This window comes from Pseudophryne corroboree, chromosome 2, assembly GCF_028390025.1.
Source record: "Pseudophryne corroboree isolate aPseCor3 chromosome 2, aPseCor3.hap2, whole genome shotgun sequence".
Taxonomy (NCBI): Eukaryota; Metazoa; Chordata; class Amphibia; order Anura; family Myobatrachidae; genus Pseudophryne; species Pseudophryne corroboree.
The window spans coordinates 737969883-738041971 of NC_086445.1; the positions used below are offsets into that span (position 1 = coordinate 737969883).

Here is a 72089-nt window from a genome sequence, read left to right on the forward strand (position 1 = left end):
AGTATACATATAGTACAGTACAGTAGGCCATTGCTGTATCTTGCAGCTCTGTGTCAGGTATACTATCTATATCTGTGCTGCATTGTTGTAAGCAGTATATAGTAGGACAGTGCAGCATTTTGGTAACCAACAGTATATAGTTGTACAGTACAGTAGTCCATTGCTGTATCTTGCAGCTCTGTATCAAGTATAGCAAAAACAGAATAAGATCTATTAACTGCTAAAACAGCGCCTCTGTAGATGTATTATCATGTGCAATATGCAAAGATATTTAATAGAATAATAATTTTCTGAATTACTGCGCTTGCCGACCAACTATGTGTAGTTGAATAACAAGAACAAAAAAAACATGAAAAACGGCTGCGCTGTATGTCAGAAATATATCAAGGAAAAGAGCCAACGTATATAAAAGAATATTTATTATAAAACTGTTATCAGGTTCATTGGTACCAATAACTATGGGTAAATTAATTAAAATAATGAACACACAACTTTTCTCACAAGGTGTCAGATGGCCGGTAATCTTCCGATATGATGGTATTGGAAATCAAGGAGACAGTCTATATCCACAGCTGCTAATATTAGCTGCTGTTAAAACACTGGAAAGTCCGTGTTATCGATGCAGTTCCAGATCTAATAGATTGTGCAGCACCCGTAGATAAAGTGATTATTACCTCTCTGGTGGGCTGGTCAATGATCCGGGCGTCCCCAGTCAGATGTCCTGCGTTGCCCACAGTCGCTGTGCAGCGGAGAGGAAAAGCCGCGCCGTATGCAGTGGGCTGGCTGAGAGTGTCGGGATCCGTTGGTGCTGCTAGTAGCAGTGAAGCATCAGGGATATGACCGTCCAAGATGTCTGATGGATGTACTATCAAGGACACCTGTGCAAGGTGTGTGAAGAGGCAGGTGCTAACGCGTTTCGTCACGCGTTCCAAACCCAGCAGGAATGAGAACACAAACACACCATTGTCGACACAGGTCGAAGGGGAACAGAAGGCTACAGTCAATGATACATCCATAAATGACAGTAATATGAAAGAGCAATGTATTAACCCTAACTTTTGCAAAATGTATCCTGTTTTGAAGTCTCTCCAAGGTTTTAGGTCACAGGAAGATGAAGGATTCAGCCAAATCGCAGCTCTCCTCCAAGCAGTCATGTTGCAGGAAACTCAGGTGGGACCTGTCCAACCAGGTAGTGCAGTAACAATATTCCCCAATGAAAGAACGGGTGAGGTCACAGCTACCGGTAAGTATGAGACAGTTTATTGCACAGAAACAACAACACCACACAGTAAACAGATTAGGAACGGAATGGTAGGATTACACCCTGTCTTGGAAATAGTAACTCCCAATGGGGGAACCGATAGACAGGAAGTAGTCCTCACCAGGAATAATGCAATGTATTGCCCGTGGCCCAGAGATGAGCTGCGATCAATCATTTCAGAATTCCCCGACCCTCTGAAGCATTTAGCCAGATGTCAGAAATTTATCAGAGATCTGGGTAATGTGTATGAACTGACAAACCAACATTGGCGGACATTTTTGAAAACATGCCTACCCCCTAATATTAACACCCAAAAATTCATCACTGATTGTAGATTAGAGTTGGATAGTCCTATGACTGACAGAAACAATCAGGAAAATATAGAACGAATTAATAGGCAACTAGAGTTTTGTTTCCCCACTGAGTGGAGAAGAATTTTCTCCATAAAACAGAGGGAAAATGAAATGACATCTGAATATTTCCACTGAGCACTGCAGGAAATGGACAGATACATGGGGGTATTAGATGCAGGGAACGATGAAAATCACAGAGAGGTGGCTGTGTCTGTGCTAATGGACGGACTCGATCAGACAGTGAGGGACAGAGTACAAACATCTTTGCCTAATTGGAGTGCGCAATTGTACACCACAAAAATATTGTTAGGCGTAGAAAACAACAAGAGGAGAGGCTGAGGATTGAAAGTATTCAGGCTCTTACACCAAAGTCTCATCAGCCCAAACCCCAAAACCCTAGTAGTAACAAAAGACTGAGGATATGTTACATTTGTAAAAATAAAGGACATTTTGCTAGAAATTGTAGGAGTAGTAGAGCACATAGCCAATATAGACCCCTAGACAGAATAAACAAGCCACGTTATTAAACACATAGACGGGATCAAGGGACATATAGTAAGGAATCACGATACAGTATAGAAAAACACACATTCGGTTAATGGGAAGAACAGAATAAATGCAACTTTACCCTTTTGACAGAATTTACGGAGATTAGGAGGAGGCTTCTAAAACTTCTGCTTCTCTCTCTCTAGCAGAAGTGACCTCTAAATAATTTAACAAGAGTTTTGTTAGAGATGGTATACATATAGAGTGCTCCCACCCTGGAAGCACAAAATATGTTAAAATACCCATGAAGACTAATATTGCATTTCACTATTTTAGAAGCATGTCCGTCACAGGTAGAGGAAATTATCTCAAAAATACCGGGTTCCCTATGAACTTAGAATGGACAAGACACTGGATTGATGGCTGGGATAGTCCCAGTAGAGATATAACACACATAGAATTTTTTTAAAGGGAACAGACTGATTAGGGAATCATTCCCCGTAGTGCACAATCCAGATGTCAAACTTTGTAAAATCTTCTTTGCCTTTACAAACTTATCTATTACTAAACTCTGTGATTTGTCTTCAAAGTTTCCTCTTCATCCTCTTACGTTCACTGACAGGATTACAGTTCAAACGTCACATGCCTACTCGGTCTGTCAGAGTTCTGCCCAAACCCAGTATATCTCACCAGCATAGGGACACCAGTATCACTGTGCCTGGTCATGCACAAAGGGTGGAGAATGGGAATACTGGTGAAGGTAGACTGTGCATAGATATCGATATGCATGATGGTGTGACAGCCTGATGGTGAACGCAAATTTGACAAATTTTCTTTTTATTATATCCCGTCTCTTCTCACTTCCCAAAGATCACATAACTGATAATACACAACAGTTAAACAGATTTATGTTTCCTACAGAAAGGTCGCTGACCCGGAGAGAACATCGTATCACTGGAGTGTCTGTTCCAGGAAGGTTGAGAGGCAGTACTGTTGAGACGGCACCTGAGCGCGGAGAAAAACAAGACCAGAGGCGGTTGTCGCACCAGTTTTCTTTTTCCCTTTTTATTATTTTCTTCATCTCCCACTACCCTCCTTTCCTCCCCCTTCTTGTTTCCTTTCTCTCCCCTTAACAAGATGGACTTACCCCAAGAGACTGCATTCCAGGTTTTCCTGTTAACCCTGTTGTTGACCAGAACAGTCTGTTTCGGTGAGAGTACCAGAGAGGTCGAGAAAGGATCTGGAATGGGTTCTGATGGCGAGGACGGATTTGTAGAATTCCAAGAGCAACACATCACTCGAGCAAAGGCGAGTATCAGAAAACGATCTGGTAGTCAGGGAACTAAGAGGCACTGTGAAGGGTTATTGGCTGAGGAAAATTGCATTTGTAAAAATTGTGAGAACATAGTTGAGGATGGGTGCATCCAGAGATGTCAGTCCAGCCTTAATATCAACATGGACCGTCATCCATTGAGTGATTACCACTCACTAGTGGGTAAGGTTTTAAACCAAACAGAATGCTGGGTGTGCTCACAAGTACCTCAAGATCAGAGCAAGTCAGGATTAGTACCGTACCCTTTAGCAATAGATGAGGTACTTGAATTACAGGGTGGGAGACCGGTGGACAAGAAATTTAATATTTCTGGGCCCCCTAGTTTGAAGCTCCACCAGTACCATGTAGATAGATCCTTAGTATGTTTCAACATTTCCAATTTCCGAAAACCAGGAAATTGGGAGGTGACATGGAATAATCAAACCATGGTATTTTCACACAGAGCTGATAGGATACCCATAGAAACTGAACTTATACGCCAAATAGCCAACAGTGGAAGGTATTATCGGTATAGGTATACTCAAGGAAGCAAGACCATGCGGGTTGGAGAAATATCACCAGGGTACTGTGCGCATATCATACAGCCTGATACTTGTACTGAACAGATGAGAGAACTAGGGATTAGGTTTTTCAATTGGAAAGTATGTAATATGGTAATGTCATATTCTGTCCCATATGTTCTCCCCGATGACGCCTATTTCATATGTGGGAGGAAGGCGTATAAGTGGCTTGCCCCAAACAGAGGGATTGTGTTACATTGGAAGAGTGTTGCCAGAGGTCATGACCATAACCCATGATAAGATGAAAGACGTTCACCACAGTCCTCAGGCTCCTTATACTCATACTCACTATGAACACATCGTCAAGAGACACCTCATAGATAGGACAGAGCACGTAGCCTCTGATTTGATCCATGAATCCACCGGGATTCAATTCCTTCTCGCATTAGACATCACCCGTACTGCCAGAGGAATTATAAATTATAGGTACATCCATGCGCTAGCGAACTTGATAGATAATATCACTGAGATGTATGACGACACCTTCAGGTATACGGGTAGGGAGTTGCAAGCTTACAAAATGGAACTGATCCAGCATAGGATGGTCCTCAATTATATTACAGCCGTGACAGGTGGGTACTGTGTCACTTTGGCAACTCAATATGGTGTGAAGTGCTGCACGTATATCACAAACAGCACTGATGACCCAACCGAGATCATCGATCAAAAGATGGATGAGATCTTGCAGTTGAAGTGGGAGTTCCGAAGGAGACACAACCTTACCCTGACTGCTGTGAGTAATGAACTGACCGGCTGGGTCTCATGGTTGAACCCACGCAATTGGTTCTCAGGTTTAGGAGAATGGGCTCAAAATGTTATTATGAGTGTAGGAAAGTTTCTCCTTTGTATCCTGGGAGTCTTCATAATTATTGGCTTGATATTTAGGTGTGTTCAAATTCTAATGCGGCGCAAGCACGGCACAAATTTGATGAGTTTAAGGAGCGGAGGCATTGTTACAGCAGCAGATTTGATTTACGACCCATCCATAGAGACAATGTTATGATAAGACATGATTGCAAATGAATTCCATGGCCAGTTTCTTTCACCCGTTTTTCCTTTGTCTCCCCCTTTGCCCAGATACACCGATCCGGAAAAGACATCAACTACACCCAAGAATGTTTATGAAAATGTTATGTAAATGTATTTTAGATATGTGTCTTATCTTCATCTCTACAACCTTCAGTTAGTGACACACATAGTCGACAGGTGATATCGACATATATTAGCACTCACATATGTTCCCCCTCCATGTATCATCAATTAAATGTGCACCCCATTTGTTGGAACAGGAAGCCGAAAAGAGCTCGGTAGTGTTTGTTGGCCCACTTACAGACCCTTAATACGGTATAAGAAGGATTTAATGTATACTTCGCAATACCTCGAAGCTTATCTAGAACATATACGGCACGATGATACATGCCCCTCAGACATGGATTTATACATACATGCTTTTACTATCCCACTAGGTCATACATTTCTCACCTACACCTCTTCTCCTACCATCCAATCATTTGTAGATATTGTATTGTATATTTTTCTGTTTAGTGTTTAGATAAGTGGAAGTTATTTTTGACTGCCAAAGAGTGGACTGTCAAAGTCGAAAAAAATTGTAATACAAGCATCACGTACTAACCACACACATGCCCGCTGCGCGTGCACTTGTTCCGCCGTGCGTGCACATATCCGCAATTTGCGTATGATCGCTCCTGCGGTCCTGCGCGTGGTATGGGTATTTACGGCAGAGTTTGTGAGCGCATAGAGGGTTATCAAAACATTACATATTTAACCCAAATAGTGCACATTGTACACATAGCCCCCCTGCACAACTTCAGCAAGTATCAACAGTTTAAATGATTCCAGGACTAAGGGATTCGCCTTTGCATGATAGGAAGGGACAGACTAAGGTTATAAGGTGATGTCTAGTATCCAGCTGTAGGGTATTTTAAGGGTAACATTTCAGTGTTGGTTAGAGGAAGATCGCATGTTCCTGCGTATAGTTATGTGCAGAAGTAGAATATAGAGATAAACTGTATTTACTGTATATTATGTATGCGGCGGGAATCCAGAGGAGACCACCCACAAGAGCAGTTGGGAAAGACATCGCCCACCTTTTTTAAATCAACCTATGACCTCTCCTGTAATGTAAAGATGCATCTCTGTGTCCAAAAGACAAAGGGATTACAGTAACCACTGTATTGTTTATGTAAGTAGTGTATAAAAAGCCTGTTGCTGCCTGGCCGGTCAGAAGACTCTGAACGCTATCTACCTGATGAGCGGAGGACTGGTCCAGGTTGCGCAAGCGAATATTCTCACGTATGTACAATTGACTGTAGCCATTTTACTCTGTTGTATTTGTAGTGTATAGATTGTATTGTTATCCCCTTTCAGATATATACGCTGAGGCTTCGGAACCCAGTGTTTAACTACAAATCGGTGTTTTGTCCTCTTTTCCCTGCTAGGGTTTAAAGCGTATTACATTACCTAACTGTAAAAGGTTTAAGAGTGTATTGATAAGGTGTGTACGCACTGCGGGTACTTTATACCATCAGCGCTGCGTAAGGTTTAAGGTGTAACATCATTGCAGTGCTTTGCTGCACAAGGTTTAGAGTGTAATAATATCATTGCATTGCATTACGAATAAGGTTTAAAGTTTATTCAATTTGTGTGCGCGTGCTGTGTGTACTTTGTACCTTCCAGCGCGGCGTTTGTACGCTAAGTGCGTGCACGGTACGGGACTCTGTACGCAAATAGCGTACAAAGTGCGTAGCGTGTGTATTAAGTCTAGCGGCCGCAGCGGCTCCACGGTAAAAGTGTGTTTAAAGGTATAGCTTTATGGTTTAAGATAATATCGACATTATCACGTGGGATGAATATGGCCTTTGACATGCCTGGTCAAATTACAAAAAAAAAATCACCTCTTCAGTGTGGAATTATTTTAACAGAAATTCGGTCAACAGGTGTCAAGCCGTGTGTTGCCTTTGTCAAGCTGTAATAAGTAGGGGTAAGGACGTTAACCACCTAGGAACATCCTACCTTATACGTCACCTGGAGCGCATTCATCAAAAGTCTATGACAAGTTCAAAAACTTTGGGTGACAGCAGAAGCAGTCCACTAACAACTAAATCCCTTCCTCTTGTAACCAAGCTCCTGAAAACCACACCACTAACTCCCTCAGTGTCAATTTCCTCCTTAAACAGGAAAGCCAGTAGTCCTGCAGGCATGTCACTGGCAAGTCTGACGAGTCCTCTCCTGCCTGAGATTCCTCCGATGGATCCTTGAGTGTAACGCCTACTGCTCCTGTCACTGCTGTTGTTGCTGCTGGGAGTCGATCATCATCCCAGAGGGGAAGTTGGAAGACCACTTGTACTACTTGCAGTAAGCAATTGACTGTCCAACAGTCCTTTGCGAGGAAGATTAAATATCACAGCAGTATATATATAGCAGTACGGTACAGTAGTCCATTGCTCTATCTCTGTGTCGTCAAGTATACTATCCATATCTGTGCTGCATTGTAGTTGTGCGCAGTATATAGTAGGAGGACAGTGCAGAATTTTGCTGACCACCAGTATATAGGAACATCCTCCCTTAAACGTCACCTGGAGCGCATTCATCAGAAGTCATTGACAGGTTCAAAAACTTTGGGTGACAGCGGAAGCAGTCCACTGACAACTAAATCCCTTCTGCCTCTTGTACCCAAGCTCCTGCAAACCACACCACCAACTCCCTCAATGTCAATTTCCCCCTTAGACAGGAACGCCAATAGTCCTGCAGGCCATGTCACTGGCAAGTCTGACGAGTCCTCTCCTCTCTGGGATTCCTCTAATGGATCCTTGAGTGGAACGCCTACTGCTGCTGTTGTTACTGCTGGCGTTGCTGTTGTTGCTGCTGGGAGTCGATCGTCATCCCAGAGGGGAAGTCGGAAGACCACTTGTACTACTTCCAGTAAGCAATTGACTGTCCAACAGTCCTTTGCGAGGAAGATTAAATATCACAGCAGCCATCCTGTTGCAAAGCGGATAACTCAGGCCTTGGCAGCTGTGTTGGTGTTAGACGTGCGTCTGGTATCCGCCGTTAATTCACAGGGAATTAGAGAATTTCTTGAGGTAGTGTGTCCCCGATACAAAATACCATATAGGTTCCACTTCTCTAGGCAGGCGATACCGAGAATGTACACAGACATCAGAAAAAGACTCACCAATATCCTAAAAATGCAGTTGTACCCAATGTCCACTTAACCATAGACATGTGGACAAGTGGAGCAGGGCAGACTCAGGACTATATGACTGTGACAGCCCACTGGGAAGATGTATTGCCTCCCGCAGCAAGAACAGCAGCGGCGGCACCAGTAGCAGCATTTCGCAAACGCCAACTCGTTCCTAGGCAGGCTACGCTTTGTATCACCGCTTTCCATAAGAGGCACACAGCTGACAACCTCTTACGGAAACTGAGGAACATCATCGCAGAATGGCTTACCCCAATTGGACTCTCCTGGGGATTTGTGACATCGGACAACGCCACCAATATTGTGCGTGCATTACATGTGGGCAAATTCCAGCACGTCCCATGTTTTGCACATACATTGAATTTGGTGGTGCAGAACTATTTAAAAAAATGACTGGGGTGTGCAAGAGATGCTGTCAGTGGCCCGAAGAATTGCGGGCCACTTTCGGCATTCAGCCACTGCATGCCGAAGACTGGAGCAGCAGCAAACACTCCTGAACCTGCCCCGCCATCATCTGAAGCAAGAGGTGGTAACGAGGTGGAATTCAACCCTCTATATGCTTCAGCGGATGGAAGAGCAGCAAAAGGCCATTCATGCCTATACATCTGCCTACAATATAGGCAAAGGAGAGGGAATGCACCTGACTCAAGCGCAGTGGAGAATGATTTCAATGTTGTGCAAGGTTCTGCAACCCTTTTAACTTGCCACACGTGAAGTCAGTTCAGACACTGCCAGCCTGAGTCAGGTCATTCCCCTCATTAGGCTTTTGCAGAAGCAGCTGGAGAGATTGAAGGAGGAGCTAATACGGAGCGATTCCGCTAGGCATGTGGGACTTGTGGATGGAGCCCTTCGTTCGCTTAACCAGGATTCACGGGTGGTCAATCTGTTGAAATCAGAGCACTACTTTTTACTATCGTGCTCGATCCTAAGTTTAAAGCCTACGTTGTATCTCTCTTTCTGGCAGACACAAGTCTGCAGAGGTTCAAAGACCTGCTGGAGAGAAAATTGTCAAGTCAAGCGGAATGTGACCCATCAACAGCTCCTCCTTCACATTCTCCCGCAACTGGGGCTGCGAGGAAAAGGCTAAGAATTCCGAGCCCACCCGCTGGCGATGATGCAGGGCAGTCTGGAGCGAGTGCTGACATCTGGTACGGACTGAAGGACCTGCCAACGATTACTGACATGTCATCTACTGTCACTGCATATGATTCTGTCACCATTGAAAGAATGGTGGAGGATTATATGAGTGACAGCATCCAAGTAGGCACATCAGACAGTCCGTACACATACTGGCAGGAAAAAGAGGCAATTTGGAGGCCCTTGCACAAACTGGCTTTATTGTACCTTAGTTGCCCCCCTTCCAGTGTGTACTCCGAAAGAGTGTTTAGTGCAGCCGGTCACCTTGTCAGCGATCGGCGTACGAGGTAACTTCCACAAAATGTGGTGAAGATGATGTTCATCAAAATTAATTATAATCAATTCCTCCATGGAGACATTCACCAGCAATTGCCTCCAGAACGCACACAGGGACCTGAGATGGTGGATTCCAGTGGGGACGAATTAATACTCTGTGAGGAGGGGAATGTACACAATGAAAGGGGTGATGAATTGGACGATGAGAGAGGAGGTGGACATCTTGCCTCTGTAGAGCCAGTTTGTGCAAGGAGAGATTGATTGCTTCTTTTTTGGTGGGGGCCCAAACCAACCAGTCATTTCAGCCACAGTCGTGTGGCAGACCCTGTGGCTCAAATGATGGGTTTGTTAAAGTGTGCATGTCCTGTTTATACAACATAAGGGTGGGTGGGAGGGCCCAAGGACTATTCCATCTTGCACCTCTTTTTTTATTTTATTTATCTCTGGATTATGTAATGTTTGGGGCTAATTTTTTTAAGTGCCATCCTTTCTGACACTGCAGTGCCACTCCTAGATGGGCCAGGTGTTTGTGCCGGCCACTTGGGTCGCTTAGCTTAGTCATCCAGCGACCTTGGTGCAAATTTTAGGACTAAAAATAATATTGTGAGGTATGAGATGTTCAGAATAGCCTGGAAATGAGTGGAAATTATGGTTATTGAGGTTAATAATACTATGGGATTAAAATTACCCCCAAATTCTATGATTTAAGCTGTTTTTTAGTTTTTATTAAAAAAAAACACCCGAATCCAAAACACACCCGAAACCGACAAAAAAATTTCACTGAGGTATTAATTTGTCCCCACTGGAATCCACCATCTCAAGTCCCTGTGTACTTTCTGGAGGCAATTGCTGGTGAATGTCTCCACGGAGGAATTGATTATAATTAATTTTGATGAACATCATCTTCTCCACATTTTGTGGAAGTAACCTCGTACGCCGATCGCTGACAAGGTGACCGGCTGCACTAAACACTCTTTCGGAGTACACACTGGAGGGGGGGCAACTTAGGTAAAATAAAGCCAGTTCGTGCAAGGGCCTCCAAATTGCCTCTTTTTCCTGCCAGTATACGTACGCAGGACCGGCTCCAGGCCTACTAGCACCCTGAGCGAAAACATAAAAAAGCGCCCCTCCCCCCCCCCCCCAATGCGCGCGCCGAAGGCGCGCTCCAGGAAAAGTGGGCGTGGCCTCTTGGAAAGTGGGCGTGGCCTCATAACTTCATATTATTAGACTATAAATAAATATATTTTCACACACCCTCTACGCACACAATTAGCAGCCTCACACATAACAGCCACAGTAGTGTTCCTTACACACAATGTCTCCAGTATAGTGTCAGATAGACATGATATGCCCCCCAGCAGTGCCAGCTACACACAATATGCCCCCCTAGCAGTGCCAGTTAAACGATAGTGTTCACTTTTTAGGGCAGGGAGGGCACATTTTTAAGTTAGGAGGGCAAAATTACATACATACTGTAATGCTTGGTGCTCATCCACCTACATGGCAAAGCATGGACAGTGCGCGCCGAAGGCGCGCAGCAAAAATTTAGGGGCGTTGCTTCGTGGGGAAGGTGCGTGGCCACATAATAGTGGCAATTCGCATTACACCACACAGTAGTGCAGTTAATACACACTGCGCCAGGCAGAGCACGTTAGACACTTTGCGCCAGGCAGAGCACGTTAGACACTTTGCGCCAGGCAGAGCACGTTAGACACTTTGCGCCAGGCAGAGCACGTTAGACACTTTGCGCCAGGCAGAGCACGTTAGACACTTTGCGCCAGGCAGAGCACGTTAGACACTTTGCCTAGCCACAGACGCCTAGCGGGAACACTACATGATATGCTGCCCAGCCGTGCCAGCTACACATGACATGCCCCCCAGCAGTGCCAGCAACACATGACATGCCCCCCAGCAATGCCAGATACATAAATGGCCACACAGTGCCAGATATGTAGATACAGAAAAGCCCCCACAGTGCTAGATAAATGCCCCCACAGTGCTAGATAAATGCCCCCACAGTGCCAGATAAATGCCCCCAGTGCCAGATAAATGCCCCCACAGTGCCAGATAAATGTCCCCACAGTGCGCCCCACAGTGCCAGATAAATGTCCCCACAGTGCCAGATAAAATGATAAATGTCCCCACAGTGCCAGATAAATGTCCCCACAGTGCCAGATAAATGCCCCCACAGTGCGCCCCACAGTGCCAGATAAATGTCCCCACAGTGCCAGATAAATGCCCCCAGTGGCAGACAAATGTCCCCAGTGCCAGACAAATGTCCCCAGTGCCAGACAAATGCCCCCACAGTGCCAGATAAATGTCCCCACAGTGCCAGACAAATGCCCCCAGTGCCAGACAAATGCCCCCACAGTGCCAGATAAATGCCCCCACAGTGCGCCCCACAGTGCAAGATAAATGTCCCCACAGTGCCAGATAAATGCCCCCAGTGCCAGACAAATGTCCGAGTGCCAGACAAATGTCCCCAGTGCCAGACAAATGCCCCCACAGTGCCAGATAAATGTCCCCACAGTGCCAGATAAATGTCCCCACAGTGCCAGACAAATGCCCCCAGTGCCAGACAAATGCCCCCACAGTGCCAGATAAATGCCCCCACAGTGCTAGATAAATGTCCCACAGTGCCAGATAAATGCCCCCAGTGCCAGACAAATGCCCCCAGTGCCAGATAAATGTCCCCACAGTGCCAGATAAATGCCCCCACAGTGCCAGATAAATGTCCCCACAGTGCCAGATAAATGCCCCCACAGTGCGCCCCACAGTGCCAGATAAATGTCCCCACAGTGCCAGATAAATGCCCACAGTGCCAGACAAATGTACCCACAGTGCCAGATAAATGCCCATACAGTGCGCCCCACAGTGCCAGATAAATGTCCCCACAGTGCCAGACAAATGCCCCTAGTGCCAGATAAATGTCCCCACAGTGCCAGATAAATGCCCCCACAGTGCGCCCCACAGTGCCAGACAAATGTCCCCACAGTGCCAGATAAATGCCCCCAGTGCCAGACAAATACCCCCAGTGCCAGACAAATGTCCCCACAGTGCCAGATAAATGCCCCCACAGTGCGCCCCACAGTGCCAGATAAATGTCCCCACAGTGCCAGACAAATGCCCCCAGTGCCAGATAAATGTCCCCACAGTGCCAGATAAATGCCCCCTCAGTGCCAGATAAATGCCCCGACAGTGCCAGATAAATGCCCCCAGTGCCATACAAATGCCCCCAGTGCCAGACAAATGTCCCCACAGTGCCAGACAAATGCCCCCAGTGCCAGACAAATGCCCCCAGTGCCAGATAAATGCCCCCAGTGCCAGACAAATGTCCGAGTGCCAGACAAATGTCCCCAGTGCCAGACAAATGCCCCCACAGTGCCAGATAAATGTCCCCACAGTGCCAGATAAATGCCCACAGTGCCAGACAAATGTACCCACAGTGCCAGATAAATGCCCCCACAGTGCGCCCCACAGTGCCAGATAAATGTCCCCACAGTGCCAGACAAATGCCCCCAGTGCCAGATAAATGTCCCCACAGTGCCAGATAAATGCCCCCACAGTGCGCCCCACAGTGCCAGACAAATGTCCCCACAGTGCCAGATAAATGCCCCCAGTGCCAGACAAATACCCCCAGTGCCAGACAAATGTCCCCACAGTGCCAGATAAATGCCCCCACAGTGCGCCCCACAGTGCCAGATAAATGTCCCCACAGTGCCAGACAAATGCCCCCAGTGCCAGATAAATGTCCCCACAGTGCCAGATAAATGCCCCCACAGTGCCAGATAAATGCCCCCACAGTGCCAGATAAATGCCCCCAGTGCCAGACAAATGCCCCCAGTGCCAGACAAATGTCCCCACAGTGCCAGACAAATGCCCCCAGTGCCAGACAAATGCCCCCAGTGCCAGATAAATGCCCCCACAGTGCCAGATAAATGCCCCCACAGTGCCATCCTTACTGCTGTCCGGGTCCGGGCGGGCGTGCGGGTGCGGACGGGCGGGTCCGGGTGCGGGCGGGAGGGCGGCCGGCCAGGAATCGTCCAAGGCGCTTGTGTGCGCTGCGCCGGCGTCTGACGTTAGATACCGGCGCCGCTCAGCGCGTACAGTGCACACAAGCGCCTGCAGTGACCAGGGCCGGCTGCATGTTCGAATATGGCGGCGCCAGCGCGCAGCGCCCATTAAGGGTGGCGCCCTGCGCGGCCGCTCTATTCGAACATGCCTAGAGCCGGCCCTGTTCGTACGGACTGTCTGACGTGCCTACTTGGATGCTGTCACTCATATAATCCTCCACCATTCTTTCAATGGTGACAGAATCATATGCAGTGACAGCAGACGACATGTCAGTAATCGTTGGCAGGTCCTTCAGTCCAGACCAGATGTCAGCACTTGCTCCAGACTGCCCTGCATCACCACCAGCGGGTGGTTTTGGAAATCTGATTATTTCCTGGCAGCTCCAGTGGCGGGAGGAAATGAAGGAGGAGCTATTGGCGGGTCACGTTCCGCTTAACTTGACAAGTGTCTCACCAGCAGGTCTTTGAACATCTGCAGACTTGTGTCTGCCGGAAAAAGAGGTACAACGTAGGCTTTAAACCTAGGATCGAGCACGGTGGCCAAAATGTAGTGCTCTGATTTCAACAGATTGACCACCCGTGAATCCTGGTTAAGCGAATGAAGGGCTCCATCCACAAGTCCCACGTGCCTAGCGGAATCGCTCCATTTTAGCTCCTCCTTCAATCTCTCCAGCTGCTTCTGCAAAAGCCTGATGAGGGGAATGACCTGACTCAGGCTGGCAGTGTCTGAACTGACTTCACGTGTGGCAAGTTGAAAGGGTTGCAGAACCTTGCACAACGTTGAAATCATTCTCCACTGCGCTTGAGTCAGATTCATTCCCCCTCCTTTGCCTATATCGTAGGCAGATGTATAGGCTTGAATGGCCTTTTGCTGCTCCTCCATCCTCTGAAGCATATAGAGGGTTGAATTCCACCTCGTTACCACCTCTTGCTTCAGATGATGGCGGGGCAGGTTCAGGAGTGTTTGCTGCTGCTCCAGTCTTCGGCACGCGGTGGCTGAATGCCGAAAGTGGCCCGCAATTCTTCTGGCCACCGATAACATCTCTTGTACACCCCTGTCGTTTTTTAAATAATTCTGCACCACCAAATTCAATGTATGTGCAAAACATGGGACGTGCTGGAATTTGCCCAATTGTAATGCACGCACAATATTAGTGGCGTTGTCCGATGTCACAAATCCCCAGGAGAGTCCAGTTGGGGTAAGCCAATCTGCGATGATGTTCCTCAGTTTCCGTAAGAGGTTGTCAGCTGTGTGCCTCTTATGGAAAGCGGTGATACAAAGCATAGCCTGCCTAGGAACGAGTTGGCATTTGCGAGATGCTGCTACTGGTGCCACCGCTGCTGTTCTTGCTGTGGGAGGCAATACATCTACCCAGTAGGCTGTCACAGTAATATAGTCCTGAGTCTGCCCTGCTCCACTTGTCCACATGTCCGTGGTTAAGTGGACACTGGGTACAACTGCATTTTTTAGGACAGTGGTGAGTTTTTTTCTGACGTCTGTGTACATTCTCGGTATCGCCTGCCTAGAGAAGTGGAACCTAGATGGTATTTGGTACTGGGGACACACTACCTCAAGAAATTCTCTATTTGCCTGTGAACTAATGGCGGATACCGGACGCACGTCTAATACCAACACAGCTGCCAAGGCCTGAGTTATCCGCTTTGCAACAGGATGACTGCTGTGATATTTAATCTTCCTCGCAAAGGACTGTTGGACAGTCAATTGCTTACTGGAAGTAGTACAAGTGGTCTTCCGACTTCCCCTCTGGGATGACGATCGACTCCCAGCAGCAACAACAGCAACGCCAGCAGTAACAACAGCAGCAGTAGGCGTTCCACTCAAGGATCCATTAGAGGAATCCCAGACAGGAGAGGACTCGTCAGACTTGCCAGTGACATGGCCTGCAGGACTATTGGCGTTCCTGTCTAAGGGGGAAATTGACATTGAGGGAGTTGGTGGTGTGGTTTGCAGGAGCTTGGGTACAAGAGGCAGAAGGGATTTAGTTGTCAGTGGACTGCTTCCGCTGTCACCCAAAGTTTTTGAACCTGTCAATGACTTCTGATGAATGCGCTCCAGGTGACGTTTAAGGGAGGATGTTCCTATATACTGGTGGTCAGCAAAATTCTGCACTGTCCTCCTACTATATACTGCGCACAACTACAATGCAGCACAGATATGGATAGTATACTTGACGACACAGAGATAGAGCAATGGACTACTGTACCGTACTGCTATATATATACTGGTGGTCAGCAAAATTCTGCACTGTCCTCCTACTATATACTGCGCACAACTACAATGCAGCACAGATATGGAGCGTTTTCAGGCAGAGAACGTAAATATTTGCAGCACACTGAGCACAGATATTTGCAGCACACTGAACACAGAAACTGAGAGAACGCAGCCACGTCCTCTAGCTATCATCTCCAATGCATGAGTGAAAATGGCAGCGACGCGCGGCTCTTTATATGCAATACGAATCTCGCGAGAATATGACAGCGGGATGATGACGTTCGGGCGCGTTCGTGTTAACCGAGCATGGCAAGAAGATCCGAGGCTGGCTCGGACCTGTGTAAACCACGTGAAGTTCAGGAGGGTTCGGATGTCGAGGAACTGAAACCGCTCATCTCTACACAAAACCCGAAAAATTTCCGGTGCACAACTCTAGTGAGAACTGACATACTTGTTTCTCCTTGCCAAGCATTGCTGAACAGTCAGTTGTTTTTGGGAAATACTACTAGTACTAGTAGTACTAGTACTACTAGTACTAGCAGTTTTCTTCGTCCACTTCTGGGATAATGAACTACCCCAGCAGCTGCAGAAGAACCAGCATCAGCAGGCTTTGCACTTTAGGATTCTTCTGCTGAATCCTGGAAAGGGGAGGATTAACCTAGTATTAACAAATTGGATTCACAACCATCTCTGGTCAAAACTGAGGATATTGAGGTTGAGGATGAAGGTGTTGGTGGTGGAGATCGCAGGTGCTGGGTTCTAGTAGAGAGAAGGGAGACATTTGCTGCTGGACTGTTTGTTGTTATTTTCTTAGCACCAGTTTCTGACACCCTACACCTGCCATAAGCTCGCTGAAAATGACGTAATAGGATGGAGGTTCCTAAATGCTTAACGTCCCTACCACTACTTATTTTGTTTCCACAAAGGCTACAGATACTGTAGCTTGGCAAATGTTGTCAGGATTTGGGTGAAAATAATTCCACACATACTGTAGGAGGTGGATTTGTTTGTCCGATGTCCATTAATGACAATGGCTGTCTTATCATGGCTAACAGATGCTTCCACTTGTGCCTGACTTATACACACAACATCCTCATTTTCATCCTCAAGATCCTCATTAGTGCCATTGTCTGCTACACAAATACCCCCCTCATCCTCTTGTATCTCCATGGTGGCATCTTCAAAAGCTAGGTCACAAGCAATACTTATGCTGCTCATCTCCACACATACAGAGGGAGCAGTAATGTTGGAAGGCAGCTTCTCTGAGAGTTTAGGCTCACACATAGGATTTGTGGACTTTTGAAATTTCTGTTTCTGAAGTTTGCACAGTTTGTTTTGCTGCCTTAGTTGTTTTCAGTTTTTTTACACCTCTAAAGTTTGAGTGACAAAGTCTTTTATTGTCATGAGAGGCAGAAGATGCCTCACTAACAGTTGCAGAATCATCAGTCAGAAATATAGGCCAAGCCCTGAGTCTTTACTTGCCACTGCGTGATGTGAATGGCATGTTGGCAATTTTAAGTTTTTCTGCATGACCAACTTTCTTTTTCTTACTGCTTGAGGTCTTTTTTTTCTTTACCAATTGTGTAAGAGGACATTAAATAGGCATCATGACTGGTGAAAGCAGCTGAAGCACTAGCATTTGGTTCTCTAAACTGATTGTTATCCATTTTTGAATTCACAGATCACAATTCACAAATCAGGAGTTCACTGTACACAAGAAACAATGTAAAATGAGCAAACAAATAATTTTTATTTGTTTTATTTTATGGGGGGACACAGATTGTGCCACACTGCGTTGAGTCAGACAGCTTTAACACACGGTACTAAATACAAGTAACTATGGTGTACTAGTGTGCATTTCTTTTGCGCATAACAAACAATGTGAAGAGCAAAGAATTGTTTTTTAATTTTTAGGGGGACGCAGCTTTTCCCACACTGCAGGAAAGAAAATTTGTATACTTTGCTGCGCTGTGGAAAAAGCTGCTCAGGTTATTTTTGAAGTGCACTTTTGGAGATTTGAGCCGAGCGCTATGTATGATATTGCGTGGTGTTCTGTGTAATTGTGTAAAAAAGAAATATAAAATAAGATAAAAATAATAATAATAATAAAAATAATAAGTGAAAATAAATTAATAAAAGGAGGGGAGGGAAGGGGAAAGTGCAATGTTTACAGCTCCTCTGTTGAAATTTTGTTGGAGCTTTGAGACGCTTTTATCAGCAGGTAGGAAAGTCTTTCAAATGAACTGTCCCTAACTTACCCTGTTTCTTCTTCTTTAATGTGGCCGTGATCGGGAGTAACTTCCGTTGTTAATGGTGGTGGTGTTGCTAGTGCTGGGTAAGCTGGCCTCTCCTGTGTTGAGGCTGTGGCTGCTACCCAAGTCCCTTTCCCACTTGCCGTGCTGCGGCCGCTCCGCCGTAACCGGAAGTTCGGATTTTCACTTCCGGTAGTTCGAGTGCTGGCGGCGGCGGTACTGGCGTCCTTTATGTCTTGCTTCTTCTTATCCAACGCGTTTCGAATCCCAGTCTGGATTCTTTCTCAAGGAGATGTTTAAAATGTTTGTGAATAGGTTCCTTTTTTATATGCTAACTTTATTTAAAAAACAGGAATTGACCGGAACCGGAAGTGAGGTTTCCGGCGGCAACCTCATGGTAAAACAAGAGGGGAATATATACAGAAGTATTCCCAGAGTTAAAAAATGTGAAACAATTGCACTTAAAGGAAGGGAAAAAAGGGGGGAGGGAGAGAGAAATAAAAATAATGTTGAAATTAAGATAAAACTAAAATTAAAAATAAAAATAAATAAATAAATAAAAAGAAAAAGAAAAGAAAATTAAATAAAAATAAAAATAATAATGAAAATAAAAAAATAATAAAAATAATAAAAATAGAAATAAAAATAAAAATATATAAAAAAAAACAATAATAATAAAAAATAAAATAAGAAATAAAATAAAGAAAAAATGATAATGATATATATGTGATGTGGTAATGAAATTGAGGATTACAAGAAAACGTTCAGCTCTATGTCGATGTTTAGACCATATGGTTCTAAGGTCTTCATTCTGTATATCCATTCAGTTTCTCTTTTCTTTAATGTTTTCACAATGTCTTCTCCTCTCCAGACAGGTTTGACATTTTGGATCCCAATGAATCTTAACCCAATAGGGTCTTGATTGTGTTGTTCGAGGAAGTGAGCTGACACGCTGTGTGTTTTCAAACCTCTTTTTATATTGTAAACATGTTCTGCTATCCTTGTTCTCAGTTTGCATTTGGTTTGCCCCACGTACTGCTTTCCGCATGTGCATTCCAAAATATAGATGACCCCTTCTGTATGGCAGGTTACTTGAACTCTAATTTCAAATTCTTCTTTTGTTGTGTTGGATTTGAAGATGTTTGTTGGTTTTGTTGAAGTTTTCTGATTCCTACATCCAGCACAAGTCGTGCAGTGGTGGAATCCTTTACTTTTTTTGTTATGATATTTTGGTTTTTGTGAAATCGGTAGAAAACTGTGGGTCAGCTGTTGTTTTAAATTGTTGGCTTTTTTGTAGATTACCTTTGGTTTGTTGGGGATAGATTCCTTCAAATCTTCATCAAGAGAAAGGATATGCCAGTGTTTTTCTAGAATTTTTTCAATGTCTTTATGGTTACTATTAAACTGTGTTATGAATGTTACAGGTAATTCTTTTTTGTCTTTTTGTTTGAAAGTGATTAGTTCTTTTCTTTCCAGTTTTTTTACTTTTTCTAGTTGTTGTGTCAAATGATTGTCTTTGTATCCTTTTTGGAGGACTTTGTTCTTCATTTCGTGTGCCTGTTGTTCAAATACTTTTTCATCGGTGCAGTTCCTTTTTAATCGACGGAATTGTCCTCCCGGAATGTTTTCTATCCATTGCCTATGGCGATTGCTATTGTGAGAGAGCATGTTATTTCCATTCACTTTCTTGAAATGAGTTCTTGTGAGAATTTCGTTTGCTTCAATATAAATTTCTAAGTCAAGGAAAGTTACTGTATTTGTACTGTGTGTGGTAGTGAATTCCAAATTCAGATTATTGTTATTGATATGCTCTTTGAATTGTAATAGAGCATCTTGGGTTCCTCTCCAAATGAAGAACACGTTGTCTATGTACCGGTGCCAACTGACGATGTTCGATAAAAATGGGTTGTGGTCCCAGATGTTCAGGTCCTCCCAGTGTGAGACAAAAAGATTTGCATAACTTGGAGCGAATGATGTTCCCATGGCTGTACCGCACTGTTGTAGAAAAAAGTCACCCTCGTACCAAAAATAATTGTTATGCAGAATGTATTCAATACTGTCCATAATGAAATTGATTTGTGTATTTGTAATGGTTGTGTGAGTACATAGAAAATGGCGGGTCACTTCGCATCCTGCTTGATGGTCGATTACAGTGTATAGAGATTTGATGTCACTTGTACATAGTATGTACCCCTCCTGCCATTTGATGTTATTTAGGACTTGCAGTATGCTTGTGGTATCTTTAAGAAAACTTTTTTGTTTTCCTACAATGTCCTGAAGAAAAAAGTCAATATACTTTGATAAATTTGAAGAAATTGAACAGATACCGGATACGATCGGTCTCCCTGGTGTGTTTTTTCAGGTCTTTGTGGATCTTTGGGAGATAGTAAAAGGTTGGAATTTTTGGGTCCTTAATACAGATGTAGTCGTATTCTTTCTTATTAATAACTCCCAGTTCCAGTCCTTCTTCCATTTGTTCTATTAGTTTTGCCTAAAATTCATTTGTAGGATCTTTTGTCAATTTCTTGTATGTAGCTGTATCTGAAAGTAATCTTTCTGCTTCTTGTTTGTAGGTGTCCAAATCCAGAATGACCACTCCTCCCCCTTTGTCTGCCGGTTTTATGACGACAGTGTTATCTTCCTTTAGGCTTTTCAAGGAGTTTCTTTCTTCTTTTGTGAAGTTGAAACCCTGCTTTGGTCTTGTTGAGAGATTTTCTATTTCCTTCTCCACTAAATTTTGAAATGTGGTGATGTGGGGGCCCTTTATGTGGTTGGGAAAGAATGTTGATGTGGGCTTCAAGTTTGTATGTAGAAATTCGGTATCCGGTGTTTGTGTGCTTTTTTTTTATTTGATCTTGGTTCTTTGTGAAGAATTTTTTTATACACAGTTTTCGTACAAATTTTTGTGTGTCAATGCACTGCATTGAGTCAGACCGCTTTAACACACGGTACTAAGGGGGTTATTCCAAGTTGATTGCTAGCTACATTTGTTCGCAGCGCAGCGCTCAGGCTAAAAAATGGCAGTTCTGCGCATGCAGAACGCATGTTGTATGGGCACAACGAACGATGTACTGTTGCACAGGGTCTAGCGATGCATTTCAGACGCACTTGTGGCCGCAGAGTGATTGACATGAAGTGGGCGTTTGTGGGTGTCAACTGACCGTTTTCAGGGAGTTTTCGGAAAAATGCCGGCATTCCAGGAAAAACGCAGGCTTGGTTGGGAAAACGCTGGGCGGGTTTGTGACGTCAAAACAGGAACTGAACAGTCTGAAGTGATCGCAAGCACTGAGTAGGTTTTGAGCTACTCTGAAACTGTACAAAAAAACTTTGTAGCCGCTCTGCTACACAAGCGATCACTCTTCTGCTAAGCTAAAATACACTCCCAGTGGGCGGCGGCATAGCGTTTGTACGGCTGCTAAAAACTGCTAGCGAGCGATCAACTCGGAATGACCCCCTAAATACAAGTAACTATGGTGTACTAGTGTGCATTTATTTTGCACACAACAAACAATGTAAAAAAGCAATACAAAAAGATTTTTCCTTCATTTTTTGGGGGGGACGCACTGACACAGCCCTGATTGACCCTGACAGACCCTGATGGCCACTGACTGACAGCACTGTGATGGACGTTCCACTTCTGACACAACCCTGATTGACCCCGACAGACCCTGACAGACACTGATGGCCAGTGAAAGCAGAGACTCTGACAGCCTGCCCTGAAAAGGACAGACTGACAGCACTCCACAATAGAGCTCCTCGCAGCCGCGTATGCGTGCAGCAAAATGTTGCCGAGCCGCGTGACATCGAGCCTTTATAAACTCGAAGTCTCACGAGAAATCCGACACAGGATGATGACGTTTGGCCTCTTGCGCGCTCCCGAGCTTGTCGTAATGTTCGCAGGCCGGGCTCACGAACTCTCGAGCCAGGCATGTTCGGAGCTGTTCTGATTCCACGGAATCAGAACCGCTCATCTCTAGTTTGCATTAACAAATAATTATAAAAATAAAACTATGAACACTTCTATTTTTGAAAGTATTCTTGCTTTGCAGCATTTTTTCCACACCTGCCTAAAACCTTTGCACAATACTGTATGAAAAATAAACACATGCAATCACATTGTCTACTTGGACAACGTTTCAATGATTTCTCATTTTCATCTGGCCAGGACCTGACTGCCACTATCAGTTTTTGTATATGGATGCAGCATGACATTGGCGAGCACTACATTGGAGCAGACAATGAGGATCAGTTATTTTTATCTCTGTCAGGTATTGCTGGATATATCTTTATATATATATTAGAGATGTGAGGTGGGCACTTTTCGTGTTTTGTGTTTTGGTTCTAATTCCCCTCTCGTGTTTTGGTTTTGCCAAAACCACCCTTTTGTGTTTTGGTTTTGGAGCTGGATGATTTTTTTAAAAAACATAAAAACAGCTAGAATCACAGAATTTGGGGGTAATTTTGCTCCTACGATATTATTAACCTCAATAACATTTATTTCCACTAATTTCCAGTCTATTCTGAACACCTCACAATATTGTTTTTAGGCCAAAAGGTTGCATAGAGGTGGCTGTATGACTAAGCTAAGCGACACAAGTGTGCGGCACAAACACCTGGCCCATCTAGCAATGCCTGTGGTATTTTTGTTCATAATGAGGGATTTTCAGTACTTGAATTACATAGGATTGTAAAATATTGCTTTGCTTTCAATAATCGTGATTATCACTGGCCCTTTTTTTCTGCCCAGGATACTGCTTTATATCAAAGTGTTTTTTGAAAAAAACATTTTCAGTCGTACCTGCTGTTTGCCATAATTATGTTATGAATATACTTTCAGCATTAATTCAATATTACTGCATGTGTAGATTCGATATATTCATCTATGACGGGAAATACGCAACCTTCAGTAAATGCAATGGTAAATGATATTTTACGGCTATCATTCTGACAGTCTGACTTTTGATTACTCAAAATCTTATAGAATTTTTTTTTTTTTCTGTGAGTTACATCCTGGGTCCCAATACAATCAGAAAACAGTGCGCCTAGGAGATAAATTTACCTACGGTCAGACCGCACTAAGTATGCCCAAACTCGTCTGATCTTGGAAGCCAAGCACTGCAGGGCCTGGTCAGTACCTGGATAGGAAACTACCAGGGAATACTAGGTACCGTAGGTATTTTATTCTCCAATATTTAATAAAATTTTGGCACCCACGACAGGAACTTGACTGCAGGTTCCTGGCATCTATTGATTATATTGGACCCGAGGGAGTGACCTCATTTCATTAAAATTCCTATTATAGAGGACATAAGTGATATATATTATAACATTGAATGAGGGACCACTTATTTTCGCTCATTTCGCCTACATTATAGTACATCAATACTTGTGAACATTGATGTTCCTTGAATATGGACGCTTGCTCTCGCTTTTCCTTTTTTTAAGTTTATAATAATAAACGTTATGTTTTAATAAATTCATCATTACAAATTTTCAAGTGTGCCCTGGAAAAGGCCTATAGTTGCTTTTTTGTCCTTTTTTCTTCAAAGGACCATACCTGTTTTATAGCCATCTAGCACTGGCACTGCAGTTGCAGAGAGGATGGTACTTAAAAAAAAAACTAGGCCCCAAAAAGCACATCATGCATAGAAGAAAAAGAGGTGCAATGAGGTTGCTGTATGACTAAGCTAAGCACCACAAGTGTGCAGCACAAACACCTGGCCCATCTAGTAGTGGCATTGCAGTGGCAGACAGGATGGTAGATATAAAAAAAGGCCTCAAACAGCACATCATGCAAAGATGTAAAAGAGGTGCAATGAGGTAGCTGTATGACCAAGATAAGTGACACAATCACCTGGCCCATCTAGCAGTGGCATGCAGTGGCTGAATGTCGAAAGTGGCCAGCAATTTTTCAGTCCACTGACAGCATCTCCTGCACACCCCTGTCATTTTTAAAAAATTCTGCAATTGGTGGACTTATACGGCAGTAACCCTGGACTGATACAGCATTACCCCTGGACTTATACGGCAGTGTCAGATAGGATGGCACTTTAAAAAACCATGCCCCAAACAGCACATGATGCAAAGATGAAAATGAGGTGCACCAAGCTTGCTGTATGACTAAGCTAAGCAACACAAGTGTGCGGCACAAACACCTGGCCCATCTAGCAGTGGCACTGCAGTAGCAGACAGGATGGCAGATATATGAAAAAGGCCCCAAACAGCACATCATGCAAAGATGAAAAATAGGTGCAATGAGGTAGCTGTATGACTAAGCTAAGCAACACAAACAATTGGCCCATCTAGAAGTGGCACTGCAGGGTCAGACAGGAGGGCAGATATATAAAAAAGCCCCCAAACAGCACATCATGCAAAGATGAAAAAGAGGTGCAATGAGGTAGCTGTATGACTAAGCTAAGCGTCACAAGTGTGCGGCACAAACACCTGGCCCATCTAGGGTTGGCACCGCAGTCCCACTGCACTAATGGCAGATACTGGAAGCACATCTAACACCAGCAAAGTTGTTATGACCTCAGTAATTACACACACGAGAGTATCACTGGAATTATATTGCAGTACCACTGGACATATACGGCAGTATCACTGGAATTATACGGCAGGATCACTGGATTTATATGGCAGTACCGCTAGGCATATATGGCAGTATCACTGCACACATACGGCAGTATCACTGGACTGGACTTATACGCCATACCACTGTAATTATACGACAGGATCACTGGACTTATACGCCAGTACCACTGGAATTATACGGCAGGATCACTTTATTTATACAGCAGTACCAGTGGACATATACGGCAGGATCAATGGACATATATGGCAGGATCACTGGACTTGTATGACAGGATCATTGTAATTATATGGCAGTATCACTGGACTTTTGGGGCCTAGTTTTTTTTTAAGTACCATCCTCTCTGCAACTGCAGTGCCACTGCTAGATGGCTATAAAACAGGTATGGTCCTTTGAAGAAAAAAGGACAAAAAAGCAACTATAGGCCTTTTCCAGGGCACACTTGAAAATTTGTAATGATGAATTTATTAAAACATAACGTTTATTATTATATACTTAAAAAAAGGAAACGCGAGAGCAAGCGTCCATATTCAAGGAACATCAATGTTCACAAGTACTGATGTACTATAATGTAGGCGAAATGAGCGAAAATAAGTGGTCCCTCGTTCAATGTAATAATATATATCACTTATGTCCTCTATAATAGGAATTTTAATGAAATGAGGTCACTCCCTCGGGTCCAATATAATCATGAGATGCCAGGAACCTGCAGTCAAGTTCATGTCGTGGGTCCCAAAATTTTATTAAATATTGGAGAATAAAATACCTACGGTACCTAGTATTCCCTGGTAGTTTCCTATCCAGGTACTGACCAGGCCCTGCAGTGCTTGGCTTCCAAGATCAGACGAGTTTGGGCATACTTAGTGCGGTCTGACCGTAGGTAAATTTATCTCCTAGGCGCACTGTTTTCTGATTGTATTGGGACCCAGGATGTAACTCACAGAAAAAAAAAAAAATTCTATAAGATTTTGAGTAATCAAAAGTCAGACTGTCAGAATGATAGCCGTAAAATATCATTTACCATTGCATTTACTGAAGGTTGCGTATTTCCCCTCATAGATGAATATATCGAATCTACACATGCAGTAATATTGAATTAATGCTGAAAGTATATTCATAACATAATTATAGCAAACAGCAGGTACAACTGAAAATGTTTTTTTCAAAAAACACTTTGATATAAAGCAGTATCCTGGGCAGAAAAAAAGGGCCAGTGATAATCACGATTATTGAAAGCAAAGCAATATTTTACAATCCTATGTAATTCAAGTACTGAAAATCCCTCATTATGAACAAAAATACCACAGGCATTGCTAGATGGGCCAGGTGTTTGTGCAGCACACTTGTGTCGCTTAGCTTAGTCATACAGCCACCTCTATGCAACCTTTTGGCCTAAAAACAATATTGTGAGGTGTTCAGAATAGACTGGAAATTAGTGAAAATAAATGTTATTGAGGTTAATAATATCGTAGGAGCAAAATTACCCCCAAATTCTGTGAGTTAAATTCTGTACCGCTGGATATATATGGCAGTATTAATGGACATATACGGCAGGATCACTGGACAGATACGGCAGGCTCACTGGACATATACGGCAGTACCACTGGACATACATGGCAGGATCACTGGACTTATACGGCAGTACCGCTGGATATATACGGCAGTATCAATGGACATACAGTGGGGATTGAAAGTTTGGGCACCCCAGGCAAAAAAATCATTTTAATGTGCAAAAAGAAGGCAAGGAAAGATGGAAAAATCTCCAAAAGGCATCAAATTACAGATTAGACATTCTTATAACATGGCAAAAAAAGTTTGATTTTATTTCCATCATTTACACTTTCAAAAGAACAGAAAACAAAAAATGGCGTCTGCAAAAGTTTGGGCACCCTGCAGAGTTAATACCTTGTACTGCCCCCTTTGGCAAGTATCACAGCTTGTAAACGCTTTTTTTTGTAGCCAGCCAAGAGTCTTTCAATTCTTGTTTGAGGTATCTTCGCCCATTCTTCCTTACAAAAGTCTTCCAGTTCTTTGAGATTCCTGGGCTGTCTGTGACGCACTGCTCTTTTAAGGTCTATCCATAGATTTTCAATTATGTTGAGGTCAGGAGATTGTGAAGGCCATGGCAAAATCTTCAGTTTATGGATCATTATCCATTTGTAGAAGCCAGCCTCTCTTTAACTTCAGCTTTTTCACAGATGGCATCAAGTTAGCATCCAAAATTTGCTGGAATCTTATTGAATCCAGTTTTCCTTCTACTCGTGAAATGTTCCCTGTGCCACTGGCTGCAATACAACCCCAAAGCATGATTGATCCACCCCCATGCTTAACAGTTGGCCAGAGGTTCTTTTCATTAAATTCTGTGCCCTTCCTTCTCCAAACGTACCTTTGCTCATTCCGGCCAAAAAGTTCTATTTTAACCTCAACGGTCCACAGAACTTTATTTCAAAATGCATCAGGCTTGTCTATATGTTCATTTGCAAACTTCAAACGCTGATTTTTGTGGTGAGGACGTAGAAGAGGTTTTCTTCTGATGACTCTTCCATGAAGACCATATTTGTACAAGTATCTCTTTATAGTGGAATAGTGTACCACAACTCCAGTGTCTGCCAGATCTTCCTGGAGGGATCGTGCAGTCAAACGTGGATTTTGACTTGCTTTTCTCACAATCCTGCGAGCTGTTCTGTCTGATATTTTTCTTGGTCTTCCAGATCTTGCTTTAACTTCCACTGTTCCTGATGACTGCCATTTCTTAATTACATTCAGAACAGAGGATATGGGCATCTGATAACGCTTTGCTATCTTCTTATAGCTTTCTCCTGCTTTGTGAGCATCAACTATTCTCAGTTTCAGTGTTCTACACAACTGCTTAGAGGAACCCATGGTGCTGATTGTTGGAGCAAGGTCAGATGAGTCTGGGCTTTTAAAAACTTTGAGATGAACATCACCTGGTCTTTCCAGACGATGATTGAGAAAAATCCATGACACTGCCAGGTCTCAGCTGTCCAAAGGGGGCAGTACAAGGTATTAACTCTGCAGGGTGCCCAAACTTTTGCAGACGCCATTTATGTAAATTATGGAAATAAAATCAAACTTTTTTTGCCATGTTATAAGAATGTCTAATCTGTAATTTGATGCCTTTTGGAGATTATTCCATCTTTCCTTGGCTTCTTTTTGCACATTAAAATGAATTTTTGCCTGGGGTGCCCAAACTTTCATTCCCCACTGTATACGGCAGGATCATTGGACAGATACGGCAGGATCACTGGACAGATACGGCAGGATCACTGGACATATATGGCAGGATAACTGGACTTATACGGCAGTACCGCTGGACATATACGGCAGCACAGGGGGACCACCACTGGACTGATGCAGGACAACACAGCACCACTGCAATGGACTGGACTTATACAGCAGCACTGGACATATGGCAGCAGAGGACACCACCACTGTGACTGGACTGATGCAGCACAATACATTACCACTGAACTGATGCAGTGCAACACAGCAACTGTAAGGGACTTATACAGCAGCACTGGACATATGGCAGCAGAGGACACAACCACTGTGACTGGACAGATGCTGCACAAGACACGGACACTGAGGACACCGAGGACGGAAACACGTCCTCTCTCTATACTCTCCAGTGCCGGAGTGAAAATGTCAGCGACGCGCGCCTCCTTATACTGTATGTGACTTCTCATAAAGAAACACACTGCACAACCACAAGTACAGTACTGTACTTGTGGTTGTGCAGTGTGTTTCTTTATGAGAAGTGCTCTGAGTGTCACCTCTCGCAGCAACACGCACATATATATATATATATATATTTTCATATATATATATTCTACAAAACAAGCAGCAGCACTCACAAGTCTTTTACAAAGAATTCCACATAACAACTGTGCCAGTTCATTGTTTCAGTTGTGTTGACTTTTATCAAGACATGAGTGCTGCTGCTTGTGTTGGATATGATTGGTACTGCTGTACCACAGAGGGCACCAGGTTAGATATTTAAGCAGTAACAACAGTGGCGTCCTGTTTATTTACGTGTGTGTGTGTGTGTGTGTGTGTGTGTGTGTGTGTGTGTGTGTGTGTGTGACACTTGGAATCATGACATAAATAGTACATACTGTAGTACATAAAACATATGATTAGTATTAGGATGTTTAACTGTGGAATTACATTTTCTATGGAAGTGTTCTTATTGTTAATCTTCTGTAAAGCATCTTATAAAAACTGGTTAAGAAAGTGATTAAAACTAAAATAAAGCACTGGTTAAGGGCATACGAATAGACAGAAGATGCATACAGGGCATATGCTAAGGTGTACATCAGATCCAAAGGCTTAATTTGCTGCAGATGCAAAATGATATCAATTACAGGCCAGTAACATTGAATTAGACAAAAAACAAAGTGCAGTCACTGGTAGGATGTGTAATTTTCTAAAATGTCATGTTCACAAAATACTTTCTGTAGATATCCCTCATCTCATTAGATGTGGCCAGAATGTCTGAATTTGAAAATTCAATTCCCTTTAATTCCCTTTTCTTTACAGTGCTGAAATATGATAACTAGAATGTCTTATCTTAAATCCTCAAACATTTGAAAAGTTTTAACAACAGTTAATATGCTTAACCTACTCACAGCAAAGTTAGCTTAATGCATAGAACCCCTAATTTTTTATTCAAGATCAGGGACCAAGCTCAGCTTAGTCCCTATTGAGTTTTTATACTCAGCAGCTGCTTTGAATTAAAAGAAATTAAATGGCTAATTGTTTTTCGAGGCCTTGGCATCCCAATGAGATCAAACAAATGCAGATGAGATGCTAAATATAAAAGTAATTTGCAATGATTTAGGTGATACCTTATAAGGTTTATCACTTCATCCCTCTCAACAGATGTTTGTATAATGTTAACTTTTCTCACAAACACTTCTAAGGAGCTATTAAAAAATTGGAACTGATCTCGCTAAATAATTGTATGAACCAATAATACATGAGTAGACATATGATAAACAGTATATGCTAAAAGATTATATATACTATATATAGTCAGTGGGCTATATAGGAGCAGTTTTTATCTCACCATTTGATCACCCACTGGTTAGTTACTTAATATTCAGGTCAAATCACTTTTTACTTTAAATATTTAATGTACAACAATGCTATCACCCATGGTGTAATAATATTCAAACAAACCTAATACTTCATGGAGGACATGCAATCAGCATACCCAATGCCAATCTCAAAATGACACGGGTTTGTATTGCAAGGTGCATGCCTACCCTCATCTCTTGAAGGCTGCATCTGCAACCGTGAAAAGTAGAAAAGTGCGTGGAGTCTCATGTTTTGGTTTTGGTTTTAATTTCACTGTCATCTTTTAGTTTTGTTTTTAGTTGTGCAAAACCACTGTCAAGTGTTTTGGTTCAGAATTTGGATTTTAAATTGCCTTTTGGATTGCTTGCAAAAAAAATATAAACAGCTAAAATTATGTAATTTTTGCAATCCAAAACCCGAAATTCAATTTAAAATCCGAATTCCAAACTGCGGGAGGACACAAACTGGCACTCAGTTTGGATCTCCTCAGTGGATCTGAACTGGGACTTGGTTTTGTTCGGATATTCAAAATTTGGGTGAGTTCAGATTTCTACAGCACCGAACTGCACATCTGTAGTGAAAAGTACCCTGACTGATCAGGAGGTGTGAAAAAATCTTTAGAGAAACATGTTGTAAAATTGTAAGAATCACACCTCATCTCCATCTCATACCACTCTCGTAACAACCTATTCAATAAACAAAACTGTTTGGCTTTACTCCTGAAATCCTGTTTGGTTTAACATCATTTAGGGCTTAAATTAGTAATGAGTGGGAGGGGATATAATGTCTTTATTCCAGTACAATTACTGTAACAATTTAGTGTGTGTGAAACTTTTCACTGTTGCAGGTGGAGAGCTCTAGTGTGCATTCTCCATTTTGGCCACATTAGAGAGGCATCAATCCTTACCCAAGATGGCCGCCATGTATACTTCGGAGCATGTCTGGAGCCATCTTGATAGAGCACCACAGTGGGGCACAGATGTACTCCATTTGGCTCCAGAGAGATACTGCTATTATCGCTGATATATCCTGATACAACCGCTGAAAACACTTGCATCCTGCACCACTACCCACATACAGTCACCGGCTGGTGACTTGTATGCTCCGCTCCATACTGAAATTCTGTGAATGCATAACTGTGAATACGGCTATGGGCCATATTCAATTAGCAGTGATAACGGACTTTTCACGTGAAAAGTCCGGTTTTCGGGTGAAAAACCGGACTTTTCACGTGAAATGCAATTACAGCCTATTCAATTATCCTGGAAATTTTATCAGTGATCATGTTTTCACTAATTTCACTTCACCTTCTCTGAAGCAGGTGAAAAGTTGGGAAAAGTCACTATTTTAAGGTAAAAATGTTTGGATATGGTACAGAACTGCTGGGACACCCCCCTTTATGACTAATTAGGCACGTTTAAGTTTTTAATTATTTTTAATTGGCCATTAATGACATGTCATTTTTGGGGTGAAAAAGTAAAAAGTGATGGAAATTGGGGTTCAAGGTATGGGACAGGTATATTGGGGTGCTTTATGAGTGGGACAGGTGTTTTTTAGGCTTGCAGATGGGAGTAATCGGTCTGTTTCCACTTTTTTTTAAAGTACCCTAAAATGACCCAAATATATACTTATACCCATTTTCATGTACCCCAAATTTAATGAGAGCATTTATTTTGCTCAAAAAAACTTGCTTTCTATCATTTTTTTTGCATTTAAAAAAAAATGCATATAACCGCCATTTCACACAATTTAAGTCCCCAAAAACTCTTTAATGTGATCTCTAACACACTTCTCTTCTGTTTTCCTATGTTAGTTTAGCATTTTTTGGGGTACAGGCTGATTTCCCCATTTTCACCTGCACTTTTCACTGCAAGAATTTTCACGTGAAACCCGGTCGGAATTGAATAGGTCGAAAAACGGAGCGTTTTCGCGGCAATTTTCGACCGATTGCCACGAAAAATTTTCGGGCGAAAAATTGCCGCGAATTTGCGAAAAATTGGAAAACTGAGCGTTTTCGCGGCAATTTTCGGCCGATTGCCGTGAAAACTTTTCGGGCGAAAAATTGCCGCGAATTTGCGGATAATTGAATATCCCCCTATATGTGCAGTATCACATTACTGCTGAAAAACCACTCCACTGGTTAAGCATTGAGCTGTTCAATGACTTAGAGCATCCTCTAGTGTATACCAACAATCTTCCATACCACCATCAGTTGTAAACACATATTTCATCATATATTACATTCCCTGGAAAGCACTAGGAAATTCACTTATGCAAGTGGTACTATTAAATGTGTAAAAATACTAAAACAGCCAGATGGGGAAAAATGAATGTACTTTTAAGCAGTGTAAATGGCAATGTGCTGCAAGATAAACCCATGAGACTGCGCTTCTTTATCCAGAGCCAAATGGCTGCCTTGCAGTTATGGCAAATACTAGGGGGGCCGATAGACAGACAGGCCGGCAGCTCCCCTCAGCATAGTCCTCCATAAATGGTACACTTCTTTTCTATCAACATGTGAGTTTCTTCTCTGCAACCAATGTCCCTTAGCCCCAAGGGACAGAATATATGTGCACTTTATCATTAATAACTTCATTTATAGTAATTCCCTCAAATATTTAAAATCATTTTGCTCATCTCTCTAAAAGGGTACTTGAACTCACTCAGGTATTGCAGTCAGTTAGACACCTTGCAAAGAGCATTTTGCGTCTATGTACAGTAGTAAGCATTTTAATTCTTACTATATCTAAGCTATAGTAGATGGAATTCCTAGTTTAGACCACTGCAGCTAAGTAGATCTGTGTAATGTGCAATTGCAGTCTAGTAGGAGGTACTGACTTAGGGTCTAATTCAGACCCTGCTGCTAATGCGGCCCATAGCGCAGTTAGCCAGTGGAGGCAAACTGCGCATGTGCAGTGGGCGCATTGCTGCTGCGCAGACTTACTCATTGTGGCTGCATCCTCAATGGTTGGGACCGCTATGTAATTGACAGTGGTGGACGTGCGCAGGGCGATGATGCGGCATTGGGGTGGGTGAGGCGGGCCAAACGGGTGTGATCAGGGACCATTTTCGGGGTGGCTGCATGACATCACATGCAGCCACTCCGATAAGAAAAATGGCTGATGACCGCCTGACAGCCCAGCCAGGCTGCACTGCCAGGAGTCAACTTTAGTTCCAATGCATCAGCAATCTAATTGCAGATGCAGCGGGAGGTGGCCTCACACATGCTGGACAGCGTTGCCCTGGGTGTCCCCCCAGCATGTGAGGAGATGAACGCAGATCTGGCTGCATATTCAGCCGTCTGCGTTCATCTCTGGCCAGTGTAATTTGAATTCATAAACGAGGGAGGATTTTAACGCTGTTTACATTGAACAACATGTTCACGAACACTGATAGAGATATCCCTCTCTGTCTGGCTCTGCATTCTGAACAGTTTGAGTCACGGTGGGCCACTGATTTAGATACAGACTTGATTTTCTCTCCATGAGAACAGTGACAAGCTCCATTCACAATCCAATCAATTAGTTTTCTGTATTGAGAAACCTGGAATATTACCAACATTGTTCTCTGTAGCCTGCCAACAAAGCTTTTAAATGTTAAAATACCTGTCTCTTTGACATCATCCAACATTCCATTATCAACAGCTTCCCCTTTATTATCATAATGATTTATTAATCCAATAGTAGAAACACAGATGTCACATGAAGGAGGGGGCGTTCATTAAAGATAGTCCACTTTGGATTCAGAACTCAGATTATTTTCCAAACTCTGGCATCAACACTCCATCATACTGAAGATTGCAGTTGTACTATCAGTTATATGGTACTACTGGGACAGTAATGGCAGTTTAATATAGCTACAAGCAAATCAACTGATTACCAAAGCAAACCTTGTAAATCCTTGTAAATCTTGTAGTGATTGAGGATGTAGAACCAAATGTGTATCTATTTTATTAGCAAACACTGTATTTGCATAGGACAGCACTGGCTAGTTGGTAGTAAAGAAATGGCTTTATATCATATTTATATTTGCTACTTAGGTTTATTATGTTTAATAATTATTAGTAATTTGTCAACATTGTAATTACCACCAATTTTACACAGTAAAAATAATGTAGGGGCATGGGCATGCTGTATGGCAAGTATGTACTGTATATACAGTATATACTGTATCTGGTATAAGAGTAGGGGCCGTATGTAATAAAGTCTGAGTTGGCCGGAGGTGCGAGTTCAGACTGAACTCTAACTTTATTAAGGCAGCAATTATTTATAAGGCATAGTTAGGCCTTATAACATGATTGCCGCTTTAAAAAAAGGTCAGACTTCGGCCAGTAAACCGCACCTCCGGCCAACTCGGACTTCATTACATCTGAACCCAGGTCTCCAACTGCCAGAGTGGAAGAAATCAGGAGCAACCATGGTCTATGCAAGCAGGAGCACAGTTACAAGAGATAATACAATACACAGATAATCAAGTAGCAATGTAGTCAAAGAAAATCCTCTTTAATATAGAGGTAATAAATGAAAAAAATCCAAGTGGCGTTTAAAAACTGTAGCACTCCTAATAACAAATTAGTGCATGCGTGAACCTAAGAAAAATACGTTTTCAGGGTCCTTCTGAGTTACAGGTCAATTGTTGTAAAGTCTTGCTTGGAATTGTCGCTCTTCTTGTTATAACGTGTTCCTCAAACACATGAAATCAAGAAGAGAAAAGTACATAGAATACACTGTATACAGTACATTGCATATAATTTACACCACAGGTGTCACACTGAAATGGTATTGATTCCCTACATAGAGCACAGATTCCTTCAAATAGATCTGATCCCAGTCACCAGAGTCTCGTCAGTCCCAGCCATCAGCCCCTTATCATGTGTAATTATGCTTAATCTGCGACTTTATACCAATTTCTTTATGACAAAAAAAATCTACTGAAGTACACTGTTTGCAACCCCCTCTATGCAACATGCTTAATCTGTGACTTTATACTAGTTAACTTGCAACAAAAAATTCTAGTATACTACATGTTAACTAAGGGGCTGCTTCTGAGTTGAGAGAAAAGAGAGAAAAAAAAAAAAAAGAGCAAGTAACGTTGCACCTTGGCAAACCCATGTTACTTTGCAGGTGCAGGGCTGCCAACAGGGGATAACTGCCAGGGCAGGAGCACCAAGTTTGGACCAATGAGCCATCCCTGTGCCCACAATAGGTCCAGCTCTCCTTGTCCAGCATTTCTCCTTGGCCTAGCATTCCTTGCCCTGTGACTCCCAGGTCCAGCCCCCCCCTGCCCTGCACCCCCTTTTTTATTATTTACACAACCAATTGATTTCTTACCCCCCCCCCCCCGTAGCTCCACATACAGTATCTACAGCTCTGCCCAGTTATTTTTAGAGGGGAGGGGCTGCATATTTTGTCAGTCTCAGGCCCCACAATTTCTTGTGGCAGCCCTTTACAGGTGGGCAGATGTAAAATGTGCAGAGATTCAGATTTATGAGGGTCCATAGTCAAATGCAGTTTAAAAATAACACTGACAAGCATTTGTGGACTACATGTAAAAGCAAACAGTATTTTTTGAGCCGCCAGCATACCATACTACACCCGTGTCATACATCTCCCAGTCAGTCCGCAGCTCCTGAAACGAAACAGGATCCACCCTGGGCTGCATTCACAAACCTACTGGGTACTCTGGGGGAACGCCTTATACCCCTATGGGACCACCTGTGCCACTACAGCCACAAATTGTCCCTGTGGCTAATCCGCCTTGGGCGGAAAATTTGTCTAACCAGTTGCAGCAATTAAATCGTTTCTTGGTCAGGCAAAAATCTACTCCAGTTCACTCTCTGGGTCATCTAAGCAGGCTGCTTCCTCCTCCACTAATCTCTCAGATGTTTCATCTGAAGAGGAGGGGGAGCATACTGTCCTGTCAGACACTGAATCAGGTGTTTCTGACAAGGATTCTCCATTGCAAATTGATGTCCCTGCCCTTGTGGTTGCTATTAAGCAAATCCTACAAATCATTGATGATGAGGATTCCACTACTGTGGCTAAGAAAACTGATATGTTTAAACGGCAGAAAGTGGTTAAAAACTATTATCCCATTCTGACCATTTGGTGGACATCAGGCAGGAGCCCTGATCAAATCCAGGGAAGAAATTCCCTCTGTCTAAATGGGCCTTGGCTCTGTATCCTCTCCCTGCAGAGTTATGTAACAAGTGGGAAAATTCATCACCGGTGGATTCTCATGTCACCCGCCTAGTGATGTCATCAACTCTGCCTGTCACCACTGTCACTTTACTGAAGGAACCAACAGATAAGCGTGTGGAGGTATACCTGAAGTCTATTTACTCCCTGACAGGGCCTCTTGGGCTGCAAAAGGAATTGAAGCATGGGTTCAGGCATTAGAGGAAGAGCTGCCCGAGGATATATATGACAATGACAGACAATACCTGTCTCATATTACCACCGCCGCCTATTACATTCAAGAGACGTCCTCTGAGATGGGTGTGTTGGCAACCAAGGCGTTGACTACATCTGTCCTGGCTCACCATATTCTGTGGTTGAGGTCATGGAAGGCAAACCTAGACTCCAAAAAGACCTTGGAGGTACTCCCCTTTAAGGGGGACATTTTGTTTGAAGACCTAAATAAAATTGTGTCTGAACTGGTGACTGCTAAGACTGCCTTTCTCCCAAATACTAATCCTTCTGCAAAGAAGGCTAAAGGTACCACTTTTCGCTCCTTTCGGCCTCAAGGGAAAGCAAAAGGTCAGGCATACCCGAGACAATCTCGTACTCCCAAAACCACTAAGCCCAAGGCAAAGCAGTCCTGGGCAGCCCATCAGTCTGCTTCTAAACAAGACAAGCCTGCTGCATGATGGGGCGGGCCTCCCACTGGTGGACCTCCCCCAGGGGGACCCCAGGTTGGGAAACCGACTTCTGCAGTTGACCCACGTCTGGTTTAAGACCACTTCAGACACATGGGCACAGGAAGTTGTCTCTCACGGGTATGCAGTCTCCTTCAAGAGACGTCCCCCTCACCAGTTTTACACCACGGTTATCCCTTTGGATCCGTTTAAGGTGAAAGCTATGCAAAAGGTTTTGGGTTTCCTCCTTAATACAGGAGTGGTAGTGCTGGTTCCTCTGGCCCGGAGAGGCAGGGGTTACTACTCGACCCTGTTTCTAGTTCCGAAGCCCAATGGCTCTTTCTGGTCTATACTCAACCTCAAATCACTGAGCAAGTTTGTGAGAGTGTCCAAGTTCCGTATGGAAACACTGCGCTCAAATGTACTGCTATGGAACCTGGAGATTATATGGTATCACTGGATATACAGGACGCATACCTGCATATACCTATTGCCATGTCACATCAGCAGTATCTGCGGTTTGCTATTGCCAACCTCCACTATCAGTTCCAGGCTCACCCGTTTGGACTGGCTATGGCTCCTCTGACCTTCACCAAGGTCATGGCCATAATGACGGCCCATCTCCATTGCCATGGAGTCAGGATCCTGCCGTATCATGACGACTTTCTGATTCTGGCAAATTCCCACAATGTCCTCCGCAGTCATCTGCAACTGACAGTAAGCTTCCTACAAGGCCATGGGTGGCTCATCAATTGGAAGAAATCCTCGCTGGTCCCAGCTCAGAGCAGGGGGGCAATCCTGGACACACACAGTCAATGAGAAAAGGTCCTGAGACTTCAAGACAGGATACGATGCTTCCTTTGTCGCCCCAGAGTGTCGATACACTTGGCAATACAAGCACTTGGCCTGATGGTGTCGGTATTCGACATGGTAGAGTACGCTCAATTATATTTTCGCCCTTTGCAAAGGTTAATCCTTTCCAAGTGGAATGGCCTACCTACTCGGATCAGATCTCACATGATCACTTTGACTCCGGAACTGGGAATTGGACTTCCTCAGTCGCCAGGACGTGCACACCGAAGATTGGAGTCTTCATCCAGAAGTCTTTCAACTCCTAGTGAAAAAGTGGGGTCTATCAGATGTAGACCTGATGTCATCTCGACACAATCACAAGGTTCCAGTCTTCGGATCAAGGACCAGGGACCCTCAAGCAGCGTTTGTGGATGCACTGGCAATTCCATGCAACTTTCGGCTGCCCTACGTGTTCCGTCCAGTGTCACTTCCTGTGGAAGTTCAAACAAAAAGGAGGATTTCTACTTCTAATTGCATTAGCATGGCTCAGACGGCATTGGTTCTCAGACCTGCAGGGTCTATCGACAGAGTGTCCTCTTCTACTTCCTCAGTATCCAGACCTCCTCGTACAGGGCCCTTGTCTTTGGCTTTGACGGTGTGGCTTTTGAAGCATCACTCCTGAGAGCCAAAGGATTCTCTGAGACGGTCATCCAAACTATGTTAAAAGCCCATAAACTGTCTTCAGCTTGGATTTATTACAGGGTCTGGAATTCTTACTTCACCTGGTGTGATGATAAGAATTATAATGCAGACAGATTCAGAACTTCCAGAATTCTGGCTTTTCTACAAAAAGGCCTGGATTTAGGCCTTCGTCTGGCCTCCCTCAAGGTTCACATGGTTTCAGAGAAAAATTGCGTCTACACCTAATGTTCATACTGTATGGATTCAGCCTCCCTATGTCCCTCCTGTAGCTCTATGGGATCTGGCAGTTGTCCTGAATGCTCTGCAAGAGTCTCCATTTTAACCTCTTGAGACGGTGGACCTTAAATGGCTCATGGCCAAGGTCTTGTTTTTACTGGCTATTGCCTCTGCTAGAAGGGTGTTGGACTTAGCAGCATTGTCCTGTCATTCACCCTTTCTAATATTTCATCATGACTGGGCTCGCCCAGGTTATTTACCTAAGGTGGTGCCATCTTTTCACCTTAACCAAGAGATTGTGGTTTCGGACTTTATCTCTTCTGATTTGTACGCCAAAGAGCGGTCTTTGGATGTGGAGAGGACTGCATCTATTAGAAGGTTAGACTCCCTCTTTGTCTTGTTTGGTTTTAACAAATGTGGATGGCCTGCGAATAAGCAAACCTTGGCCAGATGGATTAGAATGGTGATTTATTATTATTTTATTACCAGTTATTTATATAGCACACACATTCCGCAGTGCTTTACAGAGATTATTTTGACCATTCATATCAGTTCCTGCCCCAGTGGAGCTTACAATCTATATTCCCTACAATACAAACACACATTCACGCTAAGGTTAATTTGTAAGCCAATTAACCTACCAGTATATTTTTAGATTGTGGGAGGAAACTGGAGCCCCCGGAGGAAACCCACGCAAGCACAGGGAGAATATACAAACTGCACACAGTAAGGGCCATGGTGGGAATTGAACCCATGATCTCAGTGCTGTGAGGCAGTAATGCTAACCAGTACACCGTCTGTGCTGCCCAAGCTTATGCACAGGCTGGTCTCCCAGCTCCTGCTGCTATTAATGCCCATTCTAATCAGTCTATTGGACCTTCTTGAGCGGCTCACCGTGGCGTGTCCGCAAAACAATTGTGCAAGGTGGCTACATGGTCCTCTACTAACATGTTTATTAGGTTCTATGCCTTTGATACTTCTGCCTCCCAGGATGCTTCCTTTGGACACTGGGTTCTCATACCCACTAAGGCACATCCCCTCCCTTGAGAAACTGCTTTAGGACATCCCCGATGTTTCCCTGTGGAAACCAATGTAACCTGCTGCAGAAAAGGAGAGTTATGGTAGACTTACCATTGTTAAGTCTCTTTCTGCGAGGTACATTGGGTTCCACAGGGCACCCACCCTAACTCACTTCACCTAGCTTCTATGGGTTTGTATGGCATTAGCCACTGGTCCCTTCTCCTGTCGTGAGAATGTGGTTCTTTGTGACTAATATCTACCTTCTTTCTTACCTGCTCCTGTATAGGACTAGTGCGCTGGCCGGGAGGTACTCCTGAAATGCAAAAGCATTGCCGCTGTGCGATGCTTTTGCACTTCTGTGTGGGGGCGGCACTGACATGCGGGGCGGATTAGCCCTGTGCTGGGCGTCCCCCCGCATGTCTGAGTGCCTGATCGTAGCTGTGCTAAATTTAGCACAGCTACAATCACCTCGGAATGACCTCCTGAGTGAAACCACTCTCACCTTCCACAGTCCCTCCTGTACTGTCTCCACATGGCAGCAGTCTCTCTGGCCTGCCTCAGCTCCACCTGAGTTGCATACACACGGTGGCTTACAATGGCAGGCTTGAAGTTTGGCATTCCTTTGATGGCACTGTGAAGATTACAGCCTGGATGGTAGATTCTTTATCTGCAAAGAAGTTTGCAAACTCATTGCATCTTGCCTGGGAGAGTGCTGCAGGTATGCTGCCTTGCAAAGCATCTTCACTGTATGCAAAAGCTGAGCTTGTCTATTGTTTGCTGCCATGATCTAATTGGACAGAAATTCTAATTTCTTAAATGGCATTGTAGATTCATATTCTTCATTCTTCAAGGCCAATGTGATTCATACAAGAAGGAGCTTATACGCTTTAAGAGAAATAAGCACCTCATTGTCAAAAGTGACTATGAAGATAATCAAGTATATAAGTGGCTAATGGGAGGTGACACACATAAGACCGGCCCACGTAACTATATCTTTAAGAGGGAATGGAGGAAGAGAAGAGACGGAGGATCTAAACATAACTACTCTTCAAACAGCGACAGCGAATTCTTAGCACCCGACTCGGATGAAACCTCGACTCTGCTAAGTGAGATCCCTTTAGGGGAAGCACAGGCCAAAGCCAAAGGAATAAGAGGGCGGCCACCCGTAGAGGGGGCCAAAACAAGAGACTACAGAAGTCGGGCAGCCAAGAACAAAACCTAATATACAACCTCTCCTCAAGAACGTTCACACCATTAGAGATTAAGGTTCTCAATAAGGGTCTCTCATATGTCCCAACCAATAGACACAATGCTTTCTCCTGGAAAATGGACTTACACAAATTTTCACGTAAACTAAGGCTACAGGAATACTTCCAAGACAACACGGACACACAAACAAATACTTCGGTATTCAATAAGTTTCTAACCACCCGTTCCACTTCCACATTTGACCCTCAGTCATCCAACCCCTCATTAAAAACCTTTATACGGCTAATGGACGACTCTGTTATGCGCTACACCAGTGCCCCAATACAACAAAGGAACAACATGTCAAAAGGTGAGAGGGATGCACTAAAGGATCTAAGCGGCTACAAAGATGTTGTCTTCTGTCCGGCAGATAAAGGCGGGGGTTTGGTAATCCAAGATGTACGTGAGTACCGGGAAGAGATCTACCGTCAATTGGGGGAGACTCAGACATACCAAGTGTTAGAGATGGATCCAACATATAAATTCAAACAAGAACTAGATGGAGTCCTGGAAGAAGCTGAATCCAGAGGCGACATCTCCAGTAAGATCCACAATGCTCTAACACAGAAATTCCCAGCGGTACCGGTCCTCTTCACCACACCTAAGATTCATAAAGACAACAAAAAGCCTCCTGGTAGACCTATAATCTTGGCAAGAGACTCACTATACCAGCCAACATCACAATTTTTGGACTGTGTATTACAACCTCTGGTCACGCAACAACCAACGTACATTAAAGACACAACAGATTTTCTGTTAAGGCTGAGAAATAAAGACACAGTCCCACTGAACACACAGATGTGTGTAATGGACGTGTGTAGTCTGTACACAAGCATCCCTCACACGGAGGGGTTGGAGGTGGTCAGAGAGTTCCTCCAGGATGAAAATATGAAGGCAGTGAACTTGGATCTATTTATGCATCTCCTCTCCCTAACACTACATAGGAACTATTTCCTGTTTGACGGGAAATACTTCCTACAACGCAATGGATGCGCGATGGGAAGTAGTGTAGCTCCAGCGTACGCAAATGTGTATATGTTCAAGGAGGAAAAGAAACTCTTCTTCAAGGATCCAAACATAACACAACATATACTACTATACTGTCGCTTCATAGACAACGTATTTATGCTGTGGACGGGTGGAGAAAAACTTTTCAAAGAACTAATGGAAGATATTAACCTGAAAGCAGAACATATTAGATTCACATTTCAGAATGATACAGCTAGCATGAACTATTTGGATGTGACAGTCAAAATTGAGAACAGGAAGATCAGCACCACCCTATATTCTAAACCGACAGATAAGAATACACTGTTGAGGGCCGACAGCCATCATCCCAAGCCACTCATCAGAGGATTACCAAGGTCACAAATGATGAGAACAGCGAGGATACACAGTGACCATGACACACTGGACACAGAATTGAACAAAGTCGTGAATAGGTTTACAGAGCGGGGGTATGACCCAATCAAGCTCCAGGAGCAAAAGCAGGAAGTCCTGAATCTCGAAAGAGATACACTGCTGAGGAAAATAACAAGGGACAATAAGGACACCATACCATGGACCAGTAAGTTCAGCACCTCCAGCCCGGTAGTTCAGAGAGCTACTAAGGCCCTATGGCCAATAGCAAATTAAGATGCTTTAAATCAAAGAGACCGATGAATTGTTTCACGAGAGGCAAGAATATCAAAGATTACATAGTACATTCAGATATTACAGGATTTGATACCAACCCCCCTGGTGAACTTCCTCACAAAAGCACCTGGGTGTTATAAATGCCTGGGATGCACTACATGTAAATACCTACTAACAGGATCAAAGTTTAAACATCCTAGCAAAGACCAAGTCTTTAGTATCCGGCATGTTTTAACTTGTACAACAACGCACATAATTTACCTTATTACATGTCCGTGTGGACTAGGATATGTGGGGAAGACCACCAGGGACCTGAGGCAAAGAATGGCACTACACAGATCGGCTATTACGGCAGCCATCAGGAATGGAAAATCAGACCAACCAGTAGCCCAACATTTCGTGAACAAGCAGCATCAGCTCAGTGCGCTGAAGTACATGATTATAGATCACATCCCCGTGAGTCCAAGAGGAGGAGACAGAAATGGAAAACTGCTGAATATGGAAGCACGATGGATATTCAAGCTGGAAACAATTCATCTGAAAGGACTCAATGAACAGATCCTGTGGAATACCTTAACAAAGAAATAAGCCCATGAGTCCATTTTGCCTCCTGTGGACATTTTCCTCTGATTTATACAGATGATATAGGGTGGTGGGCTCTACTTTTCTCTCCCTCTATGTATCTATATTTCAATTTCAATGCCCTGACAATACTGCAATAGGACATGAGGTCAGATCTATAACGTACCATATGTATAAGACCAACCCTCTTCTTAGATATTTAGGTAGCCATTACCCTTTCCCCCCCCTTCCCCCCACCCCCCTCTTGCCTTCCCCCCCCCTCCCTCCCCTTCCCCCCCCTCCCCCTCCTTCCCTTCCCCTCCCCCCTCCCCCTTCCCTTTTACCTTTTCCCTTTTCTGTACAACCTAGCCCCGTCACGTTGCATACAATAAGCACCCACATAAGACATAAGGTATATAACCCCGGTCTGCCGTTAAGAACCTTGCAGGGCATTATTATGATAGGACATATAGCCTTGTTAATGGGGAGGATAAGTGTGAAATTGGCTTATTTTTATTTATACTTATATGTAGATTTTAAATGTAGCACTAATACGCTGTATGATTTACACTACTATTTTTTTCACATTAATTGTATTCCTGCAGAACCCGGCGCGCAAGCGCATTGGCAAACGGCACGGGTTGCTATGGACACCACGGCCGGGACCCAATCGATACGTCACAAATGCGGGACACCGGAAGCGGGTGGGCGCCTTCGCGTGACGAGGAGTCCACGAGACGCCGGAAGTCCCCCGGCAACCGACAGCGGTGACGGCGCGGGTGAAGCTCCTCCTCACTGTGGGTGACACGGATCTTTAAAAGGTAAGGCTTTTCCTTCTTTACACTGCACACACCTTGACAAAGGGGCTACGGGCCCCGAAACGTTGGCTTTTGTGATGTTTATTTAAATTATACTACTACCATTTGAAAGACCTGGAGTGACGCCGCTTTTTTCTGAATACATGTCTTAATCAGCACGGAGGGCACCCAGGCAATTTGCATCAGCAGGACCAGGAGTGCCGGGCACCATTGGTACAAATATATATATATATATAGACACAGTATATATTTATATATATATATATAGAGAGAGAGAGAGAGAGAGAGAGAGAGAGAGAGAGAGAGAGCAAGAAAATTGAGGTATTTAAAGTGTCTAGTGGCGCAGTGTTTAGATGCTTGAATCAGGGCCAAAACTGTCAGATTAGAGCATTCAATGAAAAATAAAAACAGCCTAACCCTCTCATAGGGCACTACCTCACTTTTTGGTCCCTCTCTACAATGGACAGCTAGTTTGTATCATATCTAAGGCCGTTGTTGCCTAGCTAGAGCTTCTGCCTGATTGACAGGCAGAGACGGTCGCTGGGCGGGAGGGGGCTGGTTGGCGGCATTAAGCTGCCATTTAGAGGGGGGGCGGTCCAGCCAACACAGGCATGGCCGGACCGTTGGGGGGGGGGGGGCAGGCCGCTGCGGCTGCGTGATGTCACACACAGCTGCTGCGACCTGTTCAGCAGCAAAGAGTTTCTCCCGGCCAGCCGCAGGAGCTGCGCTGGCCGGGAGGTACTCCTGAAATGCAAAAGCATTGCCGCTGTGCGATGCTTTTGCACTTCTGCGTGGGGGGCGGCACTGACATGCGGGGCGGATTAGCCCTGTGCTGGGCGTCCCCCCGCATGTCTGAGTGCCTGATCGTAGCTGTGCTAAATTTAGCACAGCTACAATCACCTCGGAATGACCTCCTGAGTGAAACCACTCTCACCTTCCACAGTCCCTCCTGTACTGTTTCCACATGGCAGCAATCTCTCTGGCCTGCCTCAGCTCCACCTGAGTTGCATACACACGGTGGCTTACAATGGCAGGCTTGAAGTTTGGCATTCCTTTGATGGCACTGTGAAGATTACAGCCTGGATGGTAGATTCTTTATCTGAAAAGAAGTTTGCAAACTCATTGCATCTTGCCTGGGAGAGTGGTGCAGGTATGCTGCCTTGCAAAGCATCTTCACTGTATGCAAAAGCTGAGCTTGTCTATTGTTTGCTGCCATGATCTAATTGGACAGAAATTCTAATTTCTTAAATGGCATTGTAGATTCATATTCTTCATTGTTAGTCTTCCTTCATTGTCTATCTTTCACGGTGTGGTTTGCGAGGTCACATACACACAGGGGTGATTATATCAATTGCAGCCATCACATCCTTATATAGTAATGCGCTAAGGAATAGGAGTCTTCACAGGCACAAAATATTGCATAGAGATCCAAAATTGCTACAAGAGCCTGGGTAGTCATACCCCTCCTTTGATGATACCTGTTCAACTACATGGCCAAAGATCTCATTTGAGGGGTTGCAACTAATCACCAAATTGAGTGGTGGTTTGACCATGTGACTGCGTTTATTTTTAAGGTCAGAGACTTCTAATCCAGTCTGAAAGACAAGTTCAAGAGTGTGATCACTCTTGCAGTATTTGTAGCAGAAGTAATGACTAGTGTGAAGCCCATACCATTCATTGTGTACAGGAGGTCTTCACCAAGGTGTGAAATCTCATCATCAACCCATGCATTGAAATCCCAGAGAATGAGCCATCTTTGATGCTCTAGAACTAGACCAACAACAGTGTCTGCAATTTCTTGTAAAAATATCTTTCCATTTCCAGGGTGGCGGTAAATGAGAAGTACTCAAAAAACAAATCCTGTCGAACACCAGGCAGCGATGCACTCAAATGAGCAAGTAATTTCCATAGAGTGGTCCCTAAGTTTAAATGTTTTTTAAAGCAGATGTCCTCCCCGCCTCCCCTACGGTTCTGTCATGGGTTGTGGCTTACAGAGTAGTTTGTTGGGATGGCAACTTCCAAAATAGGTCCTGTATTTTTATCTAGCCAAGTCTCTTATACCCTCTTCAGACAGAAATGTCTGAAAATACTGTATTTACCCAGCATTTGAGTGTCGGGTCATTTTGCCAGTCCCTGCCTGACTCCCCTTTTACACAGACAAGCAAATCACCAGGTCAAGAATTTCTACCAGGTAATTTGCGAATCAACACAGGAGGGGATTCTAGTGTCACAACCCCAGGAGGGGATTCTAGTGCCACAACCCACAGGGGGAATTCTAGTGCCATAACCTGAGGGGCCTACAGGGACCTACAGCCCCAGTCAAGAACCCTTTTCCTTCAATCCCAGTCTGGGAGGGATTCCTTCTGTCTGCCCTTCCCAGTCACGGAGTATGGTTTTGTGGAAATTCTGCCTACAAGTTTTGTGCCCTTGGGGGGGGGGGGAGGAGGGGGTACTCTGGTTGCATGGAAACCCCCCTATCTAGCCCACACCATGACCACTATAGCAATTGTATGTAATCAAATTTTACTAGAGCAGAATGTTTTAAACATCATTTCCGTATTACAAATAAAATAATTAGCAACATCGGTGGGTTAATATTATTAATACTGTAATGTGCATCTATATGTCCAGGGCAGTTTCTAGGTTCTTCTGCTGCTCCCCTAGGCTTGCTCCAATACTCTGGATTGATACCCACATCTAATATAAAGCATTCAGATCAGGCAGGATGTTTCTACTGCAACATCTGATGGCTTACTGTGATTGCTGGCCCTGCATACTGTATGTTGGAATTATGATACACAGTACATTGTACTTTGAATGATGCATTTCTAGCTGCCTCAGTGCTAATTATGGGGTCATTCTGAGTTGATTGCATGTAGTAACTTTTGCTGCTCATGCGATCAACCTAATGCCGCCTATGAGGGAGTGTATTTTAGCATAGCAGGGCTGCAAATGCTTGTGCAGCCCTGCTATGCTAAAAAAGTTAATAGCAAAACAAGACCAGCATTATACCTACTTACCATTTGCGACGGATCCAGCGATGCAGGTCCCGGATTTGACATCAGACATCCGCCCTCAAAACGCCTGTACACGACTGCGTTCACTGGACCACTCATGGAAAACGGTCAGTTGACGCTCTGACACACCTTCCTCCTATCAATCTTCTTGCGGGCAACAATGCGTGGGTGCATGCACAGTCCCGACCCGTACACATTGCAGCGAAGAACCGCTTTGTGCGAACAGGTCAGAATGACCCCATATGTCATCTTCATGGACTGGCCATATGCACTCTAAAAATCAAGCACTTGGAAACCCCATTCTAGAATTCCTGAGTTTGCTACTGAAATAGGGCACTCATGAAGGTTTCATGTGCTGATCTTGCTATTTACACCTATAAGAGGGATAAGACATATGTACATGACACGTAAACTGAGTGTAGGATACTTTATTTCATAATATACTGAATGACTATTATTTTGTGCTTTTTAACCATACATTATGTATACTTTTATTATGTTTTATTTTTCTTGTATTTGTATAACCACAATGACGTGATTTTTATTTGTTGTTTTTTTGTGCAAACATGCTTTTTAATTTTATCCTTTCAAACGGTGTCTATATACTGTAACCTGAGAGTATTGAACTATACAGATCATTTCCTGCACAGCTAAAGGATACTACTGTACAATTGACCGGAGAGTTTCACTTTATGATTACTTGACCTATTAATAAAAGTACCTATTGGCTATATTGGGCGGGATGTACTGTGCGACACGCACATTATCCCGCCACTTGTCGGGTACAGAGTAGACCAGTGTTTATGGTGCCAGGGGCACTGACAACTGTGAAGGGCCCAGGTAATATGAGGGGGCGTGGCCAATGCAGTGATGTGTGGCCAGCCCCCTCCTTTGAAAATATTTAAAAAGTTCTGTTCCTGTGCAGCCGCGGAGCGGGTGGCCACACTGGACAAGGAGGAGGGTAGTGGTAGTAGCGGCTCCATGCCAGAGCTGTCTACATTGGGGGGGGAGGGTCAGCGGAACCTTAGTACATCCAGCCGATAAACCCTCTAGTGATCATTTCTATTATGCCAACACTATGCAGAGAATGGTTAATACTACATTTGTATAATGCATCAGGGATACATCTTTATTTTGCAATATAGAGTCATATTTATTAAACTCATTTTGTGGGTAATCCCTCAAAAACTGATGTTTGGGGGGGCTATACAAAAAATGTATGCATCCCCAGGATTTATGATGGGTTTAACTGTTTCCAATGACAATAGCAGCCCCCATTGGTTTCTAAAGTTGGATGACGTTATCCATTGTAGTGTATAGATTACATGTCGCACATGTTACTGTGAGAGGGATCCTTAGTATCCTTTCCCGGTAATGTCCACATGCACTTGTGCAGTCTGATGACCGAACGTGTGCTGTAGCTCACAAGGGGTCCCACAGCAGAAAGTAAAGTCATTGCATTAGCAATCATTTTACACATTGCGGGGATGGAGAGAAGAAATTATACACTACATACAGTATTGGGTATAAACCCTATATTAAACAGGCCCCTTGACACGGGCATCTTAACAGAGGAGGAGACCCGTGTGCAACCTTCTCCGTCAGGGCCCCCTCCTCTGCAGCTGGCGCCCATCAGCGTAATAGAGTGTGAACACTAGAGGGTGTACAGACTCTATTGCGCATGCGCAAATCAACGGGGAAATGACGCAGCAGCCATTTTCCCAGAGATGTTCTTACTGCGCATGCGCAAATCTCTGGAGAAATGGCCACAGCCACAGCACCATTTACTGGAGATTTGAGGAGAGATGCTACCGCCGGCAGGGGGACTCCGGAGAGGTGATTATTTAAAAAATAGGTGCAGGGTGGGCAGTGTACCCCATATAGATATGCCACTGCCCCTTGATGTATTACACATAGTCTTGGGTTACATATACCTACCACAGCAATCACCGTTCAAAATATTCACCGCACAACAAAGTGATCACTTTTTCATTTCCCTTTATTGTTATGCCTTTTGCTGGGATACTTTGATTTTCTGTCCTTGATTCCTATAAATAAAATAAACAGTTATATTGTCAGCACCTGCTTCATGCACATTCCTGTATATTTCTACAGTTTGCTATTATGTTGAGGTTAAAACCTTGAACTCCATTACCTAAATAAGAAATATCTGTGAGCAGACTCATTGGTCATAAAGTTAGCGTGCTTACTACAGTCCATAAAAGTTTATTGTGCAGGTACAAAAACAGTTTTCGGTAGAGTATATATTCACTGTTACCTTGGATACCATTTCCCTGTTTTCTCTAGGGTCCATATTTTTATTGCTAGTCTTATTCATACAACTGACAAAATACGCTTGTGCAGGAAAAAATGTGTTTACGTGCAGTGACTTGTTATAGAAATGTAGTTTGAAATTCTGTTATTGCTATTATATTATTTCTGGTGAAGCATGGACAATATTAATATGTTTGGTTACACTATAAACAATTCCTTGCATTTCTAAAGGCTTCCATACTGTATATTAGGTAGACATGGTATTTATTAATGCAGCTCTTTCTCTATGAGACCAAGTCCAGTTGATATAGGGGGTTATTCACAGTTGTTAGCAAACCAAAAAGTTAGCAATTGGACAAAACCATGTTACACTGCAGGTGGGGCAGATGTAACATGTGCAGAGAGAATTAGATTTGGGTGGGGTGTGTTCAAACTGAAATCTAAATTGCATTGTTAAAGTAAAGCAGCCAGTATTTACCATGCACGGAAACAATATAACCCACCCAAATCTAAATCTCTCTGCACGTTACATCTGCCCCACCTGCAGTGCAACATTGTCTTGCTCAATTGCTAACTTTTTGGTTTGCTAACAAGTCTGAATTACCCCCATAATATAGAAGAAGCACTTTGGGATTTCACTTGGAACTGTTCATTTGTAATTGTAATCAGTGGCGTAAGTTTGCCCCAGTCGCTCGGAGGCATGATAAATGTTGGTGCCCCCCCTAAATACACACACACACACTTCATATGTAGCTATCCGGCACTCATGGTGAACAGTAGCAGTGTGCTCAGGTGCCTTTCCCAATAGTAATATAGATACACAAGCAAAGTGGACGGCACTCCAAGTCAGTCATCACAATAAAATAGACACCAGCATACCTTTATAGCACACCTACAGTACTCCCTCACCTACCAGCGTGTCAGAATGTAGATGCTTTGGTGCAGTGGTGTGCCAATATATATATCTATATATAAAAAACGCACAAACGCCTTTTTCACTTAAAAACACACAAACGCCTCTTTCACATAAAAACACACACACACACACACACACACACAAATGCCTCTTTCACTTAAACACACACAAATACCTATTTTACTTAAGAACACACAAGCACCTTTTTCACATAAACACACACACATGCCCCTCACTTCCACTCACGCCTCTTACTTACACACGCCTCCTTCACTTAAACACACACAAATGCCTCCTTTACTTAAACACACATGCCTCCTTTGCTTAAACACACACACGCCTCCTCTGCTTAAACACACATGCCTCCTTCGCTTAAACACACATGCCTTCTTTGCTTAAACACACACACTCCTCACTTACACACACGCCTCTCACTTACACATGCCTCCTTCACTTAAACTCACACACGCCTCCTTTACTTAAACTCACACGCCTCCTTCACTTAAACACACACATGCCTCTTTCACTTAAGCACACATATGCCTCTCTCACACACACACACGTCTCCCTTACACGCACACATGCCTCTTTCACTTAAAAACACACACACACACAAAAACAAACACATGCCTCCTTCACTTAAACTCACACACGCCTCCTTTACTTAAACTCACATGCCTCCTTCACTTAAACACACACATGCCTCTTTCACTTAAACATACACACACCTCTCACTTTTACACACACACACACACACACACACACACAAATGCCTCTTTCACTTATGCACACATATGCCTCTCACACACACACACACACACACACACATCTCCCTTACACGCACACACGCCTCTTTCACTTAAAAACACACACACACAAAAACAAACACATGCCTCCTTTGCTTAAACACACACACTCCTCACTTACACACCTCACTTAAACATGCACACATAAAACACAGTGCTGCCAACTTTTATTTAGGATGCCCCCAGCACCCCTCCCCCCTCCAACTACACCCCCCCACACACAGTGCAGCTTGAGTCAAGTGCTGCCAGTGCCTACCTGCTGCTATCAGCCCAACGGAGGAACAGAGAGCTTCACCCGGCCAGCTCAACTGGAAGGGCCTGCAGGAGCTGCACTCTGGAGCTCCAGCTAGCTGCAGCCACAGCCAGCTCTCTATATATACGAGGAGGCAGCTTCCGTGTCACTGACTCGAAAGCTCCTCGCAGCAAACGATCGCCAGGGTCAGTCAGCTGGAGACAATGGAGGAGATGTGCCCCCTTGAGGTCAGGAGCCCGGCGACAGCTGACTCCACTGCCTCCCAGAGTTCTGCCCCTGATTGTAATACAGACAGTCCTGAGCCGGGATGTAATGAAGTCCTAGTTCAGCGGCCACATGGGATGTCAGCCGAACTCGAACATTTTTATAAAGGGGCAATCATGTAGATTGCTAAACAATGCCTCGTATATGATTGGTCCTTTAAAAAAAAGTCTGAGTTTGAATAGCATCCTACACGACCACCGAACTCGAACTTCATTACATCCCGACCCATATGTTCCCCCACTTGTAGGGTTAATATAAGTAATAAATTAAGCTAAATAAAGCCTTAATGAACATATTAAATGTCAGAGACTGTTATATAGGGAATCCGGTCATGTGACTGGCGTTCGGGATCCCTACGGTCACCATTCCGACACCAGGATCCCGAATGATCAAAAGCCCTACAGTTGGCATGCCGACTAACAGGGACTATTCCCACTCGTGGGTGTCCACGACAACCATAGAGTGGGAATAGAGCCTGTGGCGAGCGCAATGTGGCGATCGCTGTGAGCCCTCAAGGGGCTTTGTTGCTCTCACTCACCCCCCACCGGCATTCTGCAGCTGGGATCCCGGGGTCGGTATCCTGAACACCGGGATCCCCACCTCCGGTCACCCAGCATCAACCCGTTCTAAAGTTATAGTATAGCAGGTTGTGATGCTTACACTTTTGCACAGGATAGTTTGTACATATACACAGCTGGACTCACTTTTATTTTGCAAAGACAGAAAGTAGAACACAATGATGCAAAGCCAAAGAGATTTGCAGCACAAATCCTGTACACATTACCAAGTACCCCATACATTTTTAGGATGATGGTTATGGTTGGCTTAATATGTTTGGAACCAAAACTGACGAATGCTAATTCAATTTGAAGCAGATATTGGCACTTTATCAGCAATGAAAGCTTGCAGCAGAACTCCCAACCATTCTGAGTTTGGCAGGACAGTCACACTTTTGGCCATTGTTCCCGTGCCACATGGCTGCAGTGCAATATCCCAGGGAAGAGGAGGAAGGCTGGGAACTCATTCTCACCTGTACTCTTACTCTCTACTGGTGGCAGCCCTGCATCTCAAGAAATAGGGGGCATGATTGTGAACACTATTATACTTCAAATTCATGTCCCTATACCCTGGGCCATATGGTCGGTGATGTGGCCGGTGCCGTCACACAGGACAGAGTGCCCTGGGGGTGGCACCGTTGCTGTCTGTGCATTTGGCTAGCAGGGTGGCACACCCAGTTTCCCTACTGCAGTGGCGGCCAAGCACCCTGCAGGCTGTACAGCTGCTCTTAGCATCCTAAGAATGCTCAGAGTGGTGCAAAAGTGATCCAGAGATGGCAGACTCGTCCACCTACCCTGACGGGTGCAGGCTCATGATGGTATGGGGGGGAAGGGGGTTCCGGTGGATGCACAGGGTGGTCTGGCACCCAGATAAGGTTCTGCCTATACCATAAGATCACACCCCTTTAGGCCGCACACAGAAGGCATGCGCACATTTTAAATGTGGGGAGCTATTTTTTATTACCCATAACATTACACCACATGAAGCAAGAACTATTGCTTTCAATATATGAACTTCTACAAACCAGAATTGTTGTTATCTCTGGGGCATACTTAAAGGGCCCTACACACTTGACGATAATGATGATATGAACGAATCGCTAAAATCACCCAGTGTGTAGGGCCCTTTAGAGTTACACACAAGTTGATTCAGCGACATTGTGTACTTAGAAATAAATGTGAATCTTTACATGTATTAAAAACCACATTTGTCCCTTTACATCTATGGGGGATATTCAATTATCCGCAAATTCGCGGCAATTTTGCGCCCGAAATTTTTTTGCGGCAATCGGACGAAAATTGCCGCGGAAACACTCCATTTTTCGACCTATTCAATTCCGACCGGGTTTCACGTGAAAATTCTTGCAGTGAAAAGTGCAGGTGAAAATGGGGAAATTAGCCTGTACCCCAAAAAATGCTAAACTAACATAGGAAAACAGAAGAGAAGTGTGTTAGAGATCACATTAGAGCGTTTTTGGGGACTTAAATTGTGTGAAATGGCTGATATATGCATTTTTTTAAAAATGCAAAAAAATGATAGAAAGCTATTTTTTTTTGAGCAAAATAAATGCTCTCATTAAATTTGGGGTACATGAAAATGGGTATAAGTATATATTTGGGTCATTTTAGGGTACTTTAAAAAAAAGTGGAAACAGACTGATTACTCCCATCTGCAAGCCTAAAAAACACCTGTCCCACTCATAAAGCACCCCAATATACCTGTCCCATACCTTGAACCCCAATTTCCATGACTTTTTACTTTTTCACTCCAAAAATGACATGTCATTATTGGCCAATTAAAAATAATTAGAAACTTCAACGTGCCTAATTAGTCATTAAGGGGGGTGTCCCAGGAGTTCTGTACCATATCCAAACATTTTTACCTAAAAATAGTGACTTTTCCCAACTTTTCACCTGCTTCAGAGAAGGTGAAGTGAAATTAGTGAAAAAATGATCACCGATACATTTTACAGGATAATTGAATAGCCTGTAATTGCGTTTCACGTGAAAAGTCCGTTTTTTCACCCGAAAACCGGACTTTTCACGTGAAAAGTCAGTTATCACTGCTAATTGAATATACCCATATTTGTGAAAGTAGACATTACTATTAGCATGCTTTAACACCAAACTTATCCCTGGTGTTAGATAGTTTTCTGAAATCATACAGGCATATACTCAGCTCAGAATAGCTAACAACTCCGCCTACATGCCCAAGACATGCCTAAGAAGACTTAGCCTACACGTGAACCCTAGTTGCTGCCCAATTACACAAATTCATTTCAGCAGCAAGTTGAAATGCACCTGAGATGTATGATGCATGTAGTTGCTTATTCTAGGCTGTGGAGCATTTAAACTGTAAAAATCGCAAGATCCATCCACAAAATGTGATTACATGTTAAACGGAATACATGCCTCTATATTTCACTAAATCTAAAGACATCATATATAAAACCTAATGTTATTTAGGTGCGTTTCATCAGCCCATGGCCACCATCAAGGGAGACTGGAGTTCTGGGCATGGACTTAGATGGGGGTCTGATCCTGGCTCCTACATCTGATACCCTGAAGTCTGCAGCAGGCAGAATCCTACCTGTGCCCTCCTGTACCCATAATCCTGCATCTGCCTGAGGAATGTAACCTATTCAACGTGAGACAGCAGTCACTAAGATGGAGTAGCTGGTAATGTGGAGGCATTGGGGAGTGTGTGCTGGGTGCAGCCATCCATCCTGCCCAGAGAGCGACATCTTCCCTGTTCCCAGGAGGGGGTTGTGGTAACCACTGAGCAACTATCTGGCCTCAGCCACAGCACTGCCTGGCACAGCTCTTCACTGGGAGATGGTGGCAGCTATGTTTCTGCTCCATGGTTATATGAGTTGAGCAGCTGCCCTTGGTGCCCCATATACAGCAGTGAGGAGTGGGGCTAGGAAATGCCCCTTTCTCTCCTGCATCTGCTTATCTCCCCCCCCCCTCTGTTTCACCCATGGTATCCACTGTGCCCGGTGCTGCTCCTCCCCGACCCCCTCTAACCGCTCTCTCCTACCAATCCCTCATTAGCCAGATTATTATTGTAATCTCCTAATGCTCCGAGGCATGGGGCTGCTTCCCTGTATCCTCCCATCCATTGCAACCTGCCCTGTTCCCACCCACCCCCGGTCCCTCTCCTCAGATATGTGTGGAGATTCTCTTGGTTAAAACTAGAGATGTGCATTGAGCCCCATGCTTTGGTTTTGGATCTGTATTCATCTTCATGTTTTGGTTGTGGTTTTCAAAAAAAAACGACCCTTTTGTGTTTTGGTTTTGGATCTATATTTTTTTAAATTATAAAAACAGCTAAAATCATGTCATTTTGGCTTGTTTTTGTCCCAACGGTATTATTAACTTCAATAATTTTAATTTCCTGTCATTTCCAGTTAATTTTAACCACCTTATAGATCACAATATTGTTCACCAATATTGTCCAAAGGCTGGCTGGTTAAACTAAGCAACAGAGCAGTGGCACAAATTACATGGAAGTTTAAAAGACTATAGCACATCTACTGTATGAAACATTGCCACACAGGAGTTGCAGGTATAATGGCAGTTTAATAGACTATATGACTTCATAGAAACGGAGAATGTTTTCATCAATCAAGATCTAGATCAGAGGTCTGAGTGTAGTACAGTGAAATGGAGGTAGCGTAATGTAAGGGAAAGCAGTCAAAGGATGTATTGATTAATTTAAATGATTATTTAAGAAAATGTAAGATATTAGATTGATTGATTGATTGATTGATTGATTGATTGATTGATTGATTGTTTAATTAATTTACATGATTTTGGATTAAAAAAATTCTAAGATGGGGATAGGCTGATTTAGAGTTTGTAGCTCTGCTGCAACTACTACTTTTCTTGGCTTTTCTTCCATTATAACCCTTTTCAGGAATAATTGGCTATTAACATTGTATTTATTCATTTAAATGATTACTTAAGAAAATGTAAGATTTTTGATTGCAACTATTTATTTTCTTGGCTTCTTTTTCATTTCAACCCTTGTCAGGAATCCTTAGCTTTTAACATTGCATTCTTTTCTGATTAAAAATGTGATGCAAATTAGTAATGTATTAGACTGAGATCCCAGCAATCACCTTAGTAAGCTCATGTACCTCAATACATGTAATGTATTAGAGCACAGGTTCTCAAACTCGGTCTTCAGGATCCCACACAGTGCATGTTTTGCAGGTCTCCTCACAGAATCACAAGTTAAATAATTAGCTCCACCTGTGGATCTTTTCAAATGGTTCAGTGATTAATGAATACACCTGTGCACCTGCTGGGTTACCTGCAAAACATGCACTGTGGGGGGTCCTGAGGACCGAGTTTGAGAACCTATGTATTAGAGCAATAACCAATAAATATGTTTGTCTATGCAAAAAAGACCATTCCCAAACTCACCCAAAATATAGCCCATTATGAAAAGTGGTGCAAGATGGAATTGTCCATCCTTATGTTCTATATTAAATGGACATGCACAGTTTAATAAACTAAGCGATTCAGCGACAGGAACTGACAATTTTGAGGCTGTAGTGCTTAGTTTGTTTGTGCCCCCACAAAACAAGCTAACAATGGGCTTAAGGCAGCTAACAGTCTTGTTAATCTTCTCTATGGTTGAAAGAGGATATTCTCCTCATCGGAATCCCCACCTTCATAAGTATTAATATCATTATTACACAATATTAATTTATCCCTACACCATTACAGAATTCTTTGATATAACTGGGGGGAAAGGCCATCCTCATGGAACTAGTAGTTCATTTTTATGAACAGCAGTTTTTCCGCATTTTTAGGCAGTAGTCTCTTACACTGATTGCTCATAAGTTTCCTGGATGAGCTGAACACTCTTTCCAAGTACACGCTAGAGGATGGGCAACTTAAGTAAAGCAAACTGGCTTTGTACAAAGGGCCCAAAATTGCCTTTTTTTCCTCCCAGTAAACAAAGGGAATGCCTGACATTCTAACTTATACATTGTTGTTAAAATTATCCTTCACCATTCTAGCAATGGTTACTGTATCAGATTGAGTCACGGTAGATGTGTCAATAATTTTGGACAATTCTTTAAAGCCTGACCAGATGTCATAATGGTGTTTCACTCTGGTTTGCTGAATGGACTCAACCCCATTACCATTAGGTCTCTAGGAAAAGGTTAGCTTTTTTGTGGCAGCAACAGTTGGAGGAGAAACTGAAGCGGAAGACTTTGCCATGTCATGTGTCACTTGAGATGATAAGTTGTTCACAAATAGATCTTTGCATGTCTTAAGATCTGTGTCAGTTGGGAAGAAAGACATTGCATATACTTTAAACTTAGGATAAAGAATGGTTGCCAAAATGTAGTGATCCGACGGCAGGATGTTGACAACCCTCCGGTCCAACATACTTGGCAGAATTGCGTCGTTTCATCTCCTCCTTCAGTTTTTCTAGCTACTTTTCATGGAGTTTAATTAACCACTTAACTGTCAATTTTTTCTCTCCAAAAACCATTAGGAAATTGTCTGAGGTTTTTTTATGAGTGAATTAGAGGAAGAACATGTATTTAAACTTATCCAAAATGATTTTATAAAAAAAATTATATATATATATATATATATATATATAAAATATTATGTTTTCAAACATAGGGGCATCATAGGCCATCTTTACCATTGTGACCATGACTTTGAATTCCCAATGGCTGCTCATCTAAGCAGCTACCAAGTACATATCAGCAGTTATCAGCAGCACAGCAGACAATGAAGGAGGGTGCAGGGTGGTAAAGGGGTCAGGAGTTCCCTTTGTGATTGGCAGCTGCAGGAAGATTATCTTCTGGGCAGCCAGCCACTCTGTTTATTTTACTGGTCGCATCATTTGTGAACAGATCAGATAGCACACTGCCTGGTGTGCTAAAGTTGTTAAAGGAATCACCTGACTCTGGCAGGCAGTGTCTGAACTCACTTCATTTGTTGCTACTCCAAATAGTCTCAGTAGCTTGCATAAAAATGGAAAGTATTCTCCACTGTGCTGGATTTTTGTACACTGCCCCCCCCCCCTCCCTATGTCATGGCTTGTTGTATACACTTGGATGATTTATTGTTGTTCCTTCATTCACTGAACAATATAAAGGGTGAAATTCCCCCTGGTTACACCTGCGTAAGTTACATTGTAAGCTCCTTGGAGCAGGGCCCTCTTCCCTCCTGTTCTCACTGCCCTCTTCTCTTGCACTTCAGATACAGCTCTCTCCTTCTCAGTGACTGTCTATACCTGCATTTCCTCCTGCTCATGACTGTTCATCTCTTCCAAAAGCTGCCCGCTCCCAGTAGTATGCCAATTACTTCTTTTACTTCCTGACATCTCAGCTATATTTTGTACTGAGAACTGTGGTGCTAATTGTTAATTGTGCTCTGTTTTAGTTTTCTGTATTGTTCTAATGTGTGTTGCATATACGGCACTGCAAAATACTTGTGACACCTTATAAATAACTTGTAATAATATTAATAATAATAATAATAACAACAACAAAGTTGAGGCATGCCAAATTTAACTGTTCTTGCAGCATCTACAATCTTCTACATGTGGTTGCAGCATGCCAAACATATATTGATGTTCTTTATCCTGTTGACTGTATGGTTTTGATGGCTTGTGACGACAGTGGATCTTATGGTTGGTGCTCTCTAATACACAAATTTTGGTCTCTTTGGTAAGATGTTCTCGAGGGTCTCGTCTGATTCAAGTATATGTCAGTGTTTTCTAATGATGTTTTCAAGTGTGTTGCTTTATGCAGAATAAGTTGTTATGAAAAGGACATCTTCTTGTTTCTTCTAATTTTTTGACTTGTATTTCAGGAGCTCAGTCCTATCCAGTTTCTGCACCATTTTTCTTGTTGTTTCCAATGGTTCCATTTCGTAGCTCTTTTTTTCAACGTTTTTAATAAGATCTTGTGCTTGTTTGTTGAAGTCCACATCTCTGGAACAGTTTTGTCTTAATCGTCTCATCTGTCCCCCCGAAAGTTTTTAATCCATGCCTTATGATGGTTACTTTTGGCATTTAAATAACTATTAATGTTGGTGGGTTTGATATATGTCTTTGTTTCCAATTTCTTGTTCGCTACGTATATTGTATGGTTCAGAAAATTAATTAATTTTTCGCTGATCGTGCTTGTAAATTCTAAGTTAACAGTGTTCCTATTTATTTCCTTGATAAATGACTCCAATTCTGTCCTTTCCCCTTTCCAGATTATGATAATATCATCGATAAAGCAGGCCCACAGTTGCAATTTTCTTCCTTATTCCTTTGGAGCAAGTGGAAGTGTGACTGACCTGGACATTGGGGATGGTTGACAGAGCCTGTATTCTGCCAGCTGCAGAACTCCAGTTGCTGACTGTCGCTGAAAACTCTCCATCACTACAGTAGAACAAAGGGTGAGCTACACTGAGGATCAGGTGCAAACTCTCCAAAACACCTCAGATTCATATTCAAATACCATCCAAACCATGCAAGTTAAAATAGATGATTTAGAAAATAGAGATATAAGATCTAATCTGACATTTGTAGGTTTCTCAGAGTCCACCCGAGAATTGCAACTGCCAAAATATACTGTACATGTATTTTTTGGGCCACAGACAGCATCTCCTGTCATTTAAAAAAAAATATATACTACAAGTTTACAGTGTGTGCAAAACATCACAAGTGAAGTGGGGAGAACAGGGAGATAAATGAAGATAAACCATGATCCGGCTGAGGGGGTGGGGCCTAATAATGCAATTATATGCTAATTGCTTCATTTTAGCCCCCCAAAGGAGCGGGGCCAGACTAATAGCGCTATTTGCCCAACCCCTTGCTGGGGAAAGTGCCAGGGTTGGCTCTTATTCACCTCCCATCTGCTCTCCTCTCTGGGCATCTCCCAGAGAGGAAACATGAAATGTAGGCAGTATGGCTCTAAGTAATCCTTTTATTGTTATATCACTTACTGATTACATTCTTTATTTTCCTCATGGATATACAATATTGGTCTGTCACCACCATCTTGTGTCACACTCAGATTTATGCTTATTTTTATTTCAGCTTTTGTTTATTCTCATCTTTTTTCTATGCTGATTGTTGTTCATTTATTATGTGGGTTGATAGCTGAAAAGTCCCCCAACTATTCCGCTACCTGCTCTTTGATGGCTGCCTAGTAATTGGCCAATGGGAATCTTAGCTTAATAGTAGCACTTTGATGTAACATCTACACATTCAAATCCAACCTGCCTGACCAATTACCACTTCTATCTGCCTCAACTCCTTGTTATGGTAAGAAATAAGAAATATGCTCAGATAGATGGCAGTTCTCATCCCAGGGACTTTTTATCTCCATCAGACATGAGGCATTTTCTCCAACCTACCCCTTCTAGATAAGGTCAGGACATGGACGCTTCAAGCTAATCTTCCACTCCATCTAATTCTCCGAGCTTGCCCTCTGTAAAGGACTCTGTTCTCTCTCACTGCTTAAGATGCTGCTAACAAAGCAAGACTTGCAAGATACCATTAGGCAGGAGATGGCTAGTGTAAAGCTCTCTGCTCAGCTTACTACCTTGGAGGATAGTCAAGAATCTTCTGATGCTCTTTTTTGTTCACTGAAGGATGTCATCTCTGACCAGTCTGCTGAGCTCCATTCTCTGAAATCCAGGATGACTGACCTTGTCTAGGTATGCAGTCTAAAGATCCACACTAAAAAGGTCTACAGTATATAGGTAGACTAATAATGGTCGGCAAGCATTAGGTCGACATTGTCAAATGGTCGACATGGCGATGGTCGACACATGTATGGTTGACACAGGTTTTTTATTATTTTTAATTTCTTCAGCTTTTTAATACTTTACCATCCATGTGAACTACAATTGTGAATAGTAACCTTGCCTGAAGCATGGTGAGCGTAGTATATTAATGGGCCTTATTTGTGGCAGAAAAGTGCCAAAAAAAAAAAAAATAGTGTCTACCTTTTTTGTGTCGACCATTGTTATGTCGACCTTTAGACCCTGTTGACCTTTTCTACTTTTCAACAATGCAAGCCTAAAATACCACTGGATTTTCCCCTTCTATCGTCAAGTGTCCTTTTCTGGCAAGTTGCATTCCCTACAAGCCCCTTCTGATCTCATTTCCTTTTGTTCAGCCTTGGGCTGCTCAAGATTGATACACCAGATTGGAAGGACCCTCCAAGTCAGCTGGAATTGCCTCAATGCCTAGAGAACCCTGCCCACAACCCTCCAAGAAGAGGCCGAACTGTCCACCCATCCACTCTGCTTCAGAAAATATAGGAGGGCAATGATGGCACTTACACTTGTTTACCTTCTTCACCCTTCTTTTGTACTATACCTCCAGTATACCCTTCACCTTTACCTATTGCCATCAATAGCTCAACTCCCTTAGTGGGATTTTTTTTTCTCACATAACTGTTGTTTGGTTGGATGCTATTTTTCTAGGTTTATTTCTTTAAATAGTCCTGTATCATTATTTCTACCATGTTTGTATGTAGAAGTTCTCATGTTTAGATTTGTTCATTTGCACCTTTTAAGGGCACTGTTTGACATTTGCTGTCTCTACCCACTACTCGCATCTTTTTGTTACTATACACTGAGACATCAGATTATGCCACTTTATCCTGTATTCCTGCTGCATGATTCTCTATATTCATGATTCTCTATATTACTGTTTGAAGTTATGTTTTTCTTGTTTCCTCTCCTCCTCCCTTTTTATTTTTCTTTTCCTTTCTTTTCTATCCTTCCTACCGTTACTCTGGGAACCACTATCTTTACAATCATTTCTCAACCACAGTGTCTTCTAATGATAAGATTATAATTTCCTCCACTAATACCCCAGGCCTCAACATTCCAGAGAAAAGGTCCAAATTGCTTCATTCTTTTAGGGTGGACAGAGTTTATGTAGCTATGATTCAAGTAACTAATTCTATGAACAGTTCACAAGCTCCCTCTTTTTATGCGATCGTTGCTTCCCTACCACTTTCTTCAGTTATAGTCTTGAGGGGAAAATATTGTTTTCTCTGCTAGTTCATATCACGGATGTCTCAGTACATAGACTAGTCTCAGGTAGACTCCTTTTGATTAATTTCCAGATTTCCCTCCAAACTTTTATGTTTATTGTTATATATGCCGCTAATCAAGCCCAACATATTTTTTTTTGGCATCTGAATTTAATCATACTGAACCCCTTGTGAAGGGTATTACTGTCCTGGGACCTCAAATGGTTGTTAGATCCCTCAGTTGATACCTCCAATAATTCCATTATATTTTCTAAAGCTAAATACCATCAGATTAGACGGGGCTTTCATGATCACCAGCTGGACGACTCTTGGAGAACCTTGCACCCCACAAGTCTTGACTATTCTTTTTACTCCCATCCACATAAGGTTTACTCCTGTCTAGACTACTTATTTATAAGCCATAGATATCTTCCCCCAGGCGCATAGCCAGAACTTTGTGGGCCCCACAGAAACATTTTGAAAGGGCCCCTGTCCCAATGCTTCTAGAGAGACACCTCTCTGCAGCAACTGTTCATTTTGTGCCCCATAATAGTGCCCTAATTCACTTTATGAAGCATAGTAGTGCCCTAGTTTATTTTATGAACCATAGTAATGCCCTAGTCACATTATGTCATATTACAGTGTTGTCAGTTTATATTATAACATACAGTGTCCCCAGTTTATATTATGCCACACTCTAGTGCCCCCAGTTCATATTATGCCGCACTATAGTGCCCCCAGTTCATATTTTGCCACACTTTAGTGCCTTCAGTTCATATTTTGCCACAATATAGTGCCTCCACTTCATATTGTGCCATGCTTCATATTTTGTAATATTATAATGCCCTCCAGCTCATTTTATACTACATTACAATGAGCTGGTCCAAGCTCATACCTAAATATATTGCAAAAGTTTGTACGGGCTCCTATGTATTTACCAATGGTGAAAAATTTATAGAACACATGCAACTGTGAAAGGGAAGGTGGGTCCCTCTCAGCTCTGGGCCCCATAGCAACTGCACTCCCTGCACCTACGGTAACTACGCCCTTGTCTTCACCTACTTTTAGATGTGTTGATTGGACCAATAATCTGGTCTGACCATGCCCCCGTTTTGACAACATAGTGCCGTATGTAATGACACCCGAGTTCAGCAGCCGTGCAGAATGCCGGATGAACTTGGACATTGAAACACCCCTATTTTCTGTAATGCAGTCCTTCCCACACTCTCTCCCCACCCTCAATGGGGAAACTCTGCATGCACAGAACAGACCTTTTGCAGCTGCAGATTCCTGATAATTGGGAATTGGCATCGAATACAATACCTGCGTCCACCTCTGAATCAGGTCCTGAAACATTAGCATATTTTCACACAGTATCTGCGTATTGGATCTCATCTGCTACATACTTGCCTACCTGACCCTCTCCATGAGGGAGAAAATGCTCTGTTCCTGTACTTTCCTGGTAATGTATGATTGCCATCACCTGTGGTGAGCTAGTTAATTGATAAGAAAGGTGTTTCAGCACAGGTGATGGCAATCATACATTACCAGGAAAGTCCAGGAACAGAGCATTTTCTCCCTCATGGAGAGGGTCAGGTAGGCAAGTATGATCTGCTAATGCTTTAGCATACATCTCGGAATCAGGCCCAATTTTAAGAAATTGATTAACCAAAATTCATAAGGCCAAATAAAAATGTAATCTTGTAGTCGGTTATATTCCAGGCAAAACATTTGGCAGGGTGTCATGATCTCATTTGTTGTGTGGTGTTCATTGTCAGCAGTTTGGTTGTATTTGGGTACTTAAAAACATTTATAAAAGTCCAACAGCCTTTCTGGAAATGCATCGGTTAATACCAATTCCTTTATTTTACTGAGTGGTACCAGACAAGGCTGACCATTATCACCATTACGTTTCATTGCTTCACAACATTGTTTAGATCCAGTTATCAGTCATTTTTTCATTATACAGTTTTGAAAGGATTTACAATAGGCAACCAGAAGTTAAATAAGTGTTTGCTTATGCAAGTTACTTAATATTTTATTTTCATAATCCCCATGCTGCGATCTGTGTTGTGATCCACATTTTACAAGATTATTTCTCTATTTCAGGTTTTCTCATCAATCAATCAATCAATCAATCTAATGGTGTCCATACACTTGTGCAATTGCCTTCGATGCAATATCGGCCCCGATTTCCCTTGAAACTCACCTTGAGACAAATTGCATCAAAAGTGCATTTTTAGTGCATTCGATGCACATACAATCCTGTGATTTATCTCATGCCCCTAACGACCAGAAATCGGCTGGTATCGGATGATCGAATTCGAGCGCATCGCATGCTGACCAAAAGCACACCAGATTTATCTGCCAGATTTATAAAAATTTAAATAGAGGGCTGGCCTATCTGGGGGATATATAAACAGTCAGCCATTTTATAGTCTGTGCACTTTTGTCTGCTCTTTGACTAGAGAAGTTTGGTTTATACCTGCTGCTCGTTCCACATTGCTAGCTATTGTGCACTGCTTTGTTCTGCTTGCATTACAAAGTGTTTCTATTTCTATACTGCTGTGTGTAGAGATGGATTCTACTTGCTATCAGGCTCTCATGTGCTACTCTGTGCTGAAGGTGAGGGGAAACAGGGAGAGGGCCCAGCAAAGGCGGAGGGAGAGATCTTGCTGGACCAAGGAGTGGCTGCTTAAGTGGCCTACTCACTCCTACATGATTGAATGAGATCAGGGAGAACAACCCGGATGACTATCGCAACTTCCTGCGCATGATTGATGACACCTTCCAGGAGTTGCTGTGTCTGGTGACCCACCTCATACAGAAGCGGGATACCAAATGGTGGGTTCCTATCTCTGCTGAGGAGAGGCTCGTGGCTACCCTGCGGTTCCTTGCTACTGGAAAGTCGTTTGAGGACCTGAAGTATGGGACCAGTACCTCTGCACAGACTTTCGGACACATCATACCTGAAACCTGCAAGGCTATTATCAAAGTGATTCAGTATAAGTACTGCAAGGTAAGAAAATTACATGGCTGAACTTTTTCAAACAGTATAAATTTTTCATGATGCAGCACATCTGCATCATTACATTTATGACATAACAAAAATGCTTTACGTAGCAACAAATGTGGTGCATTTTGGTTCTACACCATTGAGTGGCACCGCAGCCAGGGGCACAATGCACACATGCAACTTGGGGTAGGAAGATGGCTCCCCGGTTCCATCAACCTGCACCAAGTTGCATGTATGCATGGTGCCCCTGGTAGCGGTGCCACTCAACACATTAGTATCAAAATGCACCACATCTTTTGCTATATATATCAAGGTCAGCATTTCCATTTGAGAAACGTAAAAAAATGCCTATAACTTTTTTTTAAATATGCAAGCAACATGGCTGAACTTTTTCTAACAGTTTAAAGTTTTCATGATGAAGAACTTGAAATTGCTTTGAAAAAATGTGCTTTTTATTTCACAACATAATTGTATATGTGGCCAACATGGCTAAACGTCAGCAAATAGTATAAAGTTTTCATGATGCAGCACATGTGCATCATTACATGTATGAAATGATAAAAAAAATGCTATATATAACAACAAATGTGGTGCATTTTGATACTACGGCGTTGAGTGGCACCGCAGCCCTGCAACTTGCACACATGCAACTTGGGGTAGGAAGATGGCTCCCCGGTTCCATCAACCTGCACTAAATTGCATGTGTGTATTGTGCTCCTGGCTGTGGTTCCACTCAACGCTGTAGTATCAAAATGCACCACATCTGTTGCAATCTATAAGTGCAGTATTATATACGGTGCAGTATGACATATGGTGTTTTTTGAGTGGCAGCGCTTTCAGGGGCACAATGTAAACATGCAGGTAGGCCCGGCTTTAGGCTCCCTGGCACCATCAACCGGACCCAAGCTCATGTGTGCATTGTCCACCTGAAAGCGGCGCCACTAAAATGCTGTATATCATAGTGCACCATATCTATCACAGTATATACCAGGGTAGCAGGAATGTTATATATACCAACAGATGTGGTGCATTCTGATACTGCGGTGTTGAGTGGCATTGCAGCCAGGGGCACAATGCACACATGCAGCTAGGGGCAGGAAAATGGGTCCCCGGTACCATCAACCTGTCCCAAGCAGCATGTGTGCATTGTCTGCCTGAAAGCGTAGACACTCACCGTAGTATCAGACTGCACCACATCTGTTGGTATGGGCACCAGTAATTGAGAATCACCCTACATTTGAAAGAGACTTGTCTTCTCCTCCTCCTCTTGTCCCCCCTGTGACATCAAGGAGGTCAAAATTGCGGAGGAGACGGTGGATGTGTGGCTGCCTTGGGAAGGGTAGCTAGTTTGAGGAGGAGATTGGAAAGTGGGGGAAGGGTGGGTGGATGGGGGTGGGGGTTGACGAAAATAGGGAGGGTGGTTGGTTTGATGAGGAGGGGTTTGAGGAGGATGGAAAGTAGAGGAAGGGTAGTTGGATTGGGCCTGCGGTTGCGGATAACCAGAATGGTAGCTGGGATGCGGAGTAGTAGATGTAGGGTAGGTGGGTGGTGGTGAACTGAAGGTCAATGGGAGATGAGGAGCAGGTGCTTGAGGTTCTGGCCCATGAACGTTCCACTCTGGTGTCTGTTTTCCTGAGAGTGTTTGGTACAAAACCTGTGACAACAGGTGCTGGCACTCTACTTGTTGCTGCACAGAAACCTTCCGCATAGTTTTGCTCACATATGATGCAAAGTCATCAAACTCATCCGGTTTCCATAGCAGCTGTGAACGGGCCTCCAATAGTAGAGGGTCTTCAACAAATTTTGTTTTCCATGGCTTCCTCCTTCCAGTCTGTCACTGTGGAGAGGTTAGTTCTCTGGGGAGGCGTTGATGAGGGCAGGGGTACGGCTTAGGTCTTCTTCAGGTGTCTGTAGAGTAAAGAGAAACATATTTAGTGGATAGTCAAACTTTATTTTTCTTTTACAGTTCCCAACAAGCGTGGCAGAATGGCAAGCTATTGCAGAGGACTTTGATAGGTGCTGGAATTACCCAAACTGTGGTGGTGCAATAGACAGGAAACATGTGCGCGTCACCAAACCCAACAACAGCGGGTCAGACTACTTCAGTTATAAAGGCTACTTTAGCATTGTTCTCATGGCGGTGGTCAATGACAACTATGAGTTTATATTCCTGGATGTTGGGAAAAATGTTTGTAGCTCGGATGGTGGATTGTTGAAAAATACGTGCTTCTATGATAGGCTCACCACCAACTCCATTCATCTGCTGCCTGTGGAGCAAACAAAGAATGGCCTGGGATTTGTGTTCATGACAGATGAGGCCTTCGCACTGCACAAACACATAATGAAGCCCTACCCGCAAAGAGTCCTGAACCACGATAGGCGCATTTTTAACTACCGAGTTTCTAGGGCCCGCAGGGTTGTTGAGAATGCATTTGGCATTCTCAGCAACCAGTTCGGGATCTTCCACAAACCCATTAACATGATTCTGGACAAAACTGACTGTGTAGTAACAGCATGTTGTATACTACACAACATGCTCCGTCGCAAAGCCACAAGGCAAATGCCTTTGCTGTCAGCAGGACCGGAAGATCCAGCCAGTGGTGACAGTGCCAATTTGCTCGGTGGGACCACCTGAAGCAACTATACACGGCACTGCAAGGGCAAAAGAGGTAAGGGAAAAATATAATGCCTTCTTCAATGGGGAAGGAGCTGTGGCATGGCAGGGGGAATATATTAAGTAAAAATCATTTAAAAAGCAAATTACCCCTTCGGCCTCATCAACGTCCAGACTTCCCTCCTCGAACTCTGCCGTCACCACCAGGGACTCCTTAGCTGACCTTTTCTCCAGGAGGAAGTTGAGATCTTTGTAGTACCACAGCTTCGGCACATACACCTTGTCTGCACCGGCCCATGACCTCTTAGACTCCTCCACCTTGCGATTCTCTTTGACAAAGACTGTCCGTAGATTGGCGATTTTCTTTCGGACCCAGGCCACCGAGGCAGCAGAGAAAGTGGAGAGAAGGTGGGCTTGGAGTACTCCACCATGCGGGTATAAGCAGCCTCCCTCTTCTGCTTGTTGCTGTAGTCTGGTGAGGACGTCAGCCACAGACACTCCTCCTCACGGTACAGGCTGATGAAACCGGAAAGAAACTCGCGGTTCTCATAGGACATCTGCAGAATGCAAAAAAAAGAAAATTAAAAAACCTGAAAAAAGTTCAACTATTCTTGTTAAATAAAGTTTGTTTTATAGTTAAAGTTCCATTATTCTGGTTAAATAAAGTTTGTTTTCTAGTTACTGGTGTGAGTTATCTGAAATATGTTGTGAGAATACATTGGTGTGCAGGGTACAGCAGCATAACGGTGGGATGTGGGTTGCAGTGGCGCAGTATAATGGCATTTAGGGCGCTGCCGCATGGGGCTTGCAATAGTGCAGCACTTTAGGCAGGGGGCCAGTATAATTGTGGGTAGAGCAGGATAATGGTGGGCAGTGGTGGTAAAAAAGAATAATGGTCATTGGTGGTCAGAGGCGCAGTTTAATGGCGTTTAGGGCGCAGCTACCTGGGCAGGGCTGTTTCTAGCCAATTTGGCTCCCAGTGCAAGATTTCAAAATGCACCCCCCCAGTGACATAAAAAAAATGCGCCCCCACCCCACCCCCATAGACATAAAAAGAAAAAGCATGTGCGCGCCGAAGACGCACGCTCTCGGCAAGGGACATGGCCTCATTAAAATGGGCGTGGAATCATTAAAATAGGCGTGGCCTCATCTGATCTCATCATCACGGCCACCACAAGAAAAAAAAAGTCCCCATTTTACACAGTAGGACAGGCAAGAGTCTCCATTTTACAGCAGGCACGTGTCCCCATTTTACACGTTGCGGCAGGCAAGTGTCCCCATTTTACACATTACGCAGGCAAGAGTCCCCATTTTACACATTACAGCAGGCACATGTCCCCATTTTACAAATTGCACCAGGCAAGTGTCCCCATTTAACACATTACACAGGTAAGAGTCCCCATTTTACACATTACGCAGGCAAGAGTCCCCATTTTACACATTACGGCAGGCCAGAGTCCCCATTTTACACAGTATGGCAGGCAAAAGTCCCCATTTTACACAGTACGGCAGGCAAGAGTCCCCATTTTACACAGTACGGCAGGCAAGAGTCCCCATTTTACACAGTACGGCAGGCAAGAGTCCCCATTTTATACAGTATGGCAGGCAAGTGTCCCCATTTTACACATTACGCAGGCAAGAGTCCCCATTTTACACATTATGCAGGCAAGAGTCCCCATTTTACACATTACGGCAGGCAAGAGTCCCCATTTTACACATTACGGCAGGCAAGTGTCCCCATTTTATACAGTACGGCAGGCAAGAGTCCCCATTTTATACAGTACGGCAGGCAAGTGTCCCCATTTTACACATTACGCAGGCAAGAGTCCCTATTTTACACATTACGCAGGCTAGAGTCCCCATTTTACACAGTACGGCAGGCAAGAGTCCCCATTTTACACAGTACGGCAGGCAATGGGGGGGGGAGAGAGAGACTACTTACATAGGTTCTTCCTGCTCTTCGGGCCACCTCTCCTTCCTCGTGCTGGCCGCCTCCTCCTTCTAGCTTGGCTCACCTTCCTCTTGTCATCAGTACTCCTGCTTGGGGGGCGGAGTTTCGCGGAATTACGCGATTGCATCGTGACGTCGCGACGCAACCATGTCATTCCGTGAAACTCTGCCCCTCGAGCAGAAGTACTCGGGAAGAGGGAGGAGGGGGAAACAAGGACCCGCAAAGTGCCACGGCGGGTGCCCCGTGCAGTTGCACGGCTCGCCCGCCGCAAGAAACGGCACTGTGCCTGGGGCTTGCAGTGGTGCAGCATTTTGGGCAAGGGGCCAGTATAATGGTGGGTGCAGCATAATGGTGGGCAGTGGTGGTAAAATAAAATAATAGTCATTGGTGGTCAGTGGCGCAGTATAATGGCGTTTAGGGTGCGGCTGCCTGGGGCTTGCAGTGGTGCAGCATTTTGGGCAGGGGGCCAGTATAATGGTGGGTGCAGCATAATGGTGGGCAGTGGTGGTTAAAAAGAATAATAGTCATTGGTGGTCAGTGGCGCAGTATAATGGCGTTTAGGGCGCGGCTGCATGGGGCTTGCAGTGGCGCAGCATTTTGGGCAGGGGCCTGTGTAAACGTGGGTAGAGCAGCATAAACGGTGGGCAGTGTTGGTAACAAGGAATAGTCATTGGTGGCCAGTGGTATAGTCTGCCTACCTTGTGCGGTGTTTGGGAGCTCAGCAGCGTGCTCGCAGCCTCCTCTCCAGTCATGTGCGTAGTGAGGGGAAGAGGAGTGTCCAGGAAGTCGGCTCCTGTCTTCACATATCGCACATCGCGGTGTGATACATCGAAAGTGGTAAAAGACAGCATGCGATCACGTCGCGATTCAATAAATATTACGTGCAGCACATACTATCTTGAGACACGAGATTCGACCGGCGTCGAAAGGTACTTAAAATATGCATACAATCCCCCGATTTCTCTCACAGATCCAGTCGAAATCGAAGGTTAGTACCGATTATCTCACAAGTTACTATTGATGGGTTTCAAATGGCAATAGTGATTACTTCTAATAATCTTGATATTTAGCATAAATTACTGTTGCAGTTTGAAGTCCAACAATAATCAAATTGCTGGATAGTAAAATCTAGCACTGAGACTATATTTACTAAAGTGCGGGTTTATAGAAGTGGGAATGTTTTCCATAGCAACCAATCAGATACTACTTGTCATTTATCTAGCACCTTCTAGAATATATCTAGAATCTTATTGGTTGCTATGGGCAACATCTTCACTTATAGAAACCTGCACTTTAGTAAATTATACTATCAGGTGTGGTTGGAAGTGTTTTCTTTTTAGATGATTATTACCACATTGAAGTACTTGGGAATTTACATCCTCTACCATCCCTGTCAGTTGAATTACGCCAACCTCCTGCACTTGATCTGCGGCATGTTGTTAGATTTTCAGATATGGCTGCATTTTCCTTTATCATATGTAGGTCAGTGACAATTCCTGCATTTTTTTAACCCCTGCAAATGTTGCTTCTTCCCATCTCAGATCGGGATTTGCAAACGATGAGCATGAGCAAATTCATTGGGTCTAATAACCAAACTCATAATTCATAAATGTAATTTATGTCAGTCTCTTGGCCTGGATTTCGATAACCTTCCCTGTATTAAACAATGTGCGATTGAATCTAACTATAGATTTGCTATGGATTGGATTGCAGGGCCACATGTGTTTGTTAAAATTGCAATTGAGCAAGCTATTTTGTAATTTCTCAGTTTTCCACTTTCGCTAATGGACAATTTATTAATTACTACCACTTGTAGTGTACTGCATAGCATACACATCCTGATTCCAATATGGATGCAATGCTGATATTTACACAATGCAACAGTGTTTTGCTAATGTGCATATGCGTAAAAGAGCAAAAGCCAGTAATGCACATTGGGGGTCATTCCGAGTTGTTCGCTTGTTATTTTTTTTTCGCAACGGAGCGATTAGTCGCTAATGCGCATGCGCAATGTCCGCAGTGCGACTGCGCCAAGTAAATTTGCTATGCAGTTAGGTATTTTACTCAGTGCATTACGAGGTTTTTTCTTCGTTCTGGTGATCGTAATGTGATTGACAGGAAGTGGGTATTTCTGGGCGGAAACTGGCCGTTTTATGGGTGTGTGCGAAAAAACGCTACCATTTCTGGGAAAAACGCGGGAGTGGCTGGAGAAACGGAGGAGTGTCTAGCCGAACGCTGGGAGTGTTTGTGACGTCAAACCAGGAACGAAACTGACTGAACTGATCGCAGTTGCCGAGTAAGTGTGGAGCTACTCAGAAACTGCTAAGAAGTGTCTATTCGCAATTTTGCTAATCTTTCGTTCGTAATTTTGATAAGCTAAGATTCACTCCCAGTAGGCGGCGGCTTAGCGTGTGCAAAGCTGCTAAAAGCAGCTTGCGAGCGAACAACTCGTAATGACCCCCATTATGCTCAAGCATAAATCTGACAATGCAATCACAAACTCTCCATCATCTCACAGACGCTAGCAGTGCATTGCGACCTGGAAAAGTTCCCAGCCAGCTAGTTTCATGAAGGTGTCCAAAACTGATTGCAAATATGGGCAGGAACATGTTGTGTGTGTGTGTGTGTCTGAGATTACAACTGCATTCCCTGATAGCGTATATGATAGTA

At 43.6% G+C, this 72089-nt stretch overlaps 2 pseudogenes; one reads left to right on the forward strand and one right to left on the reverse strand.

Annotated features, from left to right (window-relative positions):
* Nucleotides 1-23243: 23243 nt before the first annotated feature.
* On the forward strand, nt 23244-23362 carry LOC135051944 (5S ribosomal RNA; annotated as a pseudogene).
* A 2179-nt stretch (nt 23363-25541) lies between these two features.
* LOC135051945 (5S ribosomal RNA) lies at nt 25542-25660 on the reverse strand (annotated as a pseudogene).
* Between the last annotated feature and the right edge of the window lie 46429 nt (nt 25661-72089).